This window comes from Lissotriton vulgaris, chromosome 5 (genome assembly GCF_964263255.1).
Source record: "Lissotriton vulgaris chromosome 5, aLisVul1.2, whole genome shotgun sequence".
Classification (NCBI taxonomy): Eukaryota; Metazoa; Chordata; class Amphibia; order Caudata; family Salamandridae; genus Lissotriton; species Lissotriton vulgaris.
This window is the reverse complement of record NC_141693.1, coordinates 1,030,206,934-1,030,279,022: the sequence shown is the minus strand read 5'-3', so window position 1 is coordinate 1,030,279,022 and position 72,089 is coordinate 1,030,206,934.

Sequence of the window (72,089 nt, the reverse complement as noted above, 5' to 3'; positions counted from 1 at the left end):
CATTTCACATAATTGTGTGTAATTTCACATAATTTGTCACAAGTATGCTAAATAAAATTATAACAAATTTGCACACCTGTAGTGAGGAGCAGTTGGTGCAACTAATCCTTCCACAGGAAAATATCTGCCAGAACTTCATAGTAGTGTATAGATGGAACTGCATGCTACTACCACCCTGAGGTTCTTTTGTCGTCAATGCCTTACTGAGGTAGCTTATCATGGATTTTATAGCCTTCTAGTCCAGGTCACTTCAGAGGAAGAAGACTGCTGTAGTCAATCCCTGATCTCTTCTTTCTCAAGTGTGGTAAAATCCTACTTCTGCAGAGATGATTAACTGACTGATCTCAAAAATGTTTACCAATTCATCCATATGTCACAATATAAATGTACGTTGATAATGTGCTTCCAAACAAAAAGAATAGCATACCTATTAAAGAGTTAAAAAAAGATGAGTAGATAATCAGGATAAAATCCGGAATAACATTGGTCTAAAAAAGGCATTAGAGACCAGATACAATATAAATTCTCCATTTAAGCAAAAAATAACTAAAGTGCCCATGGTGCAGTAAAGTGCGAATCCGATTAGAGCATCGAGATATAGCAAAAGATAAGGCTTCTGATAGTGTTTCGCCATAAGAGACCAAGTGGAATGACAATTGCCTATTTTAAGAGAAGCTAAAGTGTCTATGGTGCAATAAATACAATAAAGTATACCAAAAATTCAACATATGAGAGATCAAATAGTGTTTCATCATATTAGCAGGACGTTGACTGCATGTTTGGGAAGGAACTAAAGTGTCTATAGTGCAATAAAGTGCAATAAAGTATACAAATATGTCGACATCTGAGACATTAAGTAATATTTCATCATATTAACAGTGCCTTTAACATTCATAACTCTATTTAGTATTTAGTCAAAATATGCCTCCCAGACTTTTTCAAATGTCCTAATCCCCCCACTTCGTATTGCAAACGACTTTCAGCCAACTGTTAGAATCCAATTTAATCAGCCTCTAAATATCGAAAAATATAATTCCCAAACCACTGAATTGAAGGGCACTGTGAAATGATGTGCGTCCAGTTGGCTGTCGACTGATTTGAGCAACGAAAACACTGACTAGATTGACTAGGATAAACCTTGGATAGAAAGTGTGGGGTTCTATATAAGAGCCATTTGCTAAAAAATAGCATCCTGTGCCAATTAGCCCCCCTTAACGTGCTGAAATTAAGTATATTTACTGCGGTCCACATACTCGCTGTTACAACCTATCCTTCATGTTTTTCCCATTTTATTATTGCTTTCTGAGCGAGATCCGGACCTTTGATAGGGGCTGAAAGTTTTCTCCACTCCCCGGGTTTCCTCACAACACTTTCTTCAAATAGCGCATGCGCCAGATTTTTAGGCTCATGAAACTGCGTCAAATGCATCCTACTATGGAACGTGATGAGCATGTTATAGAACCCGCAAAGAAAAAAATAGTTTAGAATTAGATCATTTTTTTCGGAAATATATAGCCACCTATCAATCGTAATAAAGTCTGAAATATTCTGAAATCCGCCCTTGGACCACTTTTGAGTCAGTCAGTCAGTCAAAAACACTTTATTCGATTAATTAAAATCATAAAAGTACACAAAAACACACAATGCAAAACTCTACTTTACATAAAAAGAATCAATTTTTTTATTTTTTAAATGACGCAGTTAGTAAGTGGGTGAGAGAATTTCATGTGATGATAAAAACAGCGAGAATACAGGCAACAATTAATCATTAGGATATGTAAAATCAGGCCACAATAATCAGTAACGAAAATCTCCTGCATTTAAGGCGTACAGCAGCGATTAAAAAACTAGCAATATAGAAAATATCCCTAGCGGAGTTAAGCATTTGCAAATACAAGAGGGCTGGTTTAACTTGTAAAAAACCCTTTTCCCTCAGCAATGGAATAAAACATTTCTTTTGAATATCAGAGTAGAAAATCACAAAACATAATAAAATGCATATTGTCTTGTGATGAAAAGTTATCGCACTGGCAGAGACCTAGATTCATAGGATTGCCCCACCCTGGGAAGGTTCCCAATGTATGATAGATTAAATTAAAACGAAAACTAGTTAAAAGCCAGCGATGGAAGGGCTGAGTCACCAATCGCAAGTAGGGCTCTACAGAGGGTGAGGTTAATGTTAAAAAATGAGCCATAACTAATGGTTTCTTTAACTCCTGTTCTTCCCGCTCCATCATTAAAAAATCAAAAAATTGGATTTTATATATTTTACATCTTCCCGCTTAATACATTCTGGGGAGTTGAAGAGATCAATTCACCCAATTTTTCCAAACATAGATTTGACATAAGCCAGCCATGGCACACAGCTAGCTTTATCAAGAGAAACACAGTCCCGTAAGATCAAATGATTCAAGGTAATTTCTGGGTTAAGCCAGGTCTTTAACCAGAAAACCAACTGGGCAACTTTCAATAGATCAGTAAGATAGCCCAACCCCACTTCTGTATGAATAACAAAGGTGGGTGTAGATTGGAGCACGGACAGGAGGGTTCTTAAAAATCTGTTTTCTGCCATCTGGATTCCATCCTGTTGAGTATAACCCCAAATGGAGAAACCATAGGTAGCAATGGCCAAGCATTTAGATCTATATATATTCAGCACTTTTGAGTCATGGGTAAGCTTACTCTGAGCTAGGATCCCTCACTCTGATGACAGTTACTGCTAGTGTGCACAACCGTGACCCTTAATTTATGAATCTACCCTCAGGTATGTGACCTTGCCACATCACTGGTACCCAGGTTGCCCATACTGTCCTGAAGAAGACCCGCAGGCTAAGGTCCCCACTCACCCCTGAGCCACAAGCCGGGTCGAAACATCGTTGCCTTTTTCACACCTTACCTGGACCACCTCCCAATTATTTACAAAAATGTGTCACTCAAGAGTGTATTTATGGACTGTACAATTGTAATCATTGATATTGAATTGATATTACGAACCAATGTGGCCAGGTGCCAACAGGGCTGTGACTGTATGACCAGCCATTTTTCAATCGTCAAAACACCTTCTTTTTGTCACCAGTTTTGAAATCTTCACTTCACCCTTTCCATCACCCAAGCACGCTCCTTCTTTGCACGCTCTTAGAAGTATTACGCTCCTTTGTACCATAAAATGTGTTGAACAAATCAATATAATTTAGCTAATACGATGGAGTGATTCATTAAACCACATCTGCTGAAAAACTTGCTTTTGTTCGGTTGTTGCACATGTTTAAAACAACCAAGTGGACTGATACAGAGAGCCAAAAGGTTAGAGGCTCAAAGAAGTTTTACAAATGATGATTACAAGTATATGTTTAAATCATGCATGATCTTTAGTCTTGGACCATTGTTTTTTATACTAGACGAAACCCAGGTCCACGACCACATATTGGGTCACCCCAGTTTTGATAATGGCCATAATATTAAATCTGTTAGCTAAAAGTTTAGTAATAACTTTATAGTCAGAATTCAAAAGTGTGATTGGGTGCTATGAATTATGGTCTTCGCAGTCCTTCCCCTTTTTTTAAAAAGATGGCTACGTTCTCTTTTTGGAATGATGCTGGTATCGGGCCTCCCTCCAGGATTGAGTTGGCAATCAATAAAAAATATTCTGAAACAACCCCTGAAAATATTTTGAAAAATTCCACTGGAAGACCATCCGGTCCACAGGCATTTCCATTTGAGAGGTTTTTTATAACATCCCACAGTTCTTTAGAAAAGGGGCACATCATATTAATTTTATCGATCTCAGAGACTACTGGAATTTTCTGTTCCCAAAGGAACATTTCCAGGGACGCAAAATCAATTGTTTGTTTTTGACCATAAATACACCTGCAGTGTTCCAACATTACCAGCATTATGTCCCCTATATTAGCTGGGTCCTCGCTTTGGATACCAGTTGCGGGACATCTTAATATGCTAATCCGGTTGCTTGAGGAATGCTCCCGAGCCTGCCATGCGAACAATCTCCCTGGAAAATGACTTTCTTCATATGCTTTTTGCCTTTAATTACGATTGGAGGTTTCAGATTTTAAATAATAAACATCACTTAGAGCCCAGTAAGCCTGGTCGAGCTGTTGTTGATTAGGAGCCGAAGGGCTTCTGAGCACGGTATCGTAGCACCTCTGAACATTCTTTTCTGGGAGTTGCGCTTTTTCTTTCTCTGTTTTAAAACTATCTACATCTTTACCTATGGCCAAACCACAAATATATGCCTTGAGATAATCCCAGGCAATGTAGGGGAAAAAAATCAATACGTTAAGAAGTGCGGAATCTACACGAAAAAAAGGTATTTTAGTCGGAAATGCTTCCCTCCAGGGGTCAATTGTCTCCAAAGTCTTGCTATAATTTTGTATAATTTAAAAAGTTTTAGGTTTTAATTGCTTTTTAGAAATGACTGAGGAGTCGATCTTTGGGTTTAATAAAATATTGAAATCATCCCCTATAATAATCGCCCCCGGGACTTTGTAGTAAGGATTGAAATAATTCTTTGTATGGCTCAGCATTTTCTTCCACTGGGCCGTAAATACTAGCTAAGGTTAGGTATCTACTTCCCAGCTTACAAGTCGCCCAGGACCACATTCCTCTCTGTCACTTACGAAATTCACCACCTCAGTTTGAAATGTTTTACCCAGAAAAATCACCGTGCCCCGATATGTTGCGGAGGAAGAGGCAAAGCCCTGATACTCTGCCCAGGATCTAAACATAGAGAAATACGCTAACTTCCCAGCTGGTATATGGGTCTCTTGAATTAAAATTACAGCTGGGTTTTCCATCTTAATCCAGGATTCAATTCTTTTTATTATTAAGGCCGTTAATATTAAAGGAGGCCACCTTTAAGATTTCCTTTCTATTCATTAGCCCGCTGTACTATTTTAGCCCTAGAGGGGTCCCAAATATAAACTGAAACATATAAGACTGATAAATCCTCTGAGATACCTGGCCACCCCCAAAGATCTAACATTGATACAGCACTGAAACACAAAGGGTATAAATTTACCAATAGAGTTCGGATAGTGGATTTTATATTTAACTTTGGATTTTAGAAATGGATCTCTTTTTTCCTTCTTTACTTCCTGTTGCTGCACACCCCCTCCAGCCTGCCTCCCCATAACTCCCCCTCAAAAAGTCACAGTGAGGGGTCCACCGTCACCGCTCACACTTGACAGGGTTAACCAACTCCCCAAAACTGGCACCTTGACCTTGTGCAAGAAACTGTCAGCCTACCCTCCCCAGCCCTCCAAACCCCAGGACGTTAAACAAAAGCAAAAACGAAGAGAAAGAAGCCACAGGAAACTATCTGAAGACAAATTCAGAGAAAAGAAAGAAAAAAGACAGAAAAAAATATGCAAACAGTTATGGCATCCGCCTAAGAACCCCGCCCCAAGAAATTAGGACTTGTTAGAGATTTGTTTCAGTAGCTCCAGGGCTTTAGGGACAGTGTAGAATACATGACATCTTTTACAAGTCCTTTTAGTTTGTTTTGTTGTGCAATCATTGCCTGTGCCCCCTGTTCTTTGAATACATGCAACATTTTAACAAATTCTTTCTGCCTTCTGGCTGCGGTGGTGGACATATCAGGAAAGATACGACATGATGATACTTCCGAAGAGGTGAACTGTCGCTGCTTCACCACTTTGGATAGAATTTGTTCCTTCACCCGGTAGTCTCCAAAGTTGACAAGGATCGTCCGAGGGAATTTGGCATTGGAAGGAAGACACGCAGGTACTCGATGGGACCTCGTGAGAGTCAAATCCCCATTGTATTCCGGGAGGACATTTTTTTAAATAAAAGAATTGACCCATTGTATTGTGTGTTGACCCTCAAGACCTTCCGGAATACAGAGGATACAAAGATTAGAGCATCTTCAGTGATTCTCAAATGCCTCCAATTTATATTCCATTGCAGAGTTTTGGCTCTGATAAGCAGCTACCTTATCTTTCATAATGGAAACCTGATCCTCCAGCTGCGATATCCTAGTTTCTGCCTTGTTAAGTCGCTCCGGAACCAGGGCAAAATTGTCTTCAATTTTAGTAAACCGGGCATAAGTAGCAGCTATCTCCATGGTTTGAGAGGCTTTGAGCTCCCTAATCTCTTCCAATATTAGGTTGAGCAGACTCTTGGCATCCCATTGCAGAGTGAGGGGTACATCGCCCTGAGAGGGGCCTTCCTGAATTGATTCAAACACAGATTTGGTTTGTACTGCTAATGCTTCGATGTTTTCAGGTACAGCCTGACATGTGATTTCTGGCACGTCTAATCCAGGTAGCCTCTGTGAGAAGACAGCAGAGATTGTGGTGGAAATTGTGGTAAAACATTACTGTCACCTCTGGGAGACATGCCCTCCATTGAGCCTATAGACTGTCCAGTTGCTAGTGAAACACTCTCCGGCACATCTGCGCCAGACTCTGGCCCAGATTTAGCCTTAAAAAATAGGGAGTATTTTTTATGTTCCTTTGGATTTTCCACTCTCGGCATTACTCATGGAGGTAGTCACCTCTGATTCCTTTACAGATTATTGTGAAGATGATGCCCCCCCGGCGGAGTTACGGAGGTTGGGGCCAAAACACGTATCTAGATCGGCTGAAGAACCCCCCTGAGAGTCTTTCTGAGAGAGCTCTGTAGCAGCCAGCTCCGAAATTTCTGTAGGCAATACCAGGTCCTTCCATGAGGACGCGGCAAGTTTAATCCTGACCGCTGCTTGCACTACATGTTTTTTCACACTCTGAACCAAAACTGGGGAATTGAGATGGGTTGCAGCAGTACTATTGGAGAAGTTTAGCTTGTTGAGAGTTCCTCCAGAAGTCCCCCCCCCTTTTTTTAGGGCAAGCGAAGCGAAAAGCCCCCTTGCAGGGATTTTAAAAATGGACCTGCAAATTTCTCACATTTCTCACGCTCGTGCATGTGAGTGTCCATTTGAGGCCTGCTATTGGCCTTTCAGTGCTTGCTGTTCTGTAAAATAGACACAATAGGCCATAGGCGGGTGCATTGCTCCGCCCCTGGCCTATTGGTGTCTATTACACGCATTTCCTGACATATGCTTTCAATGAATTCAAAGCATATGGCAGGAAAGGCCCACGCGCGGCACCACTCAGAGCTTCTTCGATCGGTTGAAGTGCCGCTTTTTTTTTCCTTTCTTGTTTTAACAAATAGCGTGGTCTACCATAAGGATTTCTGTATCTTTAACCATAGCAAAAGTTATCGCGATAGAAGAACACGTTACTATTAATATGTGTCTTTCCTTGTGTGTCTTGTCGACCGGGGTCGAATTCTGTGGTGCATTTATTTACATATTCTTTCTTTATATTTCACTGTTTTTAAATCTGATTTTAATTTGAAAATAAGTAGCATTAGGATGTAAATGCATATAAGCCTTATTAACCCCCTGCTCTGCTTATCAGGCTCTGCAAACGGAACCGCTGGAGTTACTGATTGCTAATCTCCTGACCTCCTGGGGGCGTATGGGGGGGGGAGGGCAGCAGGCAGGGAGGGGCTCTCATGAGTGTGTACATTGATCCCACTGAGTGTACGATCAATGTCTTTATCCACACTGGCGGGAGGAGGGGTGAGTGGGGCTGCAGATGAGCACACTGCCCCGGGCTACCATAGCAATGCATGCCAAGCCGGTACAGAGCCACAAACCCAATGGGCGAGCCTAAGAAATGGGGCTTTAAATACCCCCACCCCCTCCATACACTCTGGGCTCAACCAACCTTCGCGTCTGTGCGGACCCAACCCCCGCATCGATGGGAAACAGGCACAGTGCATGTCTCTGCAGCCGTAGTTGTTGAAAGCATGTCCCCTGACCACCCAAGCCCCGGGAGCTATCCAGCCTTTCAGGATCGCCGGAAAGGACACGCCCTCTGCTGGGATCTTAGCTTTGAATCCCATTGAAATGTATATGCTGGTGTTTCACATTGAATAACAAAGCAATGTAACACAACAATGAGAATGTATTCATTTTAGTGAGGACTGTGGTTCCGCACCTGGATTGGCCACACACTGCTGCACGCCACACACTGCTGCACGCCACACACTGCTGCACACCATACACTGCTGCATGCCTCACTCTGATGCACGCCACACACTGCTGCACGCAACACACACTGCTATACACCTCACACTGCTGCACGCCTCACACTGCTGCATGCCACACACTGATGCACGCCACATTCTGCTGCACGCCACACACTGCTGCACGCCTCACACAGCAGCACGCCTCACCCAGCTGCACGCCTCACACAGCTGCATGCCTCACACAGCTGCACGGCACACACTGCTGCACGCTGCACGCCTCACACTGCTGCACGCTACAGGTCACACACTGCTGTACGCCACACACTGCTGCACGCTGCAGGCCACACACTGCTGCACGCCTCACACTGCTGCATGCCTCACACAGCTGCATGCCACACACAGCTGCATGCTTCACACTGCTGCACGCCTCACACTGCTGCACGCCTCACTCTGCTACATGCCACACACTGCTGCACGCCTCACACTGCTGCACGCCTCACACTGCTGCACAGACACCACACACTGCTGCATGCCTCACACTGCTGCACGCTGCAGGCCACACACTGCTGCAGGCCTCAAACTGCTGCATGCTGCAGGCCACAGACTGCTGCATGCCTTACACTGCTGCACGCCACACACTGCTGCACGCCACACACTGCTGCATGCCACACACTGCTGCACACCTCACACTGCTGCACGCCACACCACTGAGTGTACGATCAATGTCTTTATCCACACTGGCGGGAGGAGGGGTGAGTGGGGCTGCAGATGAGCACACTGCCCCGGGCTACCATAGCAACGCATGCCAAGCCGGTACAGAGCCACAAACCCAATGGGCGAGCCTAAGAAATGGGGCTTTAAATACCCCCACCCCCTCCATACACTCTGGGCTCAACCAACCTTCGCGTCTGTGCAGACCCAACCCCCGCATCGATGGGAAACAGGCACAGCGCATGTCTCTGCAGCCGTATTTGTTGAAAGCATGTCCCCTGACCACCCAAGCCCCGGGAGCTATCCAGCCTTTCAGGATCGCCGGAAAGGACACGCCCTCTGCTGGGATCTTAGCTTTGAATCCCATTGAAATGTATATGCTGGTGTTTCACATTGAATAACAAAGCAATGTAACACAACAATGAGAATGTATTCATTTTAGTGAGGACTGTGGTTCCGCACCTGGATTGGCCACACACTGCTGCACGCCACACACTGCTGCACGCCACACACTGCTGCACACCATACACTGCTGCATGCCTCACTCTGATGCACGCCACACACTGCTGCACGCAACACACACTGCTATACACCTCACACTGCTGCACGCCTCACACTGCTGCATGCCACACACTGATGCACGCCACATTCTGCTGCACGCCACACACTGCTGCACGCCTCACACAGCAGCACGCCTCACCCAGCTGCACGCCTCACACAGCTGCATGCCTCACACAGCTGCACAGCACACACTGCTGCACGCTGCACGCCTCACACTGCTGCACGCTACAGGTCACACACTGCTGTACGCCACACACTGCTGCACGCTGCAGGCCACACACTGCTGCACGCCTCACACTGCTGCACGCCTCACACAGCTGCATGCCACACACAGCTGCATGCTTCACACTGCTGCACGCCTCACACTGCTGCACGCCTCACTCTGCTACATGCCACACACTGCTGCATGCCTCACACTGCTGCACGCCTCACACTGCTGCACAGACACCACACACTGCTGCATGCCTCACACTTCTGCACGCTGCAGGCCACACACTGCTGCAGGCCTCAAACTGCTGCATGCTGCAGGCCACAGACTGCTGCATGCCTTACACTGCTGCATGCCACACACTGCTGCACGCCACACACTGCTGCATGCCACACACTGCTGCACGCCTCACACTGCTGCACGCCACACACTGCTGCACACTGCACACTGCTGCAAGCACACACTGCTGCACACCACACACTGCTGCATGCCTCACACAGGTGCACGCCTCACACAGTTGCACACCACACACTGCTGCATGCCTCACACTACTGCAAACTGCAGGCCACACACTGCTGCGCGTCACACACTGCTGCACCCCTCACCCTGCTGCACACCACACACTGCTGCACGCCACACACTGCTGCACACCACAAACTGCTGCAAGCCACACACTGCTGCACGCCACACACTGCTGCATGCCACACACAGTTGCATGCCTCACACAGCTGCATGCCACACACTGCTGCATGCCTCACACTGCTGCAGGCTGCAGGCCATGCACTGCTGCACGCAGGCCCGGACTGGCCGTTGCGGGCACCGGGCAATCCCCCGGTCGGCCGCATGGGTGGGGGCCGGTTTTGGGCCCCAGGGGGCCGTTTTTGTTACAGGGCCGTTTTTTGCAGCAAAAACGGCGCTGTAACAAAATCGGCGAAAACCGGCCCTGGCAAAGAGCACGGTCGCACCCCAATCCACCCCCTGGGGGGGAGGCCGGCCAAGCACTTTGCCAGGGCCGGTTTCGGTTCCCAGTCCGGCCCTGGCTGCACGCCACACACTGCTGCACCCCTCACCCTGCTGCACGACTCATCCTGCTGCACGCCACAGACTGCTGCACGCCACACACTGCTGCCAGCCACACACTGCAGGGTATACTCAGACATGAGTCCCTTTCTCACTGCACCATCAGGATTCAAGCAAGCCGGGCCGAAGACGGCTGAAATGCCAGAAACCGGTCCCTGGTAGCTTGTCTCCTTTCTGGTGAAGAATTGGCTTGGTAGTTTAGTCAGCCCTGTTCCCATGATGCACTGGGCCAGGGACAGACTGATTTGCATATAGCCAGGTTCTGAGCTGGGATAGTGCAGTGAGATAAATAACGGTGATGGATCAAGCCCTGATCTTTGGACTGGGTAAGAGTGGTCTGCTTAATTCAGACACTCTGTTCATCACCACCCCTTTTTCTGAATCGTTTTTAGCCACACACTGCTGCATGCCACACACTGCTGCATGCCTCACACTGCTGCATGCTGCACACTGCCGCACACCTCACACTGCTGGATGCCTCACACTGCTGCACGCCTCACACTGCTGCACGCCTCACACTGCTGCATGCCTTACACTGCTGCACACCGCACACTGCTGCACGCCTCCCACTGCTGCACGCCTCACACTGTGCATTACTCACACTGCTGCATTTTGCACACTGCTGCACGACACACACTGCTGCATGCCACACACTGCTGCATGCCTCACACTGCTGCATGCCTCACACTGCTGCACACCTCACACTGCTGCATGCCTCACACTGCTGCACCCCTCACACTGCTGCACGCCTCTTACTTCTGCATGCTGCACACTGCTGCATTACTCACACTGCTGCATGCTGCACACTGCTGCATGCCTCACACTGCTGCACGCCTCACACTGCTGCACGCATCACACTGCTGCACGGTGCACACTGCTGTATTACTCACACTGCTGCATGCTGCACACTGCTGCACGCCATACAATGCTGCACGCCACACACTTAAGAAACCCCAGCAATATATCACTTTTAATCTAAATCATGGGGTAAGGAGATCGATTGTTCTGCTCCGATTCGGGATCCTACCAGTAAAAGCTGTAACATCCAAATGGCACCCAAAAGAAAGCTCAATGTGTAATTTGTGTCAAGGCGGGGAGCAGGATTTGGAGCACTTAATGTTTATTTGCCCAAATGCAAAAGTGGTCATGGCACGAAAAAGGTTTCTACAACCTGTTTATACCAAATGTAGAATTACCTCTGCAAAGAAACTGACTATTTTATGTAAAACACCACCAAATGAATTTGTCTGTTACAATTTTTATACATTTTTAAAATCATTTTTAACTTTGTATTAGAATGGAAAATTTTAACAAATTGGTGTAAAAATTGAATATTATGCATGAAATATTTGTGGTTCCCAGTCGAGTACCAAATCAAATAAAATTGAATTGCACGCCACACACTATTGCACGCCTCATACTGTTGCACGCCACACTCAAACATCTTTTACTTGCAAAATGTGTTCTTTTTCGCAAACTATAAATCAGTCACAAACACATATTTTACGTACATACCCATTGCATAACTAAGATTTTCAAAAAAAGATGCAAAATACATACATCAATATTTATTAACTACTTCTTCAACACCATTATCTATCATTTAACTTTTTAATACACCTACGCATTACATGTGATTGTATTACAGTATAATTGCAATTCCATAACAAGCACTAACAACATTGCCATTTTCAATGCCTATTGCATTTCCAATACTTGTTTTTCTTCCCTAGGCTCTTTCAATTCTTCCTCGCCTCTACTCCACCTCTCCTCAAAGTCTGCACTGGAGTTATATGCTGCTTTGCAATGCTGCACTTTAAGGGCTTACAGGAGTTTCCAAAAGCAAAAGAAACTGCAATTTGTTGCACATGGAACCCCCCCCAGCGACCCTCTGCCAGGTAGTACGAAAGCCCTATGCCCGAGCTGACAACAGAGCACATGCACTTACCCCCTGGTGAGAAACCTGGTGGTCCATGAAGGTGCAGAAAACATCACCAGCAAGCGGTTGACCTGGTCAGATTGTTGGGGGTAGCACAGCCACTTCCAAATTTCCTCAGCGTTTTCTCAACAAACACCTCAGATTGCCACAACAAAGTCGATTGAGGAGATTACTTTTAGCTTGCTGCTGTTACTGTTTTGTGAGCCTGTGGGTCTGTGGGTCTAAAAGGTGCCAAAAAAGAAGGCCCTGTGAATAACTCCTTGCCTGAAAGATTCCACTCGCTGAGCAACAATGGATGCTTTTTTCCAGTCCAGGGAGGACCTGGCTTGGCAGTTCAGGCTGGACTGCTCCCATGAGGCACCGGGTCAAGACTGGTTTGCATATGGCCAAGTCTAAACTGGGGTGGCATGGTGAGCAAAAGAATGATGGATTTAACCCAGATCTCTTGACTGGGGGTGAATGTTTTGATTTGTTCTGCATTCCGTCCATCAATTGTGTGTCTTTTGCTTTCTCACTCTAAGTGAGCCGGGTATGCCCAGACGTGGGTCCTGGGCTCACTGTGCCACTGGAATCAAGCTATCCTGGCTGAAGTGGGGTCAGTGCCCTACACAGGTCCTAGGATGCTTGTTTCCGGTGGGAGGACCTGTCTTGGCAGTTCGGGTTGGACTGTTCCCATGAGGTACAGGGTCAAGACTGATTTGCATATGGCCAGGTCTAAACTGGGGTGGCATGGTGAGCAAAAGAATTATGGATTTAACCCAGATCTCTTGACGGGTGAATGTTTTGATTTGTTCTGCATTCTGTCCATCAATTGTGTGTCTTGAGCAAAATGGAGCAACACGTCCGGCAGAAACAAAAATGAGGAGCCGGGAGCACACACAGACCTTATTGCCCACCTGCAAGCTTCAATTCAGCATGCTCGCCCTCCTCAGTCAGCGGTTTGGAAAGTCCAGTAAGACTTCATCTGGTTGCAACTCTAGGCTCCGACTCGAGAATTCAGCCGCTGCCATTACCGGCCGCGCACGCATCGTCCTGGTGCAAAGAGGGGAAGTGGCCTACGGTCTGCTCAGCCGACAGCCCTTATCTCATGAGTCAAGTACTGTTGTGTTGATAAATGAATTTTTAATGACCTGGGTTTTATGGTTTACATTTGTTTATTGATTTAGAAGAGAACAACAGCAACCACCTACAACCACGGATGGTGGGGAGCAAAAACTATATTCAGCACAAACAAGAAAGAAAGATAAAGAAGGAAAGAGAGATGAGCCTATCTAGTCTAGGGAGAGGAGGTAGTGTCACGTCAAAGTCTGCTGTAGCCACCGTGGGTGTTCCTGTACCCAGAGTGCTAGGTTGTCTATAGGTGGGGGTGCTTCGGTGAGCCTTAGTACCCGGAGGTATCTCGGGCACGTAAGCTACAGAAATTCTGTGGATAAAAATTCTAAGGTGGTGCCCCAGGTTGTATCAAATTTGGGGAGTGAGTGTGTGAGGCCTGCTGTAATCTTTTCCATACCCTACGTGTCTCACAACTTGTGCAGCCAATCCAGTCGGGTCGGTACCTCTTCTGTTCCCCATCTAGATAACAACACCTGTTAAGCCGCGCCTAGTGCTAGGGTGAACACTCTCCCTCAGTAGGATTTACGAGGATATGTGATAGCATGGGGGAGCCCTAACAGTACACAGCTGGGGAATCTGGGAATGTCCATTTGGTGTATGATGTCTACTTCGTGTAAGTTCGAGTCTCAGAATGTTTGTATCTTTGGTCAGCGCCAAAGAATATGTGAGAGGGTGCCCCGCATCCTGCATCTGCACTAACACAGGTTGTTCCTTCCCGGGCCTCACCTCACAACCCTAGCAGGGGTATAGTATCAGTAGTGCCCTATTTTTAAAAACATTTCCTTACCCGCTGTGCTGCAAGAGGAGGCTCTAGCTCTATGTATGATGCCATGCCACTCCCTGGGGGAGAATTCGCGCTCAAGTTCAGATTCCCATCAGTGCTGTGCAGAAGACTTACTGATCTGTCTGAGAGTATTCAGGAATGCATATATATCCGACAGCAGGCACTCATCGGAGGTCTGTGATAACCCACAGCTCAAACTTGGTTAGCGGGCGGCTAGCATGGGGGTACACCTGTAGCTGGGTCACCCGGTGGTGAAGGGTGAGGTACTGCCAGTATGCGGCTCCAGGGACAGCTAAGTCTGAGACCAAGCTGGTGAACTCCAACAGCCCCTTTTCATCCAAAAAATCCCCAATTCTTTTGCAATTAGCCTCTTGCCTGTGGATATAGCTGTTTCCCTGGTAAAATCCGGGTTACCTATAAAGGGGGTCAGGGGTGACATAGAGGTCGAGCGGCCACACGTTTCCTGGACTCTATCCCACACTCCAACGGTAGTTCTCAGGACCGGAGACACATATACTCCCGGTGGACTGTGTCGCTTTGGGAGCCATGGTACTTTCCAAATATGCATGTCCACTATTGAGCGGTCGATGAAGCACCATTGTTTCTCTGACTCCAGCTTATACCACTCTGTCATGTACTGCAGCTGTGCTGTCTGAAAGTAGCACTCCAGGTGTGGCAAGCCAAGCCCCCCCATCCTTCTGTCACAGATATGTCAAGTGTCAAGCCATTTGTGCTTTCTTCCCTCCCCATTTATAGCTCCAAATGAGATGCTGCAGCTGTCCCACCAGCCTAGGTAGGGGCCGCAGCGGGAGAATACGCGGCAAGATAGTAATTTTGATGGCTGCCAGTCCACCCAGCCACGTTAAAGTGTGCCATTTCCAGTTTAAAAGGTCCCCCCTGATCTCAGCTAAGTGTTGTGTAATTCACCTGTGCTATTTTGTCGAGCGCGGGGAATATCTGTAGCCGTAGATAAGAGATGCCTTCGGGAACCCACTTGAATAGGAACTGTGTCGCCAGCTGCTGTTGCACATTCTTAGGGAGTGTCAAGCTAAGGGCCTGTGTGCCATATGTATCAATCACAAATGCTTTCGCAAACGCCAAAATTCGCAGAATTTCGGCGTTTGTGAACGCATTTTTGCTAAAAGGTATGCATGTAGCAAATCTGCATGCAAAATAAGGAATCACAACATTTGCGATTCCTTATTTTGCGATTGCATTTAAGGAATCGCAAATTTTGCAATTCCTTAAATGCAATGTAAGAAGCACCAGAAAAGTGCAATTTCGCCTTAAGGAATCGCAAATTACCACCAACTTCAAGTTGGTGGTAATATGAGATTTCTTTGAAAAATTCACGTTTTGCATTTTTCAAAGTGCTATGTGAAGCACATACATGCCCTTAGGGCATGTATGTGCGCCACATGTGCACCCATGCTTATTTCAGGGGTGCAACAGGGTGTCCTTCGGACACCCCTGCACCCTTGAAATTGCATTCTCAATTTGCGATTCGCAAATTGCTAATAGCAAATTGAGAATATCTTTCCATTCATTCAATGAATATGTAGGATTCGCAAAATGTATTGCAAATCCTACATACATATAATTTTGCGATTCTCAAATAGAGATTCCCCAAAAATTGCTATTTGAGAATCGCAAAATGACTATTTGAAACATATGGCCCTGTGTTTTTTGAAAGTTAACCTTAAATCCAGAAGCCCAACTGAAGGTTTCCATCTCGTGCAACAAGGTGGGCAGCGAGGTCATTGGTTTCATAAGGAAGAGTACAACATCATCCGTGTAAAGCGATATTTTATGTTCTCTATCTCCTATTCTAATCCCTGATATGTCCAGTTTTTGACAGATTCTCTCTGCAAACGGCTCCATATGGAGAGCAAAGAGCAGGGGGGAAAGAGGGCAGCCCTACAGTGTCCCTCTCCTTTTCTGAAAGGGTCGAGAGGCCACCGCGTTCACCCTGATCCGCACCTGCAGGTTGTTGTAAATGCAATTCACCCATCCCATAAATTGTTCCCTGACCCCAAATCTGCCTAGCAACTGTTTCAGGTATGGCTAGTGGACCCGGTCGAATGCCTTCTCAGCATCCACCAAGAGTAGCAGTGCGGGTTGTTGAGTGTGCTGGACCTTATCTAGGAGATGACACATCCGCCGTGTTCCATCGCTACAGCTACGCTCCGCAAAAAAAATGGATTGATCCGGCTCCACCAGTCCCTGCATATAGGGTGCCATCCTAGCCGCTAATATATTTTTAAAGATTTTCAAGTCGACATTAAGTAGGGATATGGGGCGGTCAGACGCACAGTCCAATGGGTCTGTGCCTGGCTTTGGTATCACGACAACCTCTGCCATGGTCATGGTTGGGGTCAGGGTTCTAGTGTCGTTAAAATAATTAAAAAGGCGGACCAACAGCGGGGCTAACTCATGGGAAAAGGTCTTTTTTTAAATATATTTTATTTAGCCATAAATTTACTTCAAAATAGCAACATATCAACATAAGATACGAAGATAAAAGGAAATATCTCATATCAAATATTTAAACATACATAATCCAAGAGGGGATCAATATATATATAAGATGAGAAGACAATATCATCAGTCAAAACTTAATAAAAATTATGCAAACATACCGGGGAAAGAAAAACATAAAATACAATAATCAATCCCAATGAAGGCTGGACCACACCTTTTTATATTTGAGCCAAGCTTGTGGACCTCTAGCTTTGGCTACTGCTAATTCCATTTTACACAATTGTTGAAGTAAAACCCAAAATTCATTAATACTTGGACTCACATTTTGAATCCACACTCTGGCAATACATAAACGGGCACAAGCTATGAAAATAGAAATAAAAGTTCTCATATAGCAACCCATATCTAGTATAACCCCTAAAACTATTTCCTTCTCTGCAATCTGAACATCATGCCCAATCATCGTTATAAGTGCAGAAGTTAACTCTGCCCAGAATAAATTTAGCCTTGGACATGTCACAAACATATGCCTTAAGTTTGCAGCGTACAATTGACATTTTGGACATTTTGATTTGGCCAAAGATTGGGTAGTAGCCCATTTAGATATACTTTCAGGAGTATAGTATAACATAAATATTATCCAATGCTGTTGAGTTTTAAATTAACTGATGTAATAGCTGTGTCTATACACTGCAGCGAGTCCTGTAGTTCCCCCTGAGGTATCTACAATTTGAAAGATCTGACTAAGTTTCTCTGAAACCAGTAGTCCGTTATCGCTAGCTGGTGCTAACAACTTCTGATAAACTTTACCAATTTTTTCTCGGCCAACAGTCGTTAATAGTGTTGATAATACTTCTGGGGTGTTTGTCAGCTCTAAAAGCCTCTAACCCCTTACAAAATAGTCCCTTACTTGCAAATACTTAAAGAATGTATTCTGTTGTAATCCAAACACCTCTTCCAAGGCTTCAAAAGATCAAAACCCATGTCCATCAAAAATTTGACCCAATTCCAGGACACCCTTCACTTCCAGCTTTTACCAATAGAGTCATGAAATATGTCGGCAACATACGATTGCCCCAAAATTTCATATATGAATGCAACGCTGGAACAGAGTATTCCTTACGGATATCCTGCCATATCCTAGTGATGTCCCTTATTATCTTAAACCTGACCCGTTTGTAGAAGTTCGGGTCTGCCGTTTTATAAAGAAGGAATCCAGTTTTAGATCCACAAGCCAATTGATATGAAGGCCAACCAATGTTAGTATCAGGCCCATCAAGTAAACTTCGAATTTGGCTGGCAAATGCAGCCCAAAAATAAAGTTTAAAATCTGGAAGCTTAACCCCTTGCATGCTGATGACGAACCCCAGCCGTCATGCACTACGGTGCTCGTGTGCTGATGACGGCTGGGGTTCGTCATGGCCCGCCCCTGTTCATTTGTTTACCGCACAGCGGCGGAAACGGGCCAGCAGCGAAGGGGTTAAACCCCCCCTTGTTTATACAGTAATTTAATGTACCTAAGAGCTCTTCTTGCATGTCTGTAGCCCCAAATAAAGCTGCCTACTATGCTATCTAACCGCTTAAAAAATGAGCACAGAACCCTTAAAGGAATTGTTCCAACAAAAAAAAAAAATCTTTAAGATGTTCATTTGAACTATATTATATCTCCTGTATATACTGAGTGGAAGCCCATTCCAACTTCGTAATTTTGCAGAAATAGTTTTGAGCAGTGGTTCATAGTTCAAAGAGACCACTTCTTCCACTCGACTACTTATTGTGTAACCGTTGCGGGCTGATAGTTTAGGATAGTTTGAGTTTTGTTCACAATTAGTTTGTAACCTAAAAACGAGCCAAAACGCTGTGCTTCTTGGGTGATTTCAACTATAGCCTCATCTGGACTAAAAGAAAAAATGGCGATGTAGTCCACTCACGTGGTAAGTTTAAGCTCCATACCACTGAGCAAAACTGAGCTGTGTTTAGGTCCATGTGGCCGACAGCCAGTCAACATCTTCAGGAGAGGGAGCACCTTGCCTCAGGCCGATTTCGGATGTCATCAGGACCCCATCGTCATATTACAGGGTCAGGGGGTATGTATAACTACAACTTGTCACATTTCAGTCTTTGTTAGTGTCCTCCGGGTCTGCTCTGTTTTGTAGCTGTCGGAGCAGGGCTTCTCTTTCTGCCGTTCTTGTTCCATGGCCTTTGTGCGCTTCCCTCTTCCAGTCCTCCGACGCCATCTCAGAATCGCCGGTCTCTGGGATGACGTGTCTTCCAGGTGGTGGCCCCAGATTCTATCTCCTCCAGGTCGATGCTGAGGGCCCCCTGGCCTACCTCAGGAAACACACTATCCGCAGCTCCTTATTCCAGACTAAGGTTAGTCTGAAGGGGTGCCCCACTTATAGTGAATTCCTTTCTCCCATATAAAGCTTGTGGCTGGCTTCAGGGCTCTGCTGCACTGAAGGGTGAGGGGTGAAAGGTCCTGATATATTCTGAACTGGAGGCCCTCGAATTCGATGGTTGCCTTGTCTCTAGTGGCTTTCATTATGAGCTCTTTCTGGCTGAACGAATGGACGTAGGTGAGGATATCTTGCTGCTGACCCGGGCCAGATGCCAGCTTCTCAGCTCGGTGCATGCAATCCAGAATGATCTCATTGTCCCCAAGCTCCGGGGCGGCATGTCTGAAGAAGTGAACCACCAATTCCTCCAATTTCCCACCATCTGCCTGTTGTGCACACCTTTAAGTTAGATGTTGGGCCTCCTTGAGCGGTTTTCGAGGTCTTCCAGGCCTAGATGCAGCTCCTTGTTGCAGTCCCTAAGGTTCAGTAGCTCTCGGACTTGTTCCCTAAACTCTTCATCCCTGCGGTCACCTGACTGCTCCAGGGAGTCCACGCAGTCTCCAATTTCTTGGACGTCATTCTTGAATTGCTTGATGTCCGAAGCGACATCCTGCCTGAGAGCCGCAAAGTCTTCCTTTTAGTATGCCAAAGAGCTGTTCTAGGAAGCCCAGTGTGATTAGCTCCACCATTTGTTCACTCACCGCCTCCGTGTCTTTCGCTGGGGGCTACGCAGATGAGTGTTTGGGCCCTAAACATCTGTTTGTTTAGAGTTCGATTTCTGTAGGAGATCTTTGATCGTGGGCTCCTTTTTCTTCCTGTGGGTGGATATCCTGATGGGCCACTGCCTTTAGACCCAGGGGGGCGGTACAGCTACCAGCCCGACCCCAGGTCGTCCTTACAGGTGTAGTCTGCGTAGGTGCCTCTTCCTCCTTTCTGCACTCCACCAGCTGTGACCTCCGGTGCCCCATCTCAGTCTAGGACCCAGGTCATGCCACTCTATGCCAGGTGCACCCTCATACCGTTGAATCCATCTCTATGCACCTAGGGCTATATTTGCCAACATGTATCCCTAGCCTCCAGCCACCGACTTGTTGCTTGCACTGTAGGCCTCTCTGTGTTCGGGGCCCTCCCACGCCAAACCTTGCTCAGGCTGCTCCTACTGAATCTATTCTGCCCCTCAGCGAGTCCTCAATCGCAGCCCAACTCCTCTCAACTTTCTGGGTGAAGGCAGGCCCCACCTATGGGCTCGCACCCAGCTTCAGGCCTTGTGCTACCAGTCCGGCCTACTGCGCACAAAATGGCCACGACCCAGTCTGTCCTCCTCCCTGCCATAGCCCAGGCGCTGCAGGTTCAGGCTTGCTATGGCCTGGAGGAATCGCCACTCTCCGCCACTCTAGTGGGTAATATAGCCAAACACCAAGTCTGGCCACCACTCAAAAAGGCCCCGCAAGGCAGATGTGGAGGGGGCACCTCACACTACCCCCAGCCGTGCCTTCCACGCTCACCTTCATACTGAATTGGGCTTTTGATTCATTGGCCCCAGCTCTCTTGTGGTCCGATCCCCTATGTGCAGTCCGGGTTTACTCTTCCGCCTCCCGCCCGAAAGTCAGGCCATCGCAGCTACAACGCTTCACTGTGCATGACCTCCAATGGGGGCTCACCATTCGCAGCTCCTGGTGCCTTCTTCTGCAGGTCCGGGTGCAGCGTCCATGGTGGCACGTGCTTCAGCTACTCCCCATCGGTCTGGTCTCGGCATTAGTCTTGTCCCGCCACCCATCAGCCTCCGCAGCAGCAGAGACTCCGATATAGCGGCAGTCGCCTATCGGCTCCACAAGTGCTTCCTCCCCTTCAGGCTGTCCGATGGGGCTCCAAATTCAGCTGCAGGCCGGTGACTAGTGCCGCCTCTCCTTCTCCTCCCAGGATCTACGGCCACCCAACTTCCGTTCGCCTCCACCGCTCGCCGGCCAAGGTACGTGCACCCTGTTGGTCTGTTTGAGGGTCTTAGGATGCCCTTAAATCAGCTTTATTCGGCCTTGGCGAGCGGAGCTCTTGGGAGTCACTGCTACTCCGCCGCCATCTTGGCCACGCTCCGCCCAGAGCCAAAATGACCTGGGTTTTAAAGGACAAGTAGTCATCAAATAAACCCCAGATTTGTTGTGGTTCTGTTTGAGCTAGAGTGGTGTCCAAGCACTTACGGCCACCATAGGAATGACCAGGCTATCTATTATAGCAAAATGAGATGAATTAAAAGAGGACTGTGTCTTCTTTACTTCTTTTTTTATATTCCTTTGGTGGAAGAAAATAACTACTTTCCACTTCTGGGGAATAATTCTGTTGCCAAGTGCACTCCGATACCATATACACACGCTGAGCCGGGGCCAATGCTCCGTTGTAGATTTTCAGAGATTAATATATGGCCAATATGTAGTCCAACAAAAAAATAGAGAAATACTGCAACGCATACTAAGGGATATTGCACCAGCACTAAGACTTGGGAGTAGGTTGTTGAATAATAGTACTACTACTACTAGTAATAATAATTATAATCTGAACAATACAAACAATAATAAATGTTAATATTATTATTGTTATTATTAATGTTGTTACTATTATGATATCAGCATTGTATTTATATAGAGCGTTATGCCACGTGTCTGCCATTTCTAGGACGATACTAACACCTAGTTCAATGGTACTCATGCAGCAATGTTTAAGGGTGTTGTTAGAACTACTATATTCACAATGTAGTAAATACAGTGTTGCTAACTGAATGCTTGGGCAGCAGCAGGAGGTTGTGCGATATTTGGGATGTGCTGTTGCTACATCTGAGGGGTGGCCCTGAATCTTAAGTACAGGACTCCAAGAAGGTCTTTGAATTTTTAATTTTGATGAATGATTAACCAAGGAAGAATAATTCTTCCTGTGAGTGTTGTACATTATTACGGGATAGTAGCGAGCTGGCGACCAGAAACGAGTGGGGCTATTGGTTTCACCAGGTCTACCATCGGCAGTCATGGCACCTAGCAACAGCCACGCGTGCCCTATAGTTTTAGCATGGATGTGGTCACTGGGTCACTCAGATTCTGCTGCAAGGGCGTCCATCTTTATTCTAAACTGACTCAAACATGATGGTAGTAATTTACTTTTATGTCCAATAGATTAGACTAATTTCCCTTATTGTCACCATAAAATGTTTTACCGCACAGACGTGTTCAGATGACAAGACCTTTCGGGTGAGAGGCATGATATGTGCTCTGCATGGATTTGGGTTATCCTATTAACATTGTTACACATTACAGGTTTCAAGAATACTTTCCCGTTCCACATTTTTTTTATTGGCGTTTGACCGTTTTCACATTTTAGTTTTTTTTATGATATTACAATCAAACAAGGAAAACACAAATAGCTGTTCATAGAAAATGTGAATACATGCTTCCCGAGAAAATACAATATGTTCATTCATAATGGTGGATTCTTTTATTCACTTCAGTATTTATGTTATACAGGTAGATCTATGGCTGTGTGTATAATTCATTGATCCCCTCCATAAAATAATATGTCAAAATGAACCACACAGCAGGGGAAAGGTGAGGGTGAAAGAGAGGCTAACGGAGGGAAGACAGGAGGTCAATGAGGGGGACTGAGTGTCTATGACATCATTGTCAATATCTTAAAACAAATGTGTGACATAGGATGGCCCCTGATGTATCTGTAAAAGGAAGTGCACGAGGGGCGCCGCAGTTCAAGCACTAAAACTAATTTACCATTTTTATAAAGATTGCATGTGTTTACTTTTTTTTCATAAAGAGTTGATAATTATGCTCTCAATCCAGGTTTAATTAGTGTAGACCCATGTGAGCGTTGCTTTAGCTGGATTTTTTGCTATTAATTAATGCCAGTCATATCCGCGCACTGGTAGCATGCATTCTTAATGCAGGCTTGGCAGGTAGTGTCACATTTATCTAAACCAATCTGCCACGTATGCTGGGATTGCTAGATATTGGTAACAAAAGAGGAGGTGTGTGCACTATCGGGATCGAAGAAACCTTCAACACCTGCTCCCTGGTGGTAAAAAGTTGTTACCCTAATGAAGCAGTGTGCGGACTGTTTTAGTGAGGAGGTATCATTGGGGGTGGGGTGTTTTTGTGTCGCCACAGTGTCAAAACATGAAGATTTTAATTGTAATTATATTTACATAGTGCTTACTGCCCCTGACCAGGCGTCAACACGCTTTTCGGCGAGTAGATAGAAGAGGGAAGAGTCTAGAAAGGGTTTTTTGGGAGGTCATAGAAGTAAGATATGCATTGAAATGAGTAAAAGGAGAGATGGAGGAGGGAAGAGTCTCTAGAAAGGGATCAGGGAAGTCATAGTGGTAATATGAGGTTTGGAATAGATGAGGGAAGAATTTAGAAAGGGTTGCTTGGGAGGTCATAGGAGTAAAATGAGGTTTCAGGTGAGGCAAGGAGGGATAGAAGAGGGAAGAGTCTAGCAAGGTCTATTTTGGAGATCATAGTAGTAGAATGAGGTTGGTGATAAGTCAGAGAGTGGAGGTAGCGGATATACCGGGGGATGTATAGGGTGCGACAAAGTAGTGCTTTGGAGAGAGCCAAGGTGTTTTTGTTTTCTTCTTCTACAGTTGGTGAAAAGTTATAAATATGTAGTTACGTAACTTCATAGAAATAGTATACACGTATTTTTTTTTCTTCTTCCACAGTAGGAGCAAATAAATAAATATATAAATACATAACTCCATAGAAAGTGTATAGGTCAATAAGGAAGATAACATACTAAGATTTAAAGGTGTATTGTACAAACTCAGGACTTCATTTATTAGAAGTGACACATCGTTGTGCTGTGTCAACGATGCGTCAAAATGACTTACAAAACACTACTTAATTTTTAAAAGCCATTGATGCGCCATATTTCTGGGATGCAAAAAGAACAATTGATGGACATTTTTTGTAAACAAAGTAAGGCCCTTGTAGGTAAGCAGTCCAGTAGCCAGTAGTGTACATTATCTTTTATTCAGTTACAGGTAAGATGGTACAGCCCCACTGGGAACAACATACTGCTGCTCAACCTCACACATTCCAACTGACCACTCATTCAAACCATATACTTCTGAACATTCTATTGCATCACACTCCTACAGGCTGAGAAGCAAGGAACTAGGAAACACAGACTATAACACACAGAATGATGAACAATATCAAACATTTACCCCAGTACAGAGATCTGGGCCTAAATCCATTGTTTTTTTGCTCCCCATTCCATTCAAGTTAGACCCAGCCATATGCAAACCAGTTTGGCTATGCTCCCTATCGGAACAGTCCAGACCGAACTGCCAGGCCAGGTCCTCCCTAGACTGGAAACAAGTATCATAGGACTGGTCTCGGGGTTTCACCCACATCAGCCAGGCATGGAGAGCATGGGCCAACGTTTGGGCATACCCGTCCCACTCGGGGTGACAAATGTGAAAAGAACAATTGTATGGACAGAATATTGAACAATGTCAAACATTCACACCAGTACAGAGATCTGGGCCTAAATCTATTGTTATTTTTCTCTCCATGCCATTTCAGTTCAGACCCAGCCATATGCAAATCAGTCTTCTTGACCCTGATCCCTACGTGAATAGTTCACCCCGAACTGCCAGGCCAGGTCCTCCCTGGACTGGAAACAAGCATCCTAGGACTGTTTTTCAGGCTTTCACCCCTCATCAGCCAAGATAGCTTGACTCCAGTGGCATGGAGAGCACGGGACCCAGGTCTAGGCATACCCGTCCGGATCTATGACAGAATTTCGACAGACAGAATTTCGACCTACACAAATATCGGCGTAATTATATCGATTGCAAAAATATCGACGCCCTATGTACAACATGGTAAGTACCAAAATATCAAAAAAATAATATCGATGTTAAAAATATCGTTGTCAAATATATCGTTTTTTTTTGGGTTTAAAATAACATAAAAAATACTGTAAATAATACTTATAAATTACTTAAACATATTTAAATATATTTAATAATGGTAAAAAAAAAATAATAATACATATTTAATAAAAAAAAATATTTACAAATCATATATAATATATACTTACCAATAATTACTATTCCCACTCCAGTGGGTGCAACAGTAGGGAAAACTGACCCTGAACCTAAAAAATATCCCTTTACCCAAGAACTGAAAACTGACCCTGAACCCTAAAAATACCCCTTTACCCAAAAACCCAAAACTGACCCTGAACCCTAAAAATATCCCTTTACCCAAGAACTGAAAACTGACCCTGAACCCTAAAAATACCCCTTTACCCAAAAACCCAAAACTGACCCTGAACCCTAAAAATACCCCTTTACCCAAAAACTGAAAACTGACCCTGAACCCAAAAAATACCCCTTTACCCAAGAACTGAAAACTGACCCTGAACCCTAAAAATACCCCTTTACCCAAAAACTGAAAACTGACCCTGAACCCTAAAAATACCCCTTTACCCAAAAACTGAAAACTGACCCTGAACCCTAAAAATACCCCTTTACCCAAAAACTGAAAACTGACCCTGAACCCAAAAAATACCCCTTTACCCAAGAACTGAAAACTGACCATGAACCCTAAAAATACCACTTTACCCAAAAACTGAAAACTGACCCTGAACCCTAAAAATACCCCTTCACCCAAAAACTGAAAACTGACCCTGAACCCTAAAAATACCCCTTTACCCAAAAACTGAAAACTGACCCTGAACCCTAAAAATACCCCTTTACCCAAAAACTGAAAACTGACCCTGAACCCTAAAATACCCCTTTACCCAAAAAACCAAAACTGACCCTGAACCCTAAAAATACTCCTTTACCCAAAATTAATTAATATTACAATTAAATTACTTCCCACCCTATTCCCCTATAAACCCGCAACCCGCTCCAGTAGTAAAACATATAATTTAGTTAAAAATATACATAAATTATCAATTAATTATTCAATTAATCAATTAAAATAATTCATTGCCAATTAATATTTAATTGCAAAATAAATTAATCATTAAAAAATAATTATTTAATTACAAATAAATTACTTCCCACCCTATTCCCCTATAAACCCACAACCCGCTCCAGTAGTAAAACATAATTTACTTAAAAATATACATAAATTATCAATTAATTAATCAATTAAAATAATTCATTGCCAATTAATATTTAATTGCAAAATAAATTAATCATTAAAAAATAATTATTTAATTACAAATAAATTACTTCCCACCCTATTCCCCTAAAAACCCACAACCCGCTCTGGTAGTAAAACATATTATTTACTTTTATATCTTTTTTATTTATAAAAACATATTAAACACATATTATAACAATTAATTTAAATACTTCACTAAAATTTCTAACACATACTAGTAAATCGAAATTACTTACATCGATATATATGCTATCGATATAAGTAATGTCGATATTACTTACATCGATATATATGCTATCGATATAAGTAATTTCGATATTACTTACCTTAGGGTCGATATTCTGGCCATCGATATTCTGGACATCGATATTCTGTCCCTTCGATATTAGCAACTCGATATAAGTGTAAGTCGAAATTAAAGATTCGATATTTTGACTGTGCACCTACCCGTCCCACTCGGGGTGACAAATGCAAAAAGAACAATTGATGGACAGAATGTTGAACAATGTCAAACATTCACCCCAGTACAGAGATCTGGACCTAAATCCATTGTTTTTTCGCTCCCCATCCCAAATTTACGGGATGGCACACCATGGTGTAAGCTTCGGGCTTCGTGACAAATAAATGACGTTGGCGCAGACGTTATGACGCAGCAGAAATCTAAGAATCGTCTCGAAAAGTGTCATAAGGCAGATTTGCATCACGTAAATTGAACCAAACCACCTTAACACCCAGAAAGACTCCCAGGGGAAGAGGAAGAGAAGAGGAAGAGGAAGTGCAACTTCAGTGAGGAGGAGAATGAGATCCTTATCACTGAGGTGACAGACCATCAATATCAGCTATTTGTCACCTCAAAATTGCCGTTAGGAAAGAAAGAGGATATTTGACAGTCCATCTTGGCCAAGGACAACAGAGTGGGACAGGCAAGGAGGACAGTGACTGAGTTCAAAAAAGCGCTGGTATGACATAAAGCACAGGATGATGGAGAAACTTGCCAACAACCCGAAGGCAGCAATGCAGACCGGAGGCGGAAGTCTGGGGCAACAGGAGGAACTGGATGCCTTAGAGGAGCTAGTGGCAGGTGTCATCCCAGAGGAGTTGGTGGCAGGAGTTTCAGGACAAGACAGTGCAGCCCATGAGGAAGAACAAGATCTACAGGGTAAGTTGCAAGAGGGGGCAATGTGGGCAAAAAGTTTGGGTCGGGCAGTGCAGCTAGTCAAGTACCAGCACTCCACTTACACATTCCTGCAGTGTATCAAGGTTGGAAGCTGTGTACAGGTGTGCAGGTCATTTTTTTTTTCTTTTTTTTTTTGTCCTCATATTTGCCCTTGGTGACCATATAATAACGAATAGTTAGAGGAGATGACTGGGACACTGACCCAGATTAACTGGGGGGGATTTTAATGGTTCCTACCGGAGTATCCCACAGTGCCAAGCATCCACACCTCAATCATCGTCAGGTGGTACCATCTGGACTAGCATACTGCTCAATACAACCCAAATTGTAACCGATATCTCCCTTGTTGGGTATGTATAACAAAAGAGGATCGAGTAAAACGACCCAGCAAGCAGCGGAATCATAGGACATGGGGAAAAAAAAAAAAAAAAAAAAAAAAAACCCTTAGTATTATGGTCTATGATTACCAGTTCAAAAGTAGCCAAAATCTTCTCTTGTGTTGGTTACCTACTCTAGCCATGTCTAGTTTGGACATCTGTAGCATTGCTGCACGCCAATCAGTAAAAAGAGGAGGTGTCTTATCTTTCCACTGTCTGCAGATTTCTCTTCTGGCCAACAAACAGCTATAAAAGACCAATTTTTTACACATACCGTCAAGCTCTGGTTTAATACCAAAGAAAACTAACATGGGGCTAGGGCTGACTTGCGAACCTATTGCTATCGAGAGGGAAGAACAAATTTCATTCCAAAATAATGATATAAACGGACACTCAAAAAACATATGAACATCTGATGCTGCTACCAAGCCACATCTAGGGCATGCCACCTGATCATTATTGGGGAACTTTGATAGACGCAATGGAGAGTAATACACTCTGTGTAGTGTAAACAAGTGATTACGGCAGAGCCAAGATGGTTTGACAGTCTCTCCCAGAATCTTAAATGATTTTAGCCACAGACCCTCCACATTGGTATTGGTGATATATGTTTCCCATAGCGAGAGGGGTAGCAGAAAATCGCCATCAATCTCATCCAGAATAAGATTGTACCAGAATGTAATCTCTTTTTTGAAAGGTGGTTTATCCATCAGATGGGTTACTATATTACTATCAATGCCTATTTTAAACCTACCCCTGCCTTGACTATAGGCCTGTGACCAACTCTGGATTTGGAGGTACTTGAATCGTGAGAAACGAGTTCCTATTATTGAGCTCAGGGTCTCCCATGAGAGTAAAATTCCTTCAACAAACAGTTCCCCCCATGATGTGAGTCCGGACTCTCTGACTGGGAGAGCTAAGCTATCCAAAAGCCAAGAGGGCGCTCCTGGGGAGTCCCATAGCGGGGCCCTAATAAGATGGTAATCCAATTTGAGTGTTCGTCTTAGACTTGCCCATGTTCTGGCAAGGTCTCTCAAAACCTTTAGCTTTACCTTTTTGAAGTACTTAGGGTCGCCAAACTTTAACAAAAAGTTCGTCGGCCCGATTTTTTCCCCCTTAAGAAGTGCTGAAAATAATTTCCCGCACCCAGCAATGTTAGGGGTCATTAAGAGCTGCCTGATATGAGAAAGTTGAAAGGCCCATCCATAGAATTGCAGATCTGGTGCTGCGAGGCCCCCCTTTTCTCGACGACGTCTTATCTTCTTCCAAGATAATCTAGGCGTATGACTATTCCATATGAATCTATTTATTTCGGTTTGGAGTTTGGCAATCAAAGATGGGTCAAAAAAAAGAGGGATAGTATTAAACAAAAACATAATCTTCGGTAAAATAGACATTTTAACCAAGTTAGACCTGCCTATCAGGGAAATAGGGAGAGCAGACCATAATCTCATCGATCTTCGAGCCTCCTTAGCCACTTGAGCAAAATTTAAGGGGGCAATCTTATTGATGTCAGTATAAATGTTTAACCCAAGATACCTGAGGGTAGAACTAGGCTGTACCCCTGCAACCGGTACGGGATGATTCCAGACCATAATATCGGTTTTGAATGCATTCACTTCATATCCGGATATTGCACCGAATTCTTCCGCAATAGATATAACGGTAGGAAAGGACGAGCACAACTCGGATGAAAAAATAAGAACATCATCCGCATACAATGCAACCTTCTTCTCCCATCCTTCAAAAATAAAAGGTTTTATATTAATGTTATCCCGAATTAATTGAGCAAAAGGTTCAATATATAAATCGAACAGAAGTGGCGAGAGAGGACACCCCTGACGGGTTCCTCGAGTGATGTTAAATGACTCAGTAAGTTCACCGTTAACCAATAATGAGGCAGAAGGATTTTTGTATAATAGTTTAACAGCTCTCCTAAAATTATCACCTAGATTAATCTTTTTCAGCACTTCCTCTAAATATATCCAGTTTACCCTGTCAAAAGCTTTTGTAGCATCAAGAGTAAAAACTGCTAAGGGAAGAGATGCTAATGTGGCCATATCTAATGCACCGATAAGATCATAAGTCAATTCGTGAAGTTTATTTATTTATTTATTTTTAGCATTTGTTAAGCGCGAACAATTGCCCACAGGCGTCTCGGCGCTGTACATTTTGTTTACTCTCCTGTATGGTCTCATGAAATTGTTTAGAGGTTGAATAACCAAGTTTTCAGTTTCTTCCTGAAAGACATTAGGTTTGGGCTGGAGCGTATGAATTGCGGGACTGTGTTCCATAATTTTGGGCCGGCCACTAGGAAACGTCTGTCTCCCCAGTTCACCAACCTGGTCCGCGGCACCACCAGGTCGTTCTGTTTTGCTGAACGAAGTGTCCGAGAGGGAATGTATGGGACAAGGTGGTCTCTCAAAAATTGCGGCGCTTGATGATGTAGTGACTTGTAAATAATACACAGTGTTTTAAATTTAATTCTGTTCCTAACAGGGAGCCAATGAAGACTTCTCAAAGTCTCAGCTATAGGCTTAAATTTAGGAGTATTTGAGAGAAGTCTGGCAGCCGCATTTTGGATTACCTGCATTTTGTTAATAACCCTAATTTGGGCATTGGCAAACAAGCCATTGCAGTAATCCAGTGCTGATAGGACAAGAGCGCTGACAAGTGTCTTGCCTACATTTGTGGGAAGGAAAGGGAGAATCTTCCTGACCAGGCGTAATTTGTAGAATGCTGTGGCGGCAGTCTGATTGGCATGTGCCATGAAATTTAGGTTGTCATCAAAGATGACGCCCAGATTTCTTACCTTTGTGGCAGGTTTGGGCACAGCTCCGAAGGATGGTGGCCACCATACTGGGGACCAGCTAGGACTGAGATGGCCGAAAGTGACCACCTCAGTTTTATCGGAGTTTAATTTCAAACAGTTCGCTGACATCCATTGTCCAATGGCCAGCATACCTATTTTGAAACTCTCCGCTACTGTTTCCCCATCGTTTCTGACACCCAGAATCAGCTGGGTATCATCTGCATATGAGGTAAGGTTCATCCCGTGCGCTTTGATGGTCTTTGCGAGGTCCGACACATAGATATTAAATAGTGTTGGACTAAGGGATGAACCTTGAGGTACCCCACATGGCAGTGATAGCTCAGCAGATTAAAATTGACCCAGAATAACAGCCTGGGATCTCTCCGTCAGAAAGGATGCCAGTAGATTTTTTGCTTGGCCTTGCACGCCCATTTTTTCGACACGGTTGACTAAGATCTTATGGTCAACCGTGTCGAAGGCGGCTGATAAATCTAGAAGCACCAATAGTGCCGTACCACCTTGGTCTCTGATTAGCCGGATGTCATCTGCCGCTTTAATAAGGGCTGTTTCAGTCCCATGAAACTTACGGAATCCAAATTGTGTTTCATCAAGCAGGTTGTATTGCTCGATGAATTCCGTAAGTTGATTGTTCATGGCCTTCTCTACTATTTTTGCAAGAAACGGTAGATTAGCTATAGGCCTGTAATTTTTCAGATCGGTTTTATCGAGGCCGGGTTTTTTCAGGAGAGGTTTTAATAGGGTCTTTTTTAAATGGGTAGGAAAAATACCAGTGCGAAACATTATGTTGCATATTTGAGTTATGACTGGAGTCACAATGTCCATAAGTAGGCGAAGAGTATTCAGGGGACAGGCATCTAAAGCCGATCCAGATTTGATGGTTTTAATAATGTCCTGGATTTGATCTTCAGTGACTTCAGTAAAGCAAGATAAATTGTTACTTATAAGTAGAATATCCATCTTTTCGATATTTTGATTATCACCGCGGTTAAATACAGAGAAAATATTGTTCACTTTGTTAAAAAAGAAGGAGGCCAATGAGTCACAGAAATTTTGTGAACATGGGGGGGTCAGATCTGGGACACATCCCGCCAGCTGCTTAGTTATTTCGAAGAGCTTTTTGTTTGAATTTTTTGCGTTTTCGATTTGCTCAGTGTAATATTTTTCTTGGTCTCTATAATCAAGAGCTTATATTGTGTTAAGAGTTCTTTATACATCTTTTTATTTTCATTGTCATAATTTTTTCTCCACTGTCTCTCTTGGTTTCTACATTGCTGTTTAAGTTTTTTAAGCTCCTCGGTATACCATGGGACTGAAGGGGATCTTCTATTCCTAGACATCCTTTTTATTGGTACTAATTTATTGGCGGCCTGGTCCAGCCATGCTTGATATTGTTCAGTGGCAATTTCTGGGTTATTAGACAGAGTGGGTTTTGAGTTATCTATCGCGTCCTTAAAACTGGGAATGTCAATGTCTTTCCACACCTTAAACGATTCTTGTTTGGGAGCTGGTATTGTCGCGATAGGTATGTTGTTAATTTGTATCGTGGCCAGAACCAAATGATGATCGGTCCAAGTCATTGGCAGGACATCAGTTACTCGCAAATTCTCAAGATTGGTAAATATTCCATCCAGGGTGTTCAAGTTGCCTTCCCTTTACGAATCCCTTCTGGTCCACATGCAAAATGTTATTTGCAACTCCCCCCAATCTATTTGCAAGCACCGATGTAAAGATTTTGTAATCTGTGCTAAGAATTGAGATTGGCCTGTATGACCCACAGCTAGTTGCAGGTTTACCCGGTTTTAAAATCAAAGTTATGGAGGCCCTATCCCAAGATGCGGGAGGTAAGGCACCATCCAATAGGATACTGTTAAACAGGTCCGTTAAGTGACAAAGAGTTGTTGGGCAAATTAGTTTATATATTTCGGAGGGTAGCCCATCGGGTCCTGCAGCCTTGCCTTTTTTACTTTTAGAAACGGCAGAGCTTACTTCCTCCTGTGTAATAGGGCGATCTAAGGCATCCCTTTGTTCTAAATTTAAGGTCGGAAGAGAGATTCCAGATAACCAGTCCCTTGCTTGGCTCGGTTCTACCCTCTTATCCTCTTGATATATTTCAGTGAAGAAGCTTCTAAAAGCTCCCCTGATTTCCTCATCTGTAGAGTATAATACTCCATCCTTACAGATGGAACTAACATTGTTTCGGGCCCTATCTGTCTTAGACTTCCAGGCCAGGAGCTTCCCGGCACCTTCCCCATATTCGAAATGGGCCAACTTGCTAGCCTCCCATCTCTCTAAGACCCGAGCATTCAGAACTGAGGAGAGATCTCCTTTTAAGACCGTTAATCTGTGTGCAGGTCATGTGTAAAATTCCGAAGCCCTGGCCACATGATTGCACAATGTGCATGCAAGACAGCACAACAAGGCAGAGTGGCAGCTGTTCTGTGGGAAACGTACATAACTAATTAATGTCCCAAGCCACATCACTTTCACAGGAGTGAAGGGCTGAGTGTAGGTAACAGGGATTGCAGCTTCCTGGGGATTAGGTGCAAAGTGCATAGTAGTGGTGTCAATACGTGCAAATACATGGAAGCATATTCACAAGCCCAGTGCGCCACAAGAACTTCACTTTTAATGATGGTGCCACTGCGCTTACTCATATGTACAAGGCCACGTAAACCCACCATGTGTGGCTTTTCAGGACCTTGTAGATAGGAAGTGAGGCAACTCAGTGCAAGTTGCTGTGTTGCGGAATATTACAATGGGGAGGCGTGCCACTGGCCTTACAGTGGGTATTCCCACGTAACATCCATGGCATTTGACACATTCCCAGATTTACAACAAGCTGGAAACCTAGGAATTCATCAATATTTGATGCCTCCCAAGGGGAGGTGTAGGGGCCGCACAAAAAGGAGAAATTACATTATGTCTCCTCCTTTTTATTTCCTCTTCTTATGTGTGCTGCAGTCAGCAGCACAAACAGAAGGAGGAACTTGCCTCCATATATTGTTTTTGTGCAGGAAGGTGCCCTTCCTGCACAAAAACATTCATACCTACAATGCATGCACCATTGCACCATGGTGTAACGGTGCCTGGTTTGATGCATGGCAGATATTTCTGCCCCAGCGCTGTGGAAGAGGACAGAAATGTGTCCTATCTCATAGAAACGGCCGTTCATGACCTTTTCTTTTGATTTAGGCCAGCACAGCAGGAAGGCTTGATTTGCTGCCGTACGCCAAAAACATGTGAATGAGCTCCTGAATGTCAACCTTTTAACTCATGTGAACAACTGACATGGATCAACATAAATCTTTTCATTTCCAGAGGATGAAACACCAACTCCTGACCAGCTGCTAGTCCTGGAAGTGGATCCTGCTGAGGATGACAGACTGCCAACTCTCTACCACAACACCCTCCAGCAAATCTTGGACTACGTTCAAGCACCATCTTTATTCAAAGCAAAAGTGAAACTACAGTGACCAATCAGGTTAGAAGACCCCTTAACTGACTCCATTGCTAACTTAAAATGCTCTACTGCTTAGGTGCTCCACCTATTAAAACATGCATACAAACACTTCAGCATGTTCTGAACCCAACCTAAGCAAATGTCATAACTGGCAAGCGCTAAATAAGTAAGCAGTTGACAAAGTTAAAAACAGATTTTATTTTACACTACAATCTTAAAATCTTAAAACTAAAACCTACACTAATTATACCTATCTAAACAACGCCAAGACTAATCTGTTCTAATTTACCTACATTATCCTACCTTAATGCTAACCTAACCTACCTAATCTTAACTTAGCCTACTCTACACATATAACACAACAGACAGGTTAAACATCAACCCCACCCCCCCTTATAGCTCATTTGCATATGAGACCAACATAAACTATTGCTATACACAAATTACCTAAACATTAAATTCTGAACAAATATATATTTTGTTGTATTAGTTTTTTAACACATATTAAACATTAACTTCTCACCCACTTAACTACCTACACACCCATTTAACCACCTAAAAACAGATACATCGTAAAAATGAAAAAAACACTAAAACGACCCTAACCTGCCACTATGCTCACACCTATCGTAACCTATGCTAAAATTCTATACTATAAAAACTATGAAGAAAACCTTGGTAGGGCCAGAAAGTTGGAGGAAGGGCCTACATCTCATACTCAATCCGGTCCACAGTCTTCTGTAAAGTCTCCACCATTTTCATGAGGGTTGCCACCTTCAAATACAGTCCTACCAACTTCAAAGCATTCTCTTGCTGGCCTTTCAGCATATGCCTCTCTATTTCTGTTGGCTGCTGTGAGGTAGTGGCAAACCGCTGTGGTGCTACTGCTGATAGGGCTGTGGATGGTCCTGCAGCTGGTCCTGGAACCCCACCATGGGAATACTTCACTGGACGGCTGCTGCTTGCCTTGTTAGTAGCTGTCATGTAGTTCCTATATATCCTATACAGGATCTGCGCGTTTGGACAACATAAACTGTAAGTTTGGTGGCAGACTGGTTCCGAGCACCCCCTCCGGATAAGTTAGCCTGTTTGCATTAGCTAGCTCACAATGCCACTAGAATCTCCTCTTATCGGGGAGAGACTAGTATCTGGCAACCTCAGAACATGACAACCCTGACCCCTCAGAATTGTGGAAACAATATACTACTTTTCGCTCAGTCCCTCGTGCTCACTTAGTTTGTCTCAGAAATACACAGAATAAACAGTCTGGGCATTTCAATAGGGATTTATTGAACAGTTGCTATTCTAGTGTAAAATAGATGTTCTGTAACAACCATTAGACAGTAGTAGAGATATATGATTAGCAGTACTACGAAAGTACAGGGATGGTACGGTTCTATCATTTTGCAATAATCATAAATACATACAAGTATATAAAACACATGATAACATTGCGTACTCCTACGATGTCTCCCTAACTAGATGTACCTAAATGTACCTAGCATCTATGTAGGTGCTATGCCAAAAATCCCTTTAGGATCTAGTCAACCCCATTACCTGAGAAAGGGGAAAATATGGGACCCCGTCCTGGTCTCGAGTTGGACAACCCACGAGGGATGTTAGACCACTGCGAGCTGGAGTGTCTGCATGCAGGAACCTCAGCGTCTCTGCTCAGTGTGTCAGCTGGGAAGTCACTGTCTCCTCTGTCTGTCTAAGCAAGACATGATGTATATATACCCACATGTCTCCCCAGGGGTCCTACATTGTGTTACTGTGTCGGCCTAAAGGATGACTTCAGGCTTGAACTTTATACATAGATATTATACAGGAGATGTTCATCCTGCTGTGCTTCCAAGAAGCCTCATTGATAATGTATGAGTTTCGAACTAGGGAAAACCCTGCATTCTGAATACAGTGTTGTATCTAGGTAAAAGTTCAGTCCCTATGAACCGTTATGTATGTAATGGAGGGAAGGATATAGGTGAAAGGTTGCAGTGATACCTGCACCTATTTAGGGTACCTATATGGAATATAACACCCACTCCTCTTCCGACTGGACTACATATGTAACCTATAAGTGTACTACCATTCTAACTAGACATTGCTACGCACAAAGTGTTAAAAACATTTCTTTTGCTAAAAATGTTTAAAAACGTCTAAAGATTTCTAAGACTTAAAAATGCAAAGAGAAAAAAAGCTTGTAGGCCCTAGCTCTAAAAAGTGTCCTTTGTTATAGCTCGAATCATTATAAGCATTAGAGAGACAGTTTGTTTAAAAAAGGACGAATTTCTTCCAGCACACGACGAGCCAAATATGAGGCAAATGTTTATGTGTCCTGGCTGGTACATTTCTATTGCTTGCTTCCGCAGTAGACTGCCCCTGTAACACCTCGCAGAGTACGTCCTATCTCCTTGGTGACTTGGACATCCATTGTGTAACAAGTAGAAGACATTCAGAATAACTGCTATTAGAAACAGGATCAGCAGAAGTCCTCCAAAGAAGCTTCCAAATATGGAGTGTATGAAGTTTGGTATAACTCCAAGTACCGTCTGAAAGGTGCTTAGAAGTCCAAAATCTATGGTCTTAAATAAGTGGACAATGCCAGTCGTATCAGACATGTTAAAGATACGATTTACCTTTTCTGGGCGGTGAATCTGCCACGGTATATGGTAATCTACCCAGTTTTTCGATAAGCAGCATTGTATATTTTGCTCCCCTTTGTGCCATTTCTATCTCTTTATCTGTTAGATTATATTCAGAAAACAGAGACATACTGTTGATAAAACACCAAGGCATGTGGCCTCCATGCAAAGATTGCAGCGTCCAGCTCCACAACTAATAGAACGTAACTGAGATTGCCCGTGTTGTAATATGGCCAAATCCTGTTCTAATATGTCTATCGCAGAAGATACAATGTTGCCTAAGGAATATATCCTGGAGGTCAATGTTGTTAACACATTGTCCAACACTGCTAGAGATTTTTCTAGACTTATACGGTCTATTTCCCGTAATCTCTCTGCGGCCTCTTGTTGGTAATATTTAACAAATTTCATTGTAGGCAGCATAATGCCAGCACATATAAAACGTTTCTGGCGTGGCTTCCTGGGACCTAGTAAAAAATCCATATGATCCATGTCCTGTGTGAGTGAGGAGAAGTGTTGTTTCACCTGTGTGAGTGTTCAGGTTTTTAGCCAATCTAGGCACAACTTCCCAACACTGTATGATGTCACTACCCCTGAATGTTCTCTCTGTACAAAACATGGATCCGGCCTATGGATACTAAACCCTTCGTTTTTTCTGACAACTATTGGTGTCTGTAGGCCAAATCAACCATTTCTTCCAATCAGGATCTGATCTATTGTATTACGTCATCTAATGTAACCTCTTCTTGTGATGTTTCATTAGCCTCCGTTACTGATGGTGTTGGCAACCGAGGCGTGTTCAAGTCTTTGTTCTTGGCTAGTCCCAGACAAGAAATTTGTTGCACTGTCTTGTTCAAAAATATGATCTGTTGAGTGATACAATTACAAAAAACAATTTGATGGACAGAATGTAGATCAATGTCTTACATTCACCCCAGTACAAGGATCTGGGCCTAAATCCATCGTTTTTTACACTCCACACCACCCTGGGTCAGATAATGGCTTTATGCAAATCAGCTCTGACCCTGTGCCCCATGGGAACAGTCCAGTCCGAACTACAACAGCCATATCTTTCCCAGACCGGAATCAAGCATCCGAGGACAGGACCGGTTTCGAGGTAACACCTCTCATCAGCCCGGCTAGCTTGACTCCAGTGGTGTGGAGGCTCTGGGACCCACGTCTGAGCTACCCCAGTACACTCAGGGAGAAAATTACAAAAAACAATTTGATGGACAGAATGTAGATCAATGTCTTACATTCACCCCAGTACAAGGATCTGGGCCTAAATCCATCGTTTTTTGCACTCCACACCACCCTGGGTCAGATAATGGCTTTATGCAAATCAGCTCTGACCCTGTGCCCCATGGGAACAGTCCAGTCCGAACTACAACAGCCATATCTTTCCCAGACCGGAATCAAGCATCCGAGGACAGGACCGGTTTCGAGGTAACACCTCTCATCAGCCCGGCTAGCTTGACTCCAGTGGTGTGGAGGCTCTGGGACCCACGTCTGAGCTACCCCAGTACACTCAGGGAGAAAATTACAAAAAACAATTTGATGGACAGAATGTAGATCAATGTCTTACATTCACCCCAGTACAAGGATCTGGGCCTAAATCCATCGTTTTTTGCACTCCACACCACCCTGGGTCAGATAATGGCTTTATGCAAATCAGCTCTGACCCTGTGCCCCATGGGAACAGTCCAGTCCGAACTACAACAGCCATATCTTTCCCAGACCGGAATCAAGCATCCGAGGACAGGACCGGTTTCGAGGTAACACCTCTCATCAGCCCGGCTAGCTTGACTCCAGTGGTGTGGAGGCTCTGGGACCCACGTCTGAGCTACCCCAGTGATACGGCATGCTCTAAATAAAGCTTCTGTTCCCTGAACTTGCCATTCTCTAGTACCCCAGACCAATTTTAAGTGTATGTGTCTTTCCATAAGTCTTAACCTTGTTCAGACAACTGGGCAATAAAGGATGCAGAGTAAATCTGTTTGGTGTTTGTTAACATATTTTTCTGTGCTGATGTTGTTGCAACCATATAATAATATGAGGGTGGGTCAGATATATTGAACACTGAAAAATATGGAAACTTTTGTGCAAATATTTTTGAACTGCCCTTTAGCTGTGTTGGACAATGTTCCCACAGGTGGTATGTGAACACGTTTCTAGGATTAGCAGATTTATGCAAGAAATGATGACCATATGCTGATAGCAATACATTGAAACATAGTCTGCTGAGCTCTCCAATGTTTCACCACTAGAAAATGCAGCAGACTTTTCTAAATCAGACAACGTATTATTAACAGTTTGAAATCCCAGTCATCGGAAAATTTACTTGAGGTTATGATATCACTTAATGATATTTTAAATAATTGTAAAATTTTGAAACGTCTGTCGGGCCAATTATATCGAAATCAACCATGTCCCAAACTCTGGTACAGTAACTGCTGTAATGTTCACTGATGACAAGTCTCTTTGTTCTCGATGAGATGAGTGATGTGGTTTTAAAATTAAATTCACCTTTGTTGGACAGGCCACGTGAGAGGCTTGCTCCCTCCCCGCACGACCAGGCCCGAGCCTGGCTCTTCAGGTGTTACACGCAACAACCACCCGTTTCCCGTCTCATATGGGACCCCTGCCCTGGACATCTCCCCATCATGGGCCGATTCCCTACCGGCCCTCTCGCCCGGCCTGGGCGCCATCTTGGACACAGCACCACGAGGCCGCGTGGCCTCCGATCGACCCCAACCCTGGGCCTGGCCAGGCCCCGACATCCCGGCACCACCATCCACCCAGGAGGTGAGCGGACTACTTGGCAGGTCAATGGGAGAAAGAGGTGTCGATGGCTCTCCCCCCGCCAGGTGCCGATCGCCCCAGCTCCCCCGGGCGCTGGCTCCACCCCCCTGCTGGGTGTCTGGACTCCCTCATCCTGGACCTCCCGACCTCCAAGTGCGAGGGTCCGGACATCAAAGGGCGCCAGACCTATAACTGGGGCAGCTCCAGAGCAGGAAGGCAGTTGTATCCTGGAGTCGAGAGACGCAGTGAAGAACTCATCCTTGACGGACTACTGGCGCTGCCGTAGCCCTGCCTTGCGAACTATCGACCTGCCTGCTGGCGCTGCCGCAACCTTCTGAAACCTTCATCGTCGTCGGGACCTGCTGGCGTGGCCGCGGACCGTTGTAACCACCACCTTCATCGGGACCTGCTGGCTCCGCCGCGGACCGTCGCTACCTTCAACCACCCCGGGACCTGCTGGCTCCGCCGCGGCCCGACCATCTAGAACGCCGAGCTCGAGGATTGTGAGCTATTTCATCTACCAGATTGGTAACAAGACTGTCCTGCTACCCCTTTTCCCAACCAAGAGACTAGACTAGAGGGGACCCCTGAGTCCAGACCTCCTTGTACCATTTCACCGTACTTGAAGTCTTGCTTATAAAGAACGTTAAACCTTATCCTTGTGTGGTGTACCTCTGTGGGGGGGGAAGTTACTTGTCTGTACGATCGCTGGAGACGGCTCTCCCCGGAGACCTCTCCCCTTGTCCTCGGCCGACCCTCCAGGTCCCGTCTAACATTGGTGGCCAGCGGCGCGATCCGAACCGACGCGTAATCGTACAGAGAGTAGCTCACCCCACAACAAAACCACAATGTCAACCAAAGAAAGCGGATCCACCGAGAAATTCCAGATGGAGAAATTGGAAGAATATAGCCATCGTGAGTTGAAACAATTCTGCATGGAATTAGGTATCGCTACCACCGGTCTGAGTACTAAAGACGATTTCAAGCACGCCATCGAGTCATGGGCAGAAACCGGGGCCGTCAGACCCCCGGACCAAAATGTCGCAGCAGCAGAGAAAAACACCGCGGCTCCCGAGGAGCAAAGAACGGGTCTCTCGCAAGATGAGATCCAAGAACGAGAAAGAAACCGACTACATGAGCTAGAAATGGCCCGGCTCAAAATGGATGGCGAACTCAAATTAGCCGAACAAAAACTGAACCTGGAACACCTGCGGCTCCGAGAAGAACGGGAAGAGAAACAGAGACAAAGAGAGCTTGAAGAGAAGAGACTGGCGTATGAACACGAGCGCAAACTAGCTGAGATAGACTTACGCAAGCAGAACAAAGAAGTAGGGGTGCCCGAGCAACCGCGCACCCCGGGGGCAACAGAAAAGAAGGTACACATCCCCAAGGATGTCGTTCGAGAATATTTCCGGGATGACGACATACAGCAGTGGTTCAAGGCCTATGAGATCGCTATGACCTCCCACCGGATCGATCGCAGCGACTGGGGAGCCGGTCTATGGGGGAGGTTCGTCAATGAGGGCCGCGATGCCCTGCTACAGCTTCCCGACCATCTGATGACCTCCTATGACCACATGAAAGCTACCCTCCTCACCCGCTATGGGCTCACACCCGAAATGTACCGCCAGAGGTTCCGAGACTGCACCCGGATTCCGGGTACAACTTGGGTGGAATACGTGAACTATTTCAGCCGAGCCTTCGAGGGTTGGATCAAGGGAAGCAACGTAACGACCTACGAGCAACTCTTCAATCTCATGGTATGGGAGCATCTATCAAACAACTGCTTCGTCGAGCTCAGGCAGCACCTCCTCAACAGTAAATTGACTGATCCGCGGCAGCTCGCCGCCGAGGCTGACCGGTGGGAAATTACCCGAGTGGGCCGAAATGGGTCACATGAACCGAACCGGAACAACCACGGTCAGCACCGTCCCCGAGGAGGAGGAGGGGGCCAGGGCCGAGGAAGAGACAACGCCCCGGCCGCTCCCGCTACCAGCACCCCACCCCCGGCCAACCGGGGCAACACCCCGGCGCGGCCGGGATACAGAGCCAATGTCACCTGTCACCGATGCCAGCGAGTCGGCCACTACGCAAACGACCCGAATTGTCCACAGAGCCAGACTCCGAGACCCCGCCAGATGGCTGCCGCCGCCCTGGGGGAAGAACAAATCTCCGAAGAACACGAGGAATGTGAGCAAGAACACCAAGAATGGGAACCCGCCGCCATGGTTCTAGCGTGCCTAGGGGGAAGAGACATGGTCCCGCGGGTCCCCCTACCCGCCAACACCCGGAAGTACAGTCAGTGGGTGAACATTAATGGACGCCGAGCCGAAGCCCTACGTGACACCGGGGCCAGTGTAACGGCCGTCCGCTGTCACCTGGTGACCTCAGAACAGATCCTGCCGAACGTTCTCTGCCCTGTCCGTTCAGCCGACAATTCGGAGAGTCTATGTCGGATGGCCTGCGTCCCCTTCGAGTGGGGAGGAGTCTCCGGCATGTTGAAGGTGACGGTCCGAGATGATGCCCCCGTAGACTGTCTCCTGGGAAATGATCTTGAGAGTTCCCGTGGGCCGCCGTAGAGAGGAGAGAGCACCTGGGGATGTTGGGCATCCCGGACTGGGCGTGCGTAACCACCCGGTCCATGGCTGCCCGTGCCACCCCCCGACCCGAAGAACCTGAATGGCCGGCACCTCCTCCCCCGGTCGCTCCAGTAGAAGACACCGACCGTGCCGTCCCCCCAGAGCAAACTCCCGAGGGGCTCGTTCAGACTCAGGACCTTCCCGGCCTGGCTCAGTGGCGTCAGGAGGGGGGGCCCACCCAAGAACAGTTCCGCCACGAGCAGAAGACCTGTCCCTCCCTCGAGGGACTCCGCCAACAAGCCCTCGCCCAGAGTGCAGGGGATACCGCCGGAACCCATTGGGTCTATTGGGACAATGACCTGTTGTACAGCGAACAGAGAATCGCAGAGTTAGGGGCCAGTCGAGTGCTAGTGGTGCCCCTACGCTTTAGAGACTTTTTGCTAAACCTGGCCCACGATGTCCCCCTGGCTGGCCACCTGGGTCAGGACAAAACCTACAGTCGCCTGGTGACTCACTTTTTCTGGCCCAAGATGAGGAACGACGTACTCCAGCACTGCAGGTCTTGCCCCACGTGCCAGGCCAGCGGGAAGAGCGGCCGCAAGCTTAAAGCACCTCTGCAACCTTTCCCGGTGGTCACCACCCCGTTCGAGAGGGTGGGGATAGACATTGTGGGGCCCCTGGACCCCCGTACAGCCCAAGGACATCGGTTCATCCTGGTACTGGTGGACCACGCCACTCGCTACCCCGAGGCTGTTCCCCTGCGAACTGTGACAGCCCCGGTAGTCGGCCGGGCCTTGATGGGGATCTTCTCCCGGGTGGGCTTCCCCCGAGAAGTCGTCAGTGACCGGGGCACAAACTTTATTTCAAAATACATGAAGTCCCTCTGGCAACGGTGTGGGGTCACCTACAGATTCACGACCCCCTATCACCCCCAAGGAAATGGACTGGTTGAGCGGTTCAACCGCACGCTCAAAGGAATGATTGGGGGGTTGGAAGAGCCCCTCCGTCGCCAGTGGGATGTGCTACTGCCGTGCCTCCTCTTTGCCTACCGAGAAGTCCCCCAGAAGTCCCTTGGCTTCAGCCCGTTCGAACTCTTGTATGGACACCCGGTGCGTGGGCCGCTCAGCCTCGTCAAAGAAGGCTGGGAAATGCCCCCTCTGAAGAACGCTCCAGATGTTTTCAAGTACCTCCTAACCCTCCGCAACCAGACCAGACGGTTCAGGGAGATGGCAAAAGCAAACTTGGAGGCCAGTCAGGAAGACATGAAACGGTGGTACGATCAAAATGCCTCCTCCATCGAATTTGAACCCGGCCAACAAGTGTGGGTAATGTCTCCCACCGAACCATGCGCCCTGCAAGACAAATGGACGGGGCCCTTCAAAGTAGTCGAGCGCAAGAGCCCTGCCACCTATCTCATCGATATGGAATCTTCACGGAACCCTCTCCGGGTCCTCCACGCCAATAGACTGAAACCCCACTTTGTGCGCTCGGAGCTCAGCCTCCTGATGGCAACAGACAGCGGAGCCGAGGAGGACTCCGAACCACTTCCTGACCTCCTACGGACTCAGGAGAAGGACGGCTCCGTGGACGGGGTCCGACTCTCGGAGGCCCTCACCCCGGAACAGCGCCAAAGCTGCCGAGACCTCCTGCTGCAGTTCGCTACCCTGTTCTCCCTCACCCCAGGGGTCACCCCCTGGTGCTTACACGACGTGGACACCGGAGAGAGTCCCCCTGTCCGCCATCGGGCCTACCGCGTACCAGATCGGGTACGGGCCTGCATCCAGGAGGAGGTGGCCAAGATGCTCACGCTCGGGGTCATCGAGCCATCAGACAGCCCCTGGGCCAGCCCGGTGGTACTGGTCCCCAAAGCGGCCGCCCCCGGCACCACGCCTGAGCTCCGGTTCTGCGTCGACTACCGGGGCTTGAATGCGGTCACCAGAACAGACGCACACCCCATTCCCCGAGCAGATGAACTAATCGACCGCATGGGAGCTGCCCGCTACCTCAGCATCTTCGACCTGACAGCGGGCTACTGGCAGATCGGTCTCACACCCCAGGCCCAAGAACGATGTGCCTTCTCCACCCCTGATGGCCACTACCATTTCAAGGTCATGCCATTCGGCATGAAGAATGCCCCAGCAACCTTTCAGCGGCTAGTAAACCAGGTCCTGGCGGGACTCGAAGAATTCAGCGCCGCCTACCTGGACGATATCGCTGTGTACAGCCGCCACTGGTCCGACCACCTCCACCACCTCCGAGAGGTGCTACAGGCCCTCCAACGAGCTGGCCTCACGATCAAGGCCAGCAAATGCCAGCTTGGCCAGGGGTCCGTGACCTATCTCGGGCACCAGGTGGGAAGCGGTCTGGTGGCCCCTCTGCAACTCAAGATCGCTGCCATCCAGGCTTGGCAGCCCCCCATCACCCAGGCTGAGGTCCGCGCCTTCTTGGGACTCACAGGCTACTACCGGCGGTTCGTGAGGGACTATGGTAGCATTGTGGGGCCCCTCACGGAACTCACATCCAAAAACCAACCAATGAAAGTCAACTGGACCCCCGACTGTCAAGCGGCCTTCGAGAAGCTGAAGGCCGCCATGTGCTCCGCCCCTGTGCTCCAGGCCCCCGACTACAGTCAGGAATTTATCGTCCAAACGGACGCCTCCGACCATGGCATTGGGGCAGTCCTTTCCCAGCTGAACCCCGAAGGACTTGACCAGCCAGTGGCTTTCATCAGCAGACGGCTCCTGGCCCGAGAACGACGCTGGAGCACCATCGATAGGGAGGCCTTTGCCGTGGTGTGGGCCCTCAAAAAGCTCCGGCCTTATCTCTTCGGTACCCACTTCCGGGTACAGACCGATCATCGGCCCCTGCAGTGGCTAATGCAGATGCGGGGGGAAAACCCGAAACTCTTGCGTTGGTCCATCTCCCTGCAGGGGATGGACTTCACTGTGGAACATCGACCCGGGCAAGACCACGCCAACGCAGATGGCCTGTCACGCTTTTTCCGCCTCGACGAAGAGAGTCCCCAAGAGGATGGGTGACTCTCCCCGCCTTCAGCTGGGGGGGACGCATGTTGGACAGGCCACGTGAGAGGCTTGCTCCCTCCCCGCACGACCAGGCCCGAGCCTGGCTCTTCAGGTGTTACACGCAACAACCACCCGTTTCCCGTCTCATATGGGACCCCTGCCCTGGACATCTCCCCATCATGGGCCGATTCCCTACCGGCCCTCTCGCCCGGCCTGGGCGCCATCTTGGACACAGCACCACGAGGCCGCGTGGCCTCCGATCGACCCCAACCCTGGGCCTGGCCAGGCCCCGACATCCCGGCACCACCATCCACCCAGGAGGTGAGCGGACTACTTGGCAGGTCAATGGGAGAAAGAGGTGTTGATGGCTCTCCCCCCGCCAGGTGCCGATCGCCCCAGCTCCCCCGGGCGCTGGCTCCACCCCCCTGCTGGGTGTCTGGACTCCCTCATCCTGGACCTCCCGACCTCCAAGTGCGAGGGTCCGGACATCAAAGGGCGCCAGACCTATAACTGGGGCAGCTCCAGAGCAGGAAGGCAGTTGTATCCTGGAGTCGAGAGACGCAGTGAAGAACTCATCCTTGACGGACTACTGGCGCTGCCGTAGCCCTGCCTTGCGAACTATCGACCTGCCTGCTGGCGCTGCCGCAACCTTCTGAAACCTTCATCGTCGTCGGGACCTGCTGGCGTGGCCGCGGACCGTTGTAACCACCACCTTCATCGGGACCTGCTGGCTCCGCCGCGGACCGTCGCCACCTTCAACCACCCCGGGACCTGCTGGCTCCGCCGCGGCCCGACCATCTAGAACGCCGAGCTCAAGGATTGTGAGCTATTTCATCTACCAGATTGGTAACGAGACTGTCCCGCTACCCCTTTTCCCAACCAAGAGACTAGACTAGAGGGGACCCCTGAGTCCAGACCTCCTTGTACCATTTCACCGTACTTGAAGTCTTGCTTATAAAAAACGTTAAACCTTATCCTTGTGTGGTGTACCTCTGTGGGGGGGGAAGTTACTTGTCTGTACGATCGCTGGAGACGGCTCTCCCCGGAGACCTCTCCCCTTGTCCTCGGCCGACCCTCCAGGTCCCGTCTAACAACCTTTTGGACAGCAGAGCTTTGACGAATGATTTGTCCACTAATAAGCATGTTACAAACTATCACTAAGGCTAACCAGAAAAGAAAGAAAAGTATCCCAGTTATTATCCATAGTTCTACCCACGGTAATACCAGGTAAGTTCTTCTAAGAAAGTTCAGAAAGTCTTTAACTTGCTGCTTACATGATTTTTTTGCTGCCGTCGTTTCTGGTTTACTTGATTCTAAAGAAAAAGTATCATAGTTTATGGAGTAGCCAGAAGCAGTTCGATCAATTGATGGAATTGCATCGGGATTTGTTGAAATCGTACTTTGCTCTTGTCGAGGAATGTAGATGTAGACATCTGTATTTGGTCGAATAGACATTTGTTTGTTATGTTGAGTTTGATTTTGAACTTGAACTTCAGGTTCAAGAGGAACAAGTTCCATAGCATTGTTCCATAGTCCTTCATTCTGTACAGGTGACTCTTCAAACATGATTAGTCTTTCCGTTTGAACTTCTTGAATTGTAGCGGGAGAAGGGCATCTGCTACTTTGGAGTTCCCGTGTCCTACTGCTCATTATCGGCCACATAGTGTGGTTTGATTAGGTCAATTGAGACAAATCTTTTCTCCTCTTTTGCGGCAAGAGGCGGTAGAAGTACAGTTCTTGTTCCTTTTCACTGCTAGGACGGGTACCGTTTTTCTGTAGAATGGCCCAAATTCTTTCTTGTCCGCTATTTTCTCTTTGAACAGACCCCTGACTTTTGGGATCCAGACAGGTCTTGCCGTGACTGATTTGACTTCCCCAGTGGCGGTCTGCTTCCACGTTACTTTGCGGTGTCCTAGATTCCTTTAAATCCTGTAAAAAAGCCAAACATTCATGGATGTCATAAGGCTGTTCATCCGCCACTGTGCCTTCACAATCAAGATCAGATACCCACATTCTTGTCCCAAATAGGACCTAATATGGAGTGACCCCCCCACCCCCCCGGAGAACTTCTTGGCATGTTGTTAAGAACCGGTTGGAGATGAGTATCGCAATGCTACACCCAATTCCACGACCTTGGAGGCAGACGCTATAATTCACGAGTGCATACTGCACCAGCATTGTTGAGCAGAAGCCATTGAAGAAGGGATAGACTCCCGAAACCGGTCTGGCTGAACACGAACTGAAGGTGACTGTCTTCCCTGCGTCTCCTGTTTGCAGCTGCTCCCAAAAGAAATGGATTCAAATTTTTTAATCCGGTGGCTTCTTCCACCGAGGGCTAAAACTTTACGTTGGTACATTAGCGGCTGGAGCCCAGCCGCAGAAGGAGAGCCTGCCACTTGCTGTGGACCCGTGATTGTGCTCAACGGTGTGATCAGTGTACGGGGGATTGAATTCCTGGAGCAGTTGACTATTTACAAGCCGACACCCAGAGCAGCATTTTCACCTGCCCACTTGGGTTTTAATCTTTCATTCACTGACTGCCACAATGTTGAACTCACACGAGGCAAAAGTGTATGCACTACAAGACCCAGAAAGCTAGTGTATTTGAACACGCACTTGGAGGCAGGCGCTATAATTCACGAGTGCATACTGCAGCAGCATTGTTGAGCAGAAGCCATTGAAGAAGGGATAGACTCCCGAAACCGGTCTGGCTGAACACGAACTGAAGGTGACTGTCTTCCCTGCGTCTCCTGTTTGCAGCTGCTCCCAAAAGAAATGGATTAAAATTTTTTAATCCTGTGGCTTCTTCCACCGAGGGCTAAAACTTTACGTTGGTATATTAGCGGCTGGAGCCCAGCCGCGGAAGGGGAGCCTGCCACTTGCTGTGGACCCGTGATTGTGCTCAACGGTGCGATCAGTGTACGGGGGATTGAATTCCTGGAGCAGTTGACTATTTACAAGCGGACACCCAGAGCAGCATTTTCACCTGCCCACTTGGGTTTTAATCTTTCATTCACTGGCTGCCACAATGTTGAACTCACACGAGGCAAAAGTGTATGCACTACAAGACCCTGAAAGCTAGTGTATTTGACCACGCCCTTGGAGGCAGGCGCTATAATTCACAAGTGCATACTGCACCATCATTGTTGAGCAGAAGCCATTGAAGAAGGGATAGACTCCCGAAACCGGTCTGGCTGAACACGAACTGAAGGTGACTGTCTTCCCTGCGTCTCCTGTTTGCAGCTGCTCCCAAAAGAAATGGATTCAAATTTTTTAATCCTGTGGCTTCTTCCACCGAGGGCTAAAACTTTAATTTGGTATATTAGTGGCTGGAGCCCAGCCGCGGAAGGAGAGCCTGCCACTTGCTGTGGACCTGTGATTGTGCTCAACGGTGCGATCAGTGTACGGGGGATTGAATTCCTGGAGCAGTTGGCTATTTACAAGCGGACACCCAGAGCAGCATTTTCACCTGCCCACTTGGGTTTCAATCTTTCATTCACTGACTGCCACAATGTTGAACTCACACGAGGCAAAAGTGTATGCACTACAAGACCCAGAAAGCTAGTGTATTTGACCACGCCCTTGGAGGCAGGTGCTATAATTCACGAGTGCATACTGCACCAGCATTGTTGAGCAGAAGCCATTGAAGAAGGGATAGACTCATGAAACCGGTCTGGCTGAACACGAACTGAAGGTGACTGTCTTCCCTGCGTCTCCTCTTTGCAGCTGCTCCCAAAAGAAATGGAGTCAAATTTTTTAATCCTGTGGCTTCTTCCACCGAGGGCTAAATTTTACGTTGGTATATTAGCGGCTGGAGCCCAGCCGCTGAAGGAGAGCCTGCCACTTGCTGTGGACCCGTGATTGTGCTCAACGGTGCGATCAGTGTACGGGGGATTGAATTCCTGGAGCAGTTGACTATTTACAAGCGGACACCCAGAGCAGCATTTTCACCTGCCCACTTGGGTTTTAATCTTTCATTCACTGACTGCCACAATGTTGAACTCAAACGAGGCAAAAGTGTATGCACTACAAGACCCAGAAAGCTAGTGTATTTGACCACGCCCTTGGAGGCAGGCGCTATAATTCACGAGTGCATACTGCACCAGCATTGTTGAGCAGAAGCCATTGAAGAAGAGATAGACTCCCGAAACCGGTCTGGCTGAACACGAACTGAAGGTGACTGTCTTCCCTGCGTCTCCTCTTTGCAGCTGCTCCCAAAAGAAATGAATTCAAATTTTTCAATCCTGTGGCTTCTTCCACCGAGGGCTAAAACTTTACGTTGGTATATTAGCGGCTGGAGCCCAGCCGCGGAAGGAGAGCCTGCCACTTGCTGTGGACCCGTGATTGTGCTCAACGGTGCGATCAGTGTACGGGGGATTGAATTCCTGGAGCAGTTGGCTATTTACAAGCGGACACCCAGAGCAGCATTTTCACCTGCCCACTTGGGTTTCAATCTTTCATTCACTGACTGCCACAATGTTGAACTCACACGAGGCAAAAGTGTATGCACTACAAGACCCAGAAAGCTAGTGTATTTGACCACGCCCTTGGAGGCAGGCGCTATAATTCACGAGTGCATACTGCACCAGCATTGTTGAGCAGAAGCCATTGAAGAAGGGATAGACTCCCGAAACCGGTCTGGCTGAACACGAACTGAAGGTGACTGTCTTCCCTGCGTCTCCTCTTTGCAGCTGCTCCCAAAAGAAAGGGATTCAAATTTTTCAATCCTGTGGCTTCTTCCACCGAGGGCTAAAACTTTACGTTGGTATATTAGCGGCTGGAGCCCAGCCGCGGAAGGAGAGCCTGCCACTTGCTGTGGACCCGTGATTGTGCTCAACGGTGCGATCAGTGTAGGGGGATTGAATTCCTGGAGCAGTTGACCGTTTACAAGCTGAGACCCAGAGCAGCATTTTTACATGCCCACTTGGGTTTTAATCTTTCATTCACTGACTGCCACAATGTTGAACTCACATGAGGCAAAAGTGTATGCACTACAAGACCCAGAAATCTAGTGTATTTGACCACGCCCTTGGAGGCAGGTGCTATAATTCACGAGTGCATACTGCACCAGCATTGTTGAGCAGAAGCCATTGAAGAAGGGATAGACTCATGAAACCGGTCTGGCTGAACACGAACTGAAGGTGACTGTCTTCCCTGCGTCTCCTGTTTGCAGCTGCTCCCAAAAGAAATGGATTCAAATTTTTTAATCCTGTGGCTTCTTACACCGAGGGCTAAAACTTTACGTTGGTATATTAGCGGCTGGAGCCCAGCCCCGGAAGGAGAGCCTGCCACTTGCTGTGGACCCGTGATTGTGCTCAACGGTGCGATCAGTGTACGGGGGATTGAATTCCTGGAGCAGTTGACTATTTACAAGCGGACACCCAGAGCAGCATTTTCACCTGCCCACTTGGGTTTTAATCTTTCATTCACTGGCTGCCACAATGTTGAACTCACACGAGGCAAAAGTGTATGCACTACAAGACCCTGAAAGCTAGTGTATTTGACCACGCCCTTGGAGGCAGGCGCTATAATTCACAAGTGCATACTGCACCATCATTGTTGAGCAGAAGCCATTGAAGAAGGGATAGACTCCCGAAACCGGTCTGGCTGAACACGAACTGAAGGTGACTGTCTTCCCTGCGTCTCCTGTTTGCAGCTGCTCCCAAAAGAAATGGATTCAAATTTTTTAATCCTGTGGCTTCTTCCACCGAGGGCTAAAACTTTAATTTGGTATATTAGTGGCTGGAGCCCAGCCGCGGAAGGAGAGCCTGCCACTTGCTGTGGACCCGTGATTGTGCTCAACGGTGCGATCAGTGTACGGGGGATTGAATTCCTGGAGCAGTTGGCTATTTACAAGCGGACACCCAGAGCAGCATTTTCACCTGCCCACTTGGGTTTCAATCTTTCATTCACTGACTGCCACAATGTTGAACTCACACGAGGCAAAAGTGTATGCACTACAAGACCCAGAAAGCTAGTGTATTTGACCACGCCCTTGGAGGCAGGTGCTATAATTCACAAGTGCATACTGCACCAGCATTGTTGAGCAGAAGCCATTGAAGAAGGGATAGACTCATGAAACCGGTCTGGCTGAACACGAACTGAAGGTGACTGTCTTCCCTGCGTCTCCTCTTTGCAGCTGCTCCCAAAAGAAATGGAGTCAAATTTTTTAATCCTGTGGCTTCTTCCACAGAGGGCTAAATTTTACGTTGGTATATTAGCGGCTGGAGCCCAGCCGCTGAAGGAGAGCCTGCCACTTGCTGTGGACCCGTGATTGTGCTCAACGGTGCGATCAGTGTACAGGGGATTGAATTCCTGGAGCAGTTGACTATTTACAAGCGGACACCCAGAGCAGCATTTTCACCTGCCCACTTGGGTTTTAATCTTTCATTCACTGACAGCCACAATGTGGAACTCACACGAGGCAAAAGTGTATGCACTACAAGACCCAGAAAGCTAGTGTATTTGAACACGCCCTTGGAGGCAGGCGCTATAATTCACGAGTGCATACTGCACCAGCATTGTTGAGCAGAAGCCATTGAAGAAGGGATAGACTTCCGAAACCGGTCTGGCTGAACACGAACTGAAGGTGACTGTCTTCCCTGCGTCTCCTGTTTGCAGCTGCTCCCAAAAGAAATGGATTCAAATTTTTTTTTAATCCTGTGGCTTCTTACACCGAGGGCTAAAACTTTACGTTGGTATATTAGCGGCTGGAGCCCAGCCCCGGAAGGAGAGCCTGCCACTTGCTGTGGACCCGTGATTGTGCTCAACGGTGCGATCAGTGTACGGGGGATTGAATTCCTGGAGCAGTTGACTATTTACAAGCGGACACCCAGAGCAGCATTTTCACCTGCCCACTTGGGTTTTAATCTTTCATTCACTGACTGCCACAATGTTGAACTCAAACGAGGCAAAAGTGTATGCACTACAAGACCCAGAAAGCTAGTGTATTTGACCACGCCCTTGGAGGCAGGCGCTATAATTCACGAGTGCATACTGCACCAGCATTGTTGAGCAGAAGCCATTGAAGAAGAGATAGACTCCCGAAACCGGTCTGGCTGAACACGAACTGAAGGTGACTGTCTTCCCTGCGTCTCCTCTTTGCAGCTGCTCCCAAAAGAAATGAATTCAAATTTTTCAATCCTGTGGCTTCTTCCACCGAGGGCTAAAACTTTACGTTGGTATATTAGCGGCTGGAGCCCAGCCGCGGAAGGAGAGCCTGCCACTTGCTGTGGACCCGTGATTGTGCTCAACGGTGCGATCAGTGTACGGGGGATTGAATTCCTGGAGCAGTTGGCTATTTACAAGCGGACACCCAGAGCAGCATTTTCACCTGCCCACTTGGGTTTCAATCTTTCATTCACTGACTGCCACAATGTTGAACTCACACGAGGCAAAAGTGTATGCACTACAAGACCCAGAAAGCTAGTGTATTTGACCACGCCCTTGGAGGCAGGCGCTATAATTCACGAGTGCATACTGCACCAGCATTGTTGAGCAGAAGCCATTGAAGAAGGGATAGACTCCCGAAACCGGTCTGGCTGAACACGAACTGAAGGTGACTGTCTTCCCTGCGTCTCCTCTTTGCAGCTGCTCCCAAAAGAAAGGGATTCAAATTTTTCAATCCTGTGGCTTCTTCCACCGAGGGCTAAAACTTTACGTTGGTATATTAGCGGCTGGAGCCCAGCCGCGGAAGGAGAGCCTGCCACTTGCTGTGGACCCGTGATTGTGCTCAACGGTGCGATCAGTGTAGGGGGATTGAATTCCTGGAGCAGTTGACCGTTTACAAGCTGAGACCCAGAGCAGCATTTTTACATGCCCACTTGGGTTTTAATCTTTCATTCACTGACTGCCACAATGTTGAACTCACATGAGGCAAAAGTGTATGCACTACAAGACCCAGAAATCTAGTGTATTTGACCACGCCCTTGGAGGCAGGCGCTATAATTCACGAGTGCATACTGCACCAGCATTGTTGAGCAGAAGCCATTGAAGAAGTGATAGACTCCCGAAACCGGTCAGGCTGAACACGAACTGAAGGTGACTGTCTTCCCTGCGTCTCCTGTTTGCAGCTGCTCCCAAAAGAAATGGATTCAAATTTTTCAATCCTGCGGCTTCTTCCACCGAGGGCTAAAACTTTCCGTTGGTATATATATATATATATATATATATATATATATATATATATATATATATATATATATATATATATATATATATATATATATATATATATATATATATATTTATATTACCTACTGGCGGTCGCCAGTAGGTAGTTATAGTTAGGACCTAGTTTCCATAGGAAATCCTTAACATTCTATTTGGATTAACTTTGGCCCTGGTGGATGAATCTTTGCGAATTTCTAGAAAAGATGGCTCGGTCCGCTGCGCTTCTTCCCTGAAAGTTTGGGGGGATTCGTCAAGTGGGGGCTGAGATAAAAGGGGGGTCCCAAAACTTGTTTTCTCCATGTTATTTTCCATAGGACGTTTAGACACGGCTACAGCTCGAACGGCTGAATGGATTTATAAGAAATTTGGAAAAACGGTAGAGTCAGGCTCGCAGATTACACTTTTTTTGGAATGGTGTAAATCCGTTCAGTAGTTGCTGAGAAAATTAAAGTTAAAGTCAATTATATATCTATACGCGCGCACGGGTGCGCGCACTCAAGCGGCTGTGCGTGAGTCGAATTTTTTTTTGCTGCGTGACGTCTGTTAACGTTCGATTCGAAGGAAATCAGGAAGTGTTGATCGCCATTTTGTTAGTGCGAGTGAATATATTGTTCATTTCAAAGCGTTGGAACATGGAAAGGGGAGAAGGTAGAGATTGTCTTGCTGCGTAGGTTTTCTCAGGGTGTGCAGTAAGGCCCTTAAACGCAAAAATATATATATATTTTTTTTTTTAAAGTTGCGGGGTGCACGCACCGGGTCGCTCACACCTATTTACAAGAGTGTGAAAATGGAGATAAATCAGAAGTTTGAGTGCTTAGATATAAGGTGGCTCTGAAAAGAGCCCTTGTGTTAATTGAGTTTTTTCTGCATTTATAAGTAAGTACTGATGCAGAGCTTGATGTTGCAGAGGAAGATTCTGTTTCCCTCATCCGTGAAATGAACACCGTCTCTCCTATAGATGCCTTGCATCTGGTAACGCAAGTTGTTGTGGTAAATAGAACCCATGCTATAATCTCTGAGGAAAGCAGAAACAGATTTATTTACATGTCTCCTTGCTTTCTCAATTTGTGCACAATGTTGATTGGACCAATTCCATTTCTGTCTTTTGCATATATTGGAATATACTAAGGCAGTTCGAGGAAAAAGTGTCATCAATTGTCGAAAGGTGTCTTTTAGAAGCATTTCCAGACCTACCCCAGTCAATGTGCCTGGATTGTTCCCACCACAGTGCACAATTATAAGGTCTGGTTCTGGGAGATGCATAAAAGTTTTCACCAATGGCATCAATTGGTGACATTTCAATCCTCTTTGGCCAATCCACGTTATCTGCACATTTGGTAAATCAAGGTTGGAAATTCGTCTTATTGCTGCATATTTTCCACTCCAGTGAATATAACTGTGTCCTAAAAGCCAAACCTTCATTTTCAAGGGATATGCAGTCGTACTCCGATGGGTTCTGGAAGTGGAATGGTAGTTAGAAGCTGAAAGTCAGGATAAAAAAAAGGATGAGGCTTGGTGTGGTTGAAAAAATAAAAATGATTGGTTGATTGTAATACCTCAAGATTGAAGACTACGTTGCATGTTAATGTTTATGTAAAACGAAAAGTACTATTGAGTGTGAAAAAAATGACATGTAACAGAGCTGTGGATAGGCAGGTGTTTCTGGAGGGAAAACAGTCTTCTTAGTTTGCTGTAGAACGTTGAGATATGAACTTTTGACCTGTGCCTTCAACCAGGTGCAGAATGAGGTGTTACCATGGAAACAGGCAGAGATGGCAGTGGGTGATGGGTGACCTTTATGTGACAATGAAAATATTGTGAGGGAGAAGCAACTAAAATGTAAATTTGATTTCAAAATTTTGCAGGAAGAAATATGATTGGCTGAAGAGACATATATGAGTCTGTATTGACAGCATATCTGTGCCATTGAATTTTGGTTGCAGTGATAGAAGCATAATTGAGAGTTCCGTCAAACGAATATCTGTTTTGCGACTGTCACTGTTCTACATCGTGCAAAGCATTGGTAAAGGTAAGTTTGTAACTGTTTGTTTTGTCATGTACCGTAAAATGTGGTTTAGTCACAAACATTGATTGATTTTCCTCATAGTCTGAAACTAAACTCATTTTTGGCTGTCATAATGGAAAGGGGCGACCATTCGGTCCCCCCGAACGTATGGTGGAGTACCACGATCCCCCCGGGAAGCCATCTTGTGCGGGAGGCGAGTCTCGGCTGGTATGCCCGAAGCGGCGTAGCCGGGGCGCGCCTTTTCCCGCCCAGGAGTGGGTTGTCCTAGACACTGGCGCGACTGGCCACGCCCTCGGAGGCAGGCGGGGGCGGGTTTACGCCCGCCCTGAAGACGGATAAAAGGAACAACAAGCCAAGAAAGCATCCTCTTGTTCCTGTGCTCTGAAGCTGCACCTCCCCGCTGCACGTGAGCTCGAGACGGAACGAAGAGCCAATTTTGAGCGTTGTAATCTTTCTTTTGTCTTACAGATATCCCGTCTGAGAATGCCTAAGAAAGTCGGAAAGCGGGTCAGTACCGATCAGATGCTCCGCATGCTCATGAAGGAGGTAGCCGATTTGAAGAAGCAGATGGCGGCTAAGAACGGGGAGGGAGGGCCGAAACGGCCTTTGCCGGGAGTAGTTCCCGGTGGGAGAGGCAAGAGGTGCAGAAGGGGGGCCCTTGGGGGGGAAACCCCGGTTCCCGATGCCCCACTTGAGGAGCCAACCCCGGTGCCGAAGGAGGGGAATCCGACCCCCGTGGTGGTCACCCCCGTGACCGGGGAAGATATGCCTCCCGAGTTAGCGGCACAACTGGCAGCGTGGTTGGGAAAAGATAGCGAGGGCACCACGGCTGATGACGCCCGGGCAGTAATGAGACAACTGCGGGAATCTAGGGAGGCTGTGAAGGGACAATCTTCTGTTGCAGCTTCTGGTTCAGGTAAGCGGCCATTGCCGATCGCGGGGGAAGGGTCTGTACCTTCACGAAGGGAGAAGGTGGCTCAGCATGTGCCACTGGAAATTAAGGAAAAGATTTGGGCGAATAAGTATGTTAATATATTTTCTTTGCTTACCGACCATTATGAGATGGAGCACGTTAAGAGCCAAAAGGAGCTCATGCATCCGAGTGTTTGGCGCGCAAAAATGGCCGCCTTTAAGGTTGACGAAAACATTGGTTCTTGGGGCAGAGCGTGGGGCATTTTTACTTCCATCATGGGCGAGCGTAGGCCCAAGTTGCTGACCGAGTTGCCTATTTATCAATCACGTATCATGGAGTATTCCGTAGCGTATGGGGGCAATCAGTGGTTCTGCTATGACAATATTTTTAGAAAAGCTAAGGAACACGACCCAGTTCTGACTTGGGATTGTTACGACTCCGTGTCATGGCAAAAAATGGAGAGTACAGGAATGTTAAAAGTGCCATTGTTAGGGAGTAGCGGGGGTGAATCTTCCCGCCAATACTCTGGGACACCCTTTCGGACGGGTGCAGGTAACGAGTACCACTCGAAGCCGAGTGGCAACGCGGGAAAAAGGGGGATTTGTTGGAATTTTAACAGAGGAAAATGTACGAGGCCCCAGGGGTCATGCAAGTTCAGACATGAATGTGGGGGGTGTGGGCAGCCATCCCATCCCGAGTCCATGTGCAGAGCCAAAACGGGTGATAACGGTGGTAAGGGGGGCGCCAAACAGGTCTGAAATAGTCCGAGGGGCGCCTTTACATACCCCGATTGATACCATGGCAATGATTCCTTGGCTCAGTGAATACCCGGATCATGCTTCCGCTGGGGTGTTGCGAAACGGGTTTACATATGGTTTCCGTATCCCAGTGGGGGATTTTCAGGGTGTAGCAAACTGTAAGAATCAACTATGGGTCTTGCAGCATACGGCCGTGGTACAGGTAAAGATTGGGAAGGAGGTGACTCGAGGTCGTGTTGCCGGTCCATTTGATTTGCCACCGGTTGCTAATTTTGTTTGTTCCCCTCTAGGGGTGGTCCCCAAGAAGGACCCGGGTGAGTTTCGGCTGATACATAACTTGTCAGCCCCACGTGGTCTTTCCGTGAATGATGCGATAGACCCGGAAGTGTGTTCGGTGCGGTACGCATCTTTCGATGAGGCCGTCGCCATGTTGAATCGCCTGGGGCCCGGGGCGCTGATGGCAAAGTCAGACATCGAGTCAGCGTTCCGGTTGCTCCCGGTACACCCAGACGATCAGCGTCTCCTTGGTTTCAGGTTTCAGGGTCGCTATTACATGGACAGATGTATGCCAATGGGATGTTCCATATCTTGTGCCTATTTTGAAAAGTTCAGTTGTTTTCTGCAATGGGTCTTCACAAAGAAGACGGGTTTTCGACATGTTATGCATTATCTCGATGACTTTCTGTTCCTGGGAGCAGCCGGGGATCCAGAATGTGGACAGGCTTTAAATGAATTTTGTGTCTTAATGAACCAATTTGGTGTGCCATTGGCGCCAGGTAAGACCGTGGGTCCCTCGACTTCCCTCGAGTTTCTGGGGATCGAGCTCGACTCGGTAGAGGGTTGTTTTCGATTACCAAAAGAAAAGGTTTTCAAATTCAGGGCATCCCTTGAAACATGTATTGGTGAGATTAAGGTAAAACTGCATCAATTGCAACAAGTGGTGGGCCAGTTGAATTTTGCCCTGAGAGTAATGCCGATGGCCCGCCCCTTTTCCCGCTCGATTGCACAAGCCATGGTCGGCCTGAAGGAGGGTCATCACCGCACGAGGCTCTCGGCAGAGGTTCGCCAGGACATGCGCATTTGGCTGGCATTTCTGGCGGATTTCAATGGTCAAATTGTCTGGAACAAACCGGCGGTGTCCTCTGAGGAGCTGGGGCTGTGGACAGACTCGGCGGGGAGTGTAGGTTTTGGTGCCATATTCGGCACACAATGGTCGGCCCAAAAATGGCCGTCATGGTGGCATGAGTGCGGATTGACGAAGAACATTGCTTTTCTCGAGCTTTTCCCTATTTTGGTGGCCTTGAAAACTTGGCCTGAGGGGTTCCGGGATCATTCTGTGGTGTTTTGGTCTGACAACATGACCGTGGTTGAAAGTACCAATAGTCAGGCAGCACGTTGCAAATGTGTTATTGTGCATGCAGTTGAATGTGCTCTTTAGGGCGAGACATGTCCCGGGGGTACTGAACCAAGCGGCTGATGCGCTTTCTCGTTTCCGTATGCAGGCTTTTTGGGGTTTCCTGCCCACAGCGGACCCAGTGGCAGCGCCCTTTCCCGAAGCTCTCTGGTCTCTCGGTGCCCCGAATTACAAAACCTCGTGGGAGAGAGTATAGCACCCAGGACAAGGAAGGCATATGAAGGGGCGTTCCGTTCCTATTGGTCCTTTTTGGGTTCTGCTAGGGGGGAGCTTTGGGGCCAGGAGGAGCTTGTCGTAAAATTTTTGCTGTCTTTACATCAGGCAGGCAAATCAGTAGCTACGGCCCAGAGGCATCGGGCCGCCATTTCCTTTATGGCAAGGGCTCATGGGATCCAGGACCCGACAGCGTCTTTCGTGGTGCAGAAAGCGCTACGTGGGTGGCAACGCCTTGAGGGTCGCAGAGTAGATGAGAGGCACCCGATAGGTCTGGATAGGTTGGCCCTGTTATTATCCGTACTCCCTGCAACTTGTTCATCACTGTACGAAACGGTGTTATTCCGAGCCGCTTTTGCGCTAGCATTCCATGGGGCTATGCGGGTGAGCGAACTAGTGGCGAGGAACAAGCAGGATACGATGGGGGGACTGTGCCGAGAGCACATTCAGGTCAAGGGGGAGACGATGACTGTCTCGTTTGTCAGGTCCAAGACCGATCAAGGTGCGATTGGGGACTGCATAATCATACAAAGGGTTCCCGGGTCGTCCATGTGCCCTGTGGTTTGCGTAGAGGAATATTTAGCGCAAAGGGTGGCATCATGGGGGGGAACCTTGTTGAGACACGCTGACGCCACCCCACTGACGAGGTTTCAGTTCCAGCGGGTGCTTGCGATGTCGATTTCGGCCGCGGGTTTGAACCCCGGCGAATTTGGGACCCATTCCTTTCGGATAGGGGCTGCTACAGAGGCTACAGCCAGGGGTCTGAGTGTAGAAGAAGTGAAACGTGTGGGGCGTTGGTCCTCGAACTGTTATAAAAGGTATGTGCGGTTGCACATGTTGTGAAGCTGTAATGATGTACTCACGCTTCTTGTTTTTGTTTGGTTTTCAGTTGCGCAAGCCTACGAGGCGGGGCGGACTGTGCAGTCGACCCGTCACCTGGGGACCAGCGGTCTGACATCACCGGCTGTGAAAAAGGAGGTGTGGGTCGTGGGCCACTCATACGTGAGGCGTGCCGCGGACGTATTCAAAGCAGGTGACATGATTCACGTGGCTGGGGAATACGGGTACAGTGTGTCCTTCTACGGAAAGGGCGGGCTCTGTATTGACCAGTTTCAATCCTTTTTTGAGGGTTTGTTAGGGCGGACAAGGTCACCGCCGTCGATAATCATAGTCCATCTTGGGGGCAACGATTTGGTGGCCACTGGTAGACGACTTCTTCTTGAGGCGATGCTTTCCACAGTAAGTTGGTTGGCAAGAAGAGTTCCAGGGTGCACAATTGCATGGTCCCATATGATCCCACGAAAAGTGTGGCGGGGGGCTAATTCTGTTTCTGCTCTGAATCATTCAGTAAGGAAAATAAATAACAAAGTCAGTAGATTGTTTCGTGCAAGTACACTGCATTCTGTTTCGCATGGTTGTATCAAAGGGGATAGTATGTATTTGGGGGATGGTGTTCATTTGTCCCGGGTGGGGAATGAGTTACTCATAGGAGACCTCATAGCTTGGTTAAAGAGTTTACAACATGACCTTTAGGCAGGAGTTGTGTGGGGGGTCCGGATAGCCGGTCAACTATCCGGCCTGTGGTGGTAAGGTCATGATCGGTGAGCAGTAATTGGAAGATCCCTATGGGGTGGCGTCACCCATTACGGATGGGAGCGCTCGGGGGAGGTGGCCATTGGCCCCTCAACGGGGAGGCGGTCCCGTCTAAGGATAGGCCGCCGGAAGGAAAGGAAAGGTGGTCAAGGCCCCTTCCTGGATAGGAGGGGCTACGGGCCCTCCTGGGGAATTTCCCGGGGCCAGGACATCTGCGACGGCAGATGGGTAAGTTGTGTGGGGTTCGGGAGGGGGTTTACGCTACCTCTTAGACACCTCACACGAGTCCTCGGACGCCGTTAAATGGCGTCGAGTTCATTGGGGCCCCCGTCAAGTCCAAGGGAAATTGGTAGATGCACTTGAGGTACGCCTCTATGCGGTTGGTCCCCTCACAAGTGAGGGTGGTATTTCTGGTTTAGGGATCTGACACCGGTTACGACCTTGCCGTTGGCCCTTAACGTTAGGATGTACAATTTCAAGTCAAATGTTTTGTAGGATGTTAGTTCGGCTAGGAGAACCTTTGTATTAGAGATCTGTTAAGGTTAGCCAAACATCGTAATGTGGAAATGAAATTGTACATAATATGAAACTGTTATTTTAATGTTTTTGATTTTGTTTCATATTTTAATAAATACGGCCGGGAGGGTCACTCCCTCCCGCCTTCCAAAAGTTCAGAACCGTTTCCGGTTTCCCATCCTTGAGGATTGTGTTAAGAGGGGGTGGCGGGTATCTCAGCCATATGGAAAGGGGCGACCATTCGGTCCCCCCGAACGTATGGTGGAGTACCACGATCCCCCCGGGAAGCCATCTTGTGCGGGAGGCGAGTCTCGGCTGGTATGCCCGAAGCGGCGTAGCCGGGGCGCGCCTTTTCCCGCCCAGGAGTGGGTTGTCCTAGACACTGGCGCGACTGGCCACGCCCTCGGAGGCAGGCGGGGGCGGGTTTACGCCCGCCCTGAAGACGGATAAAAGGAACAACAAGCCAAGAAAGCATCCTCTTGTTCCTGTGCTCTGAAGCTGCACCTCCCCGCTGCACGTGAGCTCGAGACGGAACGAAGAGCCAATTTTGACCCACCCACCAGCCCCTGAGGACAGCTAGTTGTTTTGAATAAAGTTTTGAGGTGGTAACTCTATTTTCTTGCAGGTTGTGATGATTGTCGTGATATTTTTTGATATATGCAATAAAGATGGTCACTTTCAGTATGTTTTGCAAATAAAGTATTTTGCACTAGTGTTGATCAGTAATCATGCTTGTATTAAGTTATACTTGTTTTGTAATTTAGGAATTTAGGTAGATTTGTCGTATTTATTGTCGGGCGGTAAGGTCATGATCGGTGAGCAGTAATTGGAAGATCCCTATGGGGGGGCGTCACCCATTACGGATGGGAGCGCTCGGGGGAGGTGGCCATTGGCCCCTCAACGGGGAGGCGGTCCCGTCTAAGGATAGGCCGCCGGAAGGAAAGGAAAGGTGGTCAAGGCCCCTTCCTGGATAGGAGGGGCTACGGGCCCTCCTGGGGAATTTCCCGGGGCCAGGACATCTGCGACGGCAGATGGGTAAGTTGTGTGGGGTTCGGGAGGGGGTTTACGCTACCTCTTAGACACCTCACACGAGTCCTCGGACGCCGTTAAATGGCGTCGAGTTCATTGGGGCCCCCGTCAAGTCCAAGGGAAATTGGTAGATGCACTTGAGGTACGCCTCTGTGCGGTTGGTCCCCTCACAAGTGAGGGTGGTATTTCTGGTTTAGTGATCTGACACCGGTTACGACCTTGCCGTTGGCCCTTAACGTTAGGATGTACAATTTCAAGTCAAATGTTTTGTAGGATGTTAGTTCGGCTAGGAGAACCTTTGTATTAGAGATCTGTTAAGGTTAGCCAAACCTTGTAATGTGGAAATGAAATTGTACATAATATGAAACTGTTATTTTAATGTTTTTGATTTTGTTTCATATTTTAATAAATACGGCCGGGAGGGTCACTCCCTCCCGCCTTCCAAAAGTTCAGAACCGTTTCCGGTTTCCCATCCTTGAGGATTGTGTTAAGAGGGGGTGGCGGGTATCTCAGCCATATGTGTTGTATTTCTAAAACTATTTTTCCATTTCGTTTCATCACACTTTATCGACATTATTTGGTTAAAAATTATTAGTTTTACATTTTGGATAATAAATTTCAAAAAGGTAAATGGTGTTCAGTCATATTGTTATGTAATGTTTTACTGTTAGTTATTTAAAATCACTGTGAGTCAGACGAAACTGAAACGAAATTTTTTGGAGGGGGGAGAAATTAAAAAAATTTGATAGGCGAACTTGAAGGTTTAATTATTTGGCAGAGTAAAGGTGCAGGGGCTTTTAGAAGGGGTAAAATAATTGCAAGGCCTACTTAACATTCAAATGGATGTTTATAGAGATGTGAAAGTGAGGTGCGTCGGTGTGTGTAGCTAGAATATATATGTAATCTTGAGCTGGTACAGCAGATGGGAGGGGTGTGTGGACCTGAAGTCCTGTGAATTTAATGGGGGTTGCGCGCCTTTTCTTCAAATTATCTCAAGTGTAAATTATAGTTTTGTATATATTTTTGGTGAAATGTGAAATATGGAGTATAAAATATGTTTACTATAGAGAGTAATTATTTGTGTAATTTTGAAACCTTTATATATAATGAGAGAAGTTGTTTATGAAGTGAAAAAATGGTATTAGCAGAGAGACAGATAATGCAGATAGAGAGAGAAATGGTAAATTATATGTGGTACCGTCGTTCAAAAATGCTAATGGTTAATGAATTTGTAAACTTTCTGTCAGACGACAAAATTACAGTGTGGTTTGTGGCCGTGGCGTACACTGGTGGGGTGGGGTGAGAGGGGGGAGGGGGCCAAAGTGGTAATGATTAAGGTATTCATAAACTTTCTGTCAGATGACAAAATTACAGTGCAGTTTCTGGCCGCGGACTGCATTGGTGGGCGTAGGGTGAGAGGGGCCGGTGGTTGAGTGAAATAAAATGAAAAGTTGGTATATTACATGTGATACCGTCTTGAAAAAGTGGTAATGCTTAATGAATTCCTAAAGTTTCTGTCAGACGACAAAATTACAGTGTGGTTTGTGGCCGTGGCCTGCACTGGTGGGGGTGGGGTGAGAGGGAGGGGGGAGGGGGCCAAAGTGGTAATGATTAAGGTATTCATAAAGTTTCTGATAGACGACAAAATTATAGTGCGGTTTCTGGCCGCGGCCTGCATTGGTGGGGGTAGGGTGAGAGGGGCAGGTGGTCGAGTAAAATAAAATGAAAACTTCTGACCATGAGGTTGTACACAGATTTGTGCAGTAAATGTCTTCGTAAATTGAGGTACCAAACCGAGTATACAAATATCTCTCTCCCTCCTGCCGTTTGACTCCATCTTAATCTCCCTTCTGCTTTCCGTCTCCGTTGCCCTGTGTTATCTTACTGTGTGTGTGTCTGTCTGTGTCTGCCTTCAGTCCGGGCTGAGGAACTTTGCTGTGGAGGCACACACAGATAGTCCCATCAAAGTAGTTGGAACGTTTTCAAAAAAATATTTATATAATTGAGATGCGTTTTTTTTTTTTTTTTTTTACTTTTTTCTTTTTTTTATCCTCATATTGCGGGTTGAGAGAAAAGAATGACAGGCATTTGGGAGACCAGCATCAAACGAGCCAAGTGTTAAACTTGGACTGCCCTTGATCTTCTATCGAGAGGTGCAAGGGGTAAGTCTCGTTCTTGGTCTGATCCGTTCTCCACTGCATACCTCCATCTTATTCAATAATTCCATCGTTTCGGGAGATCTTTGACCCATTGGATAATTGACAGACTTCAAGTCATGCCAGGAATTATTGTCCGCTTAATCATTGGAATCAAAAGAAAAAAAAAAAAGAAGAAAAAAAAAAAAAAAAGAGAAAAACACAGCTAAGGGGCCTCTGGTAAAGAGAAAATTATAAGTTATTCTCTAGATTCAATATACTTTTCCAAGATCTCCCAGTATTTCATCTTTTTATTTTGTTTCCCTTTTCTATCTAAGTTGCTAATTCTTATTGCAGTGTTTAACCAGCTTTCATGTGTTGGGGGAGATGGTTTTATCCAATTAATACATATCTCTCTACGTGCTAAGAGAATCATAACAAATAATAAATTTTCTTGATGTGTATCTAACTTTATCTGATTAAGTTGAGTGTTGCAGTGTATCCCAAAAATAATTAAGATAATACTCACAGTTATTGGAGTTGCCAGTATTGCAGTTAGAGTCTTACCAATTTCTTGCCAGTATTGTATAAGTGAAGGGCACCCACCGAACATATGTATATCGTCCGCTTTTTCCTCTCCACATTTACTGCATACTTTTACTGTAGCTCCTTTGAATTTTGACAGCTTTTTAGGAGTCCAGTACGCTCTATGTATGGAGAAAAGGTGGTTCCTCTTTAATGAAGCGGCCTTTACACATAACCAACATTTTTCTACTGATTTGTTCCAAAGTTGGCAGAGATCTGAGACTTCGTTTTGCAAGTCTTTCTTCCATGTTTTTTCAACAGTTGTTTGATCTTCTTTTTCTGTTTCAATTAGTGCCCAATACCATTTTGATACTTCTTTCTTTAGTGCCGTTTTGCTGATCATCTCTGATTCTAGATTCTCCGGATCTAAAGCTCCTTTTGGAATGGTGCTTGCCCAACTGCTCAATTGGTAATATTTAAACCTCGAAATTTTACGATCTGTAATTATTTGCAAGTGGTCCCATGACAACAAGGAATTCTCAGATAGAAGTTGTCCCCATTTTTCAATTCCAGCTTGCCTAATTGTTTTTGATAAAGAATCTTTTAAACAGTCAGGGGTACCTGGGGAGTCCCATATTGGAGCCAAGTTACTATAATATGGAATCTGTATGATTGATCTTATTTGATTCCAGATCTTAACAGCATTGTTCAGAACCTTTAGTTTGACTTTTTTGAAGAATTTCGGATGGCCGAATTTGAAGAGGAAGTGATCTTCCCCCTTTGTCAAGTGACGCAAGTATGTTGGATATGCTTGATGTGCTTTTAGTAAGACTCTGATGTTTTTGAATTTAAAGGATCTGTAATATTCATATATATCCGGACTTGCAATACCCCCTTGTTCCTTCTTTCTCCTGAGTTTATTCCATGCAATTCTTGTGCTCTTGAATGACCAAATAAAGCTAGCTATTTCTCCTTGTATCTTTTTTAGGGCTTCCTTTTTGAATTCTAATGGAATATTGTTAAAAAGATAGGTGAATTTTGGAATGATTGACATTTTGATTATATTGGATTTACCTAAGAAGCTTAATGGTAGACCTGACCAGAGACAAGAGCTTTTTCGTTTCATTCATGACTCGGTTGAGGTTTGTTTCTGCTAATTTTCCAAGATCTTGTGTTATGGTAATTCCTAAGTATTTTATTTTATCCTTCAAGAGTGGTGAAATTAGTTGTGAGTTCCAGCTCATTATTTCCGTTTTATCGGTATTTACCAAATATTCAGATACTTTACCAAATTTGTTCATCTCTTCCTCAATTGCCAGTTTAGAATTATTATAATTATCTGTGAGCACCATTAAGTTATCTGCATAGAGCGCTACCTTTCTTGTCCATTGTGAGTATCTAAAAGGTGTGATGTTAATGTTATTTCTGATGGAGCATGCCAAGGGTTCAATATATAGATTAAAAAGTAGCGGAGATAGGGGACATCCCTGACGTGTGCCTCTTTGGATCTCAATGTTTTCAGTGAGATTGCCATTAACAGCTACCTTTGCTCTTGGGCTTGAATATATTTCAGTTACCATGTGGTTAAAATTAATCCCGAAGTTACTTTTCTCTATGCTTTTGGTTAGAAAAGCCCAGTTAACCCGATCGAAAGCTTTAGCAGCATCATAAGTAAGGAGTGTAAGGGGAAGATATTCCTGTACAGCTATATCAATTGTTGCTATTAGCTCCTGTGTAATATCTTGTATCTGTCTTCCCTTAATAAAACCCTTTTGGTCCGTATCAATTAGTTTGGCCATAACCTTAGATACTCTTTTCGCTATTACATTCATGAAGATCTTATAATCGCAGTTTAGGAGCGATATTGGTCTATATGATGCGCAGTTCTTTGGATTTTTTCCTGGTTTTAATAATATGCTTATCGTAGCGTCGTTCCATGAGTCTGGGAGCCTTTCTTGTTCCATATATGTCTTATTCATTGTTTCAGTTAGAGGTTCAATTAGTGCTTCTTCCAATGCAATATAAAATTCATAGTGCAAAGCATCTGGACCAGCAGCTTTTCCTTTCTTTAGATGACTTATGGCGCTCCTTACTTCTTCTGCTGTTATTTCGGAATTCACAAATTCCGCTTCTTCCTCTGTCAGACGAGGGAGTTGGACCTTCTCAAGATAATTTTTAATTTCTTCCTCCGTTGGGTTTGTATCTTCCTTGTATATTGAAGTAAAGAAGTTAAAGAATTCCATTCTAATTGCAACATCATCTGAAAGAGTGGATGATTGATCTTGGTTATATATATTTAATATATTGTTTCTGGATTGATCTGTTTTCATTTTCCAAGCTAGGAATTTTCCACAGCCTTCCCCATACTCATGGTTTGCTAATTTACTGCTCTCCCATTTCTCTTTGACTATATTCTCTAAATAAGTTGTCAGATTTTCTTTTGAGTTACAAAGTTTTTCTTCCAGCTTTTCCTTTTGTATTTGTGAAACATCACATTCCAGATGTAATTCGTCTTCTTTGATTTCTGTTTCCAATTTTATGATTTCCTGTTTTTTTTCTTTATGTTTATGAGCGCCCAGGCTAAGCAATTTTCCTCTGATTACCGCTTTATAAGCATCCCATATCATTCTTTTTGTTGTGCTGTTTGCGTTATCTTGGAAGTATTGTCGGGTAGTTAATATAAGTTCCTCCACGCATCGGTCGTCTCTTAAAATTGTGCGGTCAACAGTCCACCTGTTAGGCATTTGTAGTTGCGGTAATGTTATATTTAACTGAACGGCAGAATGGTCCGATAAGTGAGCGGGTAAATGTTTGATACTTTTCACTTTATCTCTCAAATTTTTGTTTAATAGAAAGAAATCTATTCTTGATTTATGCCCTAATTTTTTATTGTGAAAAGTGTATGGGTAGTTTTTTATTCCTTTTAATTTCCACATGTCTTCAAGCAATAAATCTTTTTTGTAGATCCCTAACCACTCCCTCATCTTCGGTAAGTTCCATTGTTTTGTTGGTGGGGATCTATCAATTTTAGGATCTCCTATGAGATTGAAATCACCCCCCATTATGATTGGAGCTGGGTATGTTAAAAGCTCGGAATAAAGTTTTTGGAGTGGCTCCGCATCGTCCCTATTGGGTCCATAATATCCCACAATAGTAAGAGTATGTTCTTCAATTCTAACTTTGGCGATTGCCCATCTGCCTTTGCTGTCCACCTTGTCATCTTCTATTTTGGCTTTGAGAGATCTCTTTATAATAATTGCTACCCCTTTTATATTACACTCTTGCGTAGTATGTATACTTGCTCCAATCCAGTTTAGTTTTTTTTCTAATTGAGACCATTCTACATTTGTTAAGTGGGTTTCTTGTAAGATAATAATTTCACTCTCTATTTCTTTAAGGTATTCCATAATTCTTCTTCTTCGTGATGGTGTTCTGAGCCCATTAACGTTCCATGATAGGATTTTTATAGATTTCTCTTTTGCCATTTTAAATTGATTTTACATTTGAGGCAGCTTTTATCTCCCTTGCCGATCTTTTATATTCCAATTTTGAGGATTTTTTTTGTTTTTTTTCCCTACTTTGCTCCCCACCCATGTGTATTTACAATCCTGCATTTTGTAATTTCCTTTTGGTCTCCCTCCCCGGGGAAGCCTCCTTTTTTCTCCTTCCAGGTGTTATTTCACCCGGTTTCGTGCTCCGTTTTCTCCAGGTAATTCCTTCTTTGGGTTTAAATTAGTGATTGCTTCTCCCCATATATTTTCTATTTGTCTTTTTTTTTTTTTTTCTACATCTTCATGAACTTTAGTTCATTCTTATTTTTAATATATCGAATGTATCGAATGTGTCTAATTTTGTTCCTTCAGCCCTTGATTTGGTAGTTTATTCCTTGTTTAGTTTGTCAATTTCAATTTGGTCTTTTATTAATTGAATAAGATTCTCTACCTCCTTTGGGTCTCTTAAGTTATGCATTTTGTTTCGCCACATTATTCTGAGTGAGGCAGGGAATTTTAGCTGTACGCTTGCTCCAAGTGTTTTTAACTCCTGCATATATTGCCCCAATTCCCATTGCCGGTCTTGTGTAATTTTGCAGATGTCTGATCTAATGCGAAATGACCAGCTCATTTTGTTGAAACTCCCAGTTTTTAGACCCTCGCTCAGTATTTTTTCTTTCAGAGTGTATGTTCTGAAGTTTACCAAGATTTTTCTCGGGGTTTTCCTCTCTTTGCTTTTCCTAAAAGGGTCTCTATGTACTCTCTGGATGTCCTCCGCTAAGTTGCAATCTTTTGTCCATGGAAGAAATTCTTCTAGTAGAGATATTACGTAGGCCTTAATGTCCATTCCCTCTGAGTTCTCAGGGACGTTCAAGACACGAATATTATTTCTTCTTCCTTGATTTTCTAGAGATTCAAGTTTCTCTTTGACTATTTTATCATTATCCTTCAAGTGTCTTATCTCTCTTTGGGTGTTGTCTACTCTTTTATTTAGTGAGCTTAACTCGCTCTCTACTGCTGTGACTCTGACCCCTAAGTCATTTATTTTTTGATCTAGACTTTCTACTGCTTCTTGTATCCTGTTCTGGTTCGTCTCAGAAATTGCGAATTTTTCTCGCATTTCCCCCATTATTTTATCCATCATTTTACCCAAACACAGTTCTAGGAAGCCTCCTGTCGCACCTTTGTCTCTGGTTTCTTGCTCGTCTTCGTAAGTCTCTTGGAATTCTTGGGACTCTTGGGACTCTTTGTCATTTTCAATTTCAATTTGTGGTGAAGCACTCGTGCTTGGTTGAGTTAGCTTTTTTGAAGCGCTAGTGAATGTCTTCTTTCACAATTACCGCTCGGTTGCTTCCATAGAGCAGAGGGTATGTTGTATTTCACTACTTAGTGCCTCTGCATCTGCACTCTGTTCTCTGGTGGCTGGCGGAGAAGTGTTTGTTATTGTGGAGATGAAAGGGTGATAAGGAGTGAAATACGACATAGCGTCTGGTCTGTAGAAGCGGGGGAGCAGTGATTAACACAGAGTCAAGCGGAACTGCGGCGGTGCTTGGTAACAGTAATAAATTATTTTTTTACAGAGGTACAACTGTCTTCATGGTGCGCGACCTACTAAGAAAGGGTTCACGGGCCGTTATAGGCCTTCGGGTTCTAGTATGAGTAAGTCAGGTCTACAAAAGTTAGTACAGCTGAAGTTACGTGGAACATGAATACATTAATCAGGGCACATGTAGCATATATTAGCGAGTTTTGCTTCGAGTATGTTTGAAATAACATAAGATATGCAATAGAATTGTTGAGATTAGAGTTTAATAAAAAAGAAAGTTCGAAATCGAGTAGCTGAAGAAAAAAAAATTTGTCCACATAAAAGAAAAACATTTAACCAGCAGGAAATCATAATGTCCACTGTTAGTAAAGCCAATAGGTCTGTTCATGTTAAAAAAATATCCAAGAAAACGTGAAAAAGATAGGGAGGCAAAACGAAATGTGGACGTCAATGGCTTGTATAAGAGTCAGCCTAGAATTGTGTAGGCGAAGTAGGCAGCTACTGCTTCTAAAAGGAAGTCACTGTTATCATCCGAAAACATGTCAGCCATCCAATTGAAAAGAGGAAAGCAGCATTCATGGTCTTCTATTACCGGAGCCTCTATTACCATCAGAGGACAGCGCGGTGGGTTTTCAATGTAGCTGTCTGTCAGGAAATCTTGCGCCGCTGCGAATATATTCCAATGACCCAGAACTCCTTGTATCGCTGCAAAGGCCATAATCCCTCCGTTGAAACAAAGCTGTTCATGACCAATTAACGGATTCATGATATGATTGTAATTCACTTCAGGAGGTACCAAGTTGCAGAGACATTAGTCCAGGGCCCACATGAAATCACAGCTCAGGCAATGAAATACAGGCTGCACACAGGTGAAATAGGAATATCGAAATGATAATCGATCTGAAGCATTCAAAGTCGAGAGTGCTAAGATGCCGTAGTAGTCAAGCATCCTCTGGCGAAATAGTTCTAAGTGTTCCGGCTCGTTTGCGAAGACAGGAGGGACATCCATTTTGAAATAAACAAGATGGGAACACAAACGTCGCAGCACTGGCAGTTCAACAGGAAGTCCAGAGAAATAGGTCGCCGACTATGGAGTGAAGAGTAGCAGAATGACTTGATATCATTTCTGGCAGAGTAGTCACTAAACCATTGCTTAGTAGTTATTAAAAAAATAGCCTGTCCTGAACTGGAGGATGCGTTAAAAATTAAGGGAGTCACTTCAGCAAATTGTAAAGGAAGGTCAATCTTTTATAACGAATGCTTTTCTCTGTGAATATCAGTTAAGTGAAAGATATGTGTGCGAACAGATGCAACGGTAACTTGTTTTGTGACAATAAGGCTGTTGTTTATATCTTGTGATTCAAGGCCGGAATTTGCTGCCAGATGGAAACATCAAGGTTCACATGCGTGGGGTAGATAAACTACATTCTTAAAGGGAAGCAAATGCAGAGTGATTTTTACAGTGTAAGCTTTGTCGTTTAAAAAGTCATAGTAATTTTCATTATATGTAAAAAAAATATCACTGATGAAGAATGAAAAAAAACGTCATAATAACAGGCACTGGTGTATTTTTGAAAAGATATGCAACATTACAGGGATTCTACTTAAATAAGTCATGTAATTGAAAGTGCCTGCATGTGGACGACTAAATACATGTTTGAGTACAGTTATTTGTATAAAAATTTAGGGGTAGATTAACATGCTCCGTGCGGCTGTTTTGCTTCACTTGTCCCATGTTAAAAAAACCTGAGGGGTCTCTTCAAAGAGAGTGTTGGTTGTAATTTAAAGGGCACTTTAAAACACATTGTGGCAGCTTTATGTTGACGTTGCGTCACTTTATTTATTACAATGACAGTGGAAATAATGTACCATATTTACAACGTTATGGATCTAGGAGATATGTCACATTCTAAAGCCCTGCACCATAAGGAAGTGTTCCTCTGAAGGAATGCGTCTTGAAAGTGGCTGACTGTAATCCATGAGATTTCACTCAGTGACTTTCAGGCCCATGCTGTTTCAAAACTGTGCATGTGCTTGAAGCAGGCGTAGGTATTGACGCAGCATTGTGAATATAGTGCACTGGTGAGCCTTGCTGGAGCTGCATCACACTTGCGATGCAACTCTAGCAATGTATTACTTTTTCAGCACAGATGTGTTACGCATGTATGCTGTTTTTGTACCATGGTGCGCCACATTTTAAATGTGGCACACCATGGGTGACGGAGCACTAGCATACTGTGGTGCACATTAACGGGTGCATATCTGGGTATGAAGTAGTTAACATAAATCTGCCCCATAGGTTACAAATCTGCGTTTAGTAGAGTGTTCGGCCTTTGTAGTGTTATGTTTTTTCTGTTATTCTATGTGGATATGTAATATTGCAAGATTTTTGTCACGAAAAAGAAGCCATGAGTATTGG